Source organism: Oreochromis niloticus, linkage group LG5 (genome assembly GCF_001858045.2).
Source record: "Oreochromis niloticus isolate F11D_XX linkage group LG5, O_niloticus_UMD_NMBU, whole genome shotgun sequence".
Taxonomy (NCBI): Eukaryota; Metazoa; Chordata; class Actinopteri; order Cichliformes; family Cichlidae; genus Oreochromis; species Oreochromis niloticus.
In genome coordinates, this window is record NC_031970.2 from 20,657,234 (window position 1) to 20,729,322 (window position 72,089).

The window sequence follows — 72,089 nt, forward strand, 5'->3', positions numbered from 1 at the left end:
CACCATTTCCACAAGAGAGGAGCTTATTCACAACTCCCCAAATTATTCCCGGAATTGACGTTTTTAAAATAAAGTTTCCACTGAGTGACCGTGATTGATTCGTTCGGCAGGATTTCATCCAATCATACACGAGCTTCTTTTCCCCCCCTCCACGGTTACCTATTAGTGTTTCTTCTCTTTCATTCTGGTTGACTACCCACATCTTCGCTAAACCAAATAACTGAATGTTTTCTTCTTCCTTTGTTGTGCTGCTGCCAGTGCGGAAGCTTTCATCACATCTGCAGTCTCATTATTACCCGCAGAGCCACACTTTATGTGAACAATGCCCCCTTCAAACGCAAAGCAGAATTCATATTTAACCAGTTATATGTGTTTTAAAAAAGAAAGCACGTTTTGCACCACCTGATTACCTTTATACCGGCAAAAGATTGGACACTGGAGGCAGCACGGTCCAGCGGCCGTGTACAGTTATACTGCTGCGTCAGCGTTAATGCTACAACTTTAGGACAATTCAGTGCCAGTTTCCTTCGACCTGACAGAAGACAAGTACAGAAGTACAGCACTGTGCTGTTTTCCCCCTTCTGCAGCTCCGAGTCTCATACACCTGTGTGCTGCTCTGCTGAGGTGGAAATAAAAACGCATGAAGTCTTGCTAGATATAAGTGATCTCCTGCCTCTCCGAGCTTTTCAGGCTTTCTCACACACAGAAATCGCCATTCCTGCACCGGAGAGCCGAGTAAGGGCTTTCCCCCCATTTTCAGATAAGGCAATGGAGCAGAGAGGTTGGAGAGACAAGCTGGGGTGTAATACTCTCTCTCTCTCTCTCTCTCTCTCTCTCTCTCTCGTCCATACAACCGTGTACAGTAGGATACGTGCTGGCAGAAGCGCGGGCTTGAGAAGGTGCACCGGGGTCGAGCGGTCCAGCACGGTGCCGGGACTGGATTTTACTGTACCCACATTTTATAAAGAGAGTTGGAGATGGAGGGAAACTGGAGGATCCTGTTCTCCCACGTGTGCAGCACCAGCTTCCTTCTGCTCTGGATCTTCGTCGGCTTGAACGTGGTAGAGGTAGTAGGGTCCCAGCAAGGGATCCCTCTGTCAGTGTGAGTGAGAAACTGCTGTGCAACTTTGATTCGCAATGAACGTGTCGATTTCTGACTTACAGATAATTAAACCACCACAAAGTCCGCGTTTAAAATCATGCATTATGTCCTAGATTTAAATGAATGTATCTAGTAACAAACGTATTTTGCATTTCATAAAATGCCGCTTGTCTCATGGATGTGGTGTTTTTTGTTTTCCTATATATCAAAAAATGTTGTAAAAATTAAAATATGGTTGGGGAATTTACATATATCTAGAAGCTAAACTGCAAAAGTAGACCTAAACGTTCTTTGCAGTGAATGCTACCTGTTTATCCACACTTATACCTGCATTTGCTGTTATTACATTTATATACTATATAAATGTAAGCATGAAACTCCTATTCATTTTTCATAAATCGGGACATTTTAATATGATGGACTACAGAATCTTTATCTCACAGGGAAATTTTTATCATTTTATTTTTTAAGAGTTGCAATAAAGAAGACACAGTCTTCATTATAATAACACATCTAAGTGTGAAGTGTTATAGCTGCAATCACCACCCAGTCCTATACAAGTGTAATCTAGTAATTTAATGCCCACAGTAACTGTTTAGCTGCAAGTGATTTACATTTTCTTTGTTATATTTGTAGGCCTACTTGTAGAAGATTGTAGACACCTATTTCAATGCCATATAATTTAATTTAATAAGTTTTTACCAAGCCTCATTTGTTCTGAAAATGTCTAAATCAAAGACTGTAAAATCTAAAATAAAGTGTAAGATGTAAATAAATCTAGATTCCACTGCAGTTAACGCTCACTTATATGGAAGTTAGTACTGTGTATGTACCTGTAAAATATTAAAAAAATACTTTTTTTTCTCTTAGCAAGTTTATTTAAGGTGCAATTTAATGTGAATTGGACAGATTTTGAAAAAAAAAAAACTGTGCAAAGGAAAAAAAATCTCCCCCTTTGGATATTTGAGAAATCATTTGGGAAGAAAGAAGAATATCTTTTTACCAAAGTTTGTTTTGCATATGTAGACAGTTGACCCGCAACACATTATTTTTAAAACATGTATTCAGTGTTTCATGGGCTTTTAAAAATGAGCATATCATTAAATAAATCTACTTCCCATTAGTAATAAATAGGCAAGTTAGTCAGCTGAAATGATGTTAATTTAATATTCACAGTGCAAAATTTTGATGCCACATAGACGTTATTTACAGTTTAATAGAAGAAGGTTCAATGACTGTAGTTTAGATCATCAGATTATAAACTTTTATCAGGAAAGTGAAGGTTTATGATAATGTTCTTCAATAATCTTACTGATCATTTCATAAAGGAAGCTTAAAAATGATAGATCAAAAGGATTTCATATTTTAAATGCTCAAAGTATTCTCTACTCTGTTGTCTTTTCTTGTTAAATTTTACTTCTCTTTTATGTAGGGAACTGTTGGATAATTTGCCATGTCATTTTCTGTCTTTTTTCTTAGCGTAAAGCTTTGGGCCTCTGCATTTGGGGGAGAAATTAAATCAATATCTGCAAAATATTCTGGTTCCCAGCTACTGCAAAAGGTAGATTTCCTTTATGTTCTTTTTTAACATGGATGGATTTTTCCTTTGTCTGAATGCCATGCAGTTACACCCATTGTATGCTGTAGTGCTGTCTAATGACTGCAGAGACATTTCCGTGTCTCAGCTGAATGCTGATGCGTTATTCTGGAGGAGACTCAGGTGTGCTTGGTAGAGCACTCTGTGTATATGTGTGTGCATGCACGCAAAAACACATTTGTGTGTGTGTGTGTGTGTGTGTGTGTATTTGTTCATGATACGGCCCATTAACCATGGCTCTGATTCCTCTCTCATCTCATCTCTCCAGTTAACTCTCTGGAGTCAAGAGTTTCAACCTCTGGTTATGATTGTGACAAGGGGACAAATTAAATAAGTGTGGTGGAGTTTGATAGAGGGTGTAGGGGAGTGACAAGATGAACAAGTGAAACCTCGGGAGAATGAGCGACGATCCAATGCAGTAGATTTAACTTTCTGACCACTTGATGGCAGAGGTGTGCGCTGTAGTCACAGGCCTGAGGTGTAAAAAGGTGGTCAGTGTTCACTCCGGATGAATGGTAAACTGCAGGTTTCCCTTAAAAGTGACCAAACCAAGGACTGCAAAGCAAACAGCTGTAGGAGCTGTGCATGAATACAGACTAGCTGTACAGGCTTTTAGCACTGTGTGCAAAGACTTTGAATTATTATTTTTTTTACAGGGTTCAGGTAAAAAGATTTAAAAGAAAAAAACACCAAATTATTTGCAGTAACCCAGGTGAGGGTTTTTCAATTGTATTTATAAAGCACCAAATTACAACAACAGTCACACGGTGCTTTATTATGTCAGCTAAAGACCCTGCATGAATGTTAGGATGACGGTTATGAATCCCAACGTTTGGGAAAATAAAATGCAGTCACTTTGTCAGCTTTAATATGTGTTTCATCAGGTTAAATGTTTTATTGCTGCTTACAAGTCAAAGTGGACATTCTGTGTTTTAATGGCTGTGTCTCTTGTACATTCTCCTACGTATTTAGTTTAACTTCAAACTGCTGAATCATCTCATTTTGAAGTGAAAAAAGTTTTTAAAAAACTTTGTATGTTGAAAGGTTGTACAAGCAATTTCAGCTTAGCTTGAATAGATGAATGCTGTAAGCATGTCCCGTGTCTCTAAACTGAAAAGCAACTTTTATTGAGTAAGTTTTTGAGTGTGCATACTCCTTCTCCCGACCTTCTCACTTAAGTGTGATGTAATGCGGAGCTCGCCAGTGCTGTATAGCTACAGTTAAATATTCAGGTTCTTTTTTCACTGTATTGTGGAGCTGTTCTTTGTGGTGGTGTCATATTCAAGTTATCCTTTCATATGTATGGCAATAAAAATAGGGAAATCTTTAAATTTATATTAGGCTTTAATTACAAAACTGGCATAGAGGACCGTATTACAGTGTTTCTGTTTTTCTTGTCAGAACACTGTCATCTTCCCTGTCTGCTGTTTATAACCTTTACTTTCGTCTTGTTAAGTACCGGAATCTATGCGTGACTCTTGCTAATACTCTGCATTGATCCACATTGCTATTTTAGGAGCTGTGGGCGATCACAGCGCCACGTCCAGGTGTCAACTCCAGCTCTGAGGGCAGCACCTCAGTCAAGGGCAGCAGCAGGATTAAGAATCCCGCCTGTCTTGGAGGGTGGGAAGAAGGCGGACTTCCCAGAGGAAGCCCACGCAAGCATGGAGAGAGTGTTCAAACTGCAATTAGAAGACGACTTCAGGGTCCCAGCCTAGGATCTTCTTGTTCTGAGGTGACTTCTTTTTAATTTAAGCTCAGATGTGTGGTGTATATAATGTTCCCCTTCTATTTTTTATCAAATCTGAACTAAAAAGACTTTTTCAAGATGCCCCGCAGATATACTTTTTTTCTTTGTCTATATGTAAGCACTTTGCTTATGTTGCTGTTCATGGAGGCATGTCTGGAGAGAGCTGTACTGAGCCAGTCAGCACAAAGCAGTGAGCTGTGAGGGAACTGACGGGTCGTTAGGGGCTGGTCATTAAGGCTGATCATTAGATGCTTTTTATGGTGATTTACCCGATTTCACAAAGAAGGGGGAAAAGACTGGCTCTTCCGGCTCCCAGCACTCTAGCATTGGTCATTACTCTAATCAATAATAGTGATGAGTGTTTTTGATGGATGGGGCTTAACCTCCACTTGATGACTTGGAGGGGTGGGAGGTAGGAAGGTGGGGGACTGGGGTGGGATTGGGGACTCAGGGTGCTGGGGCGAGGAGGACAGGCGTGAAATGAACTGTTCTGCTCCACTGCAAGTCCACACTCTTCCTTTCAGTAGGTAATTTGTCGCCTCATGTACTGGTTTGTGTGTGTTTTTTGTATAACCTGTCCCCGTAACATGTAATGTTGGACGTGCTACGAGCCTTCAGTAGCTCGTGTTTATTTTTAGATAAGATTACTGAATGTGTGCATGAAGTGGCTGACTGGAGAGTGTGGGAGGATTTTTGTTTTTACTTGGCATGTGTGTGTTTATGTGTGTGTGTGCGTGGCAGGCAGGTGTGGGATTATGTAATGCTATATTCCTTCGAGCTGTGACGGGCTTTGTTCTGTATCACTGGAGGTCCTGTGCATCCAGCAGAATCAGCATTATGTGAGGTGTAGTTCATTACCCAGAGTCGCCCAAGCTTGACACGTTATTATCTTTCTTCTGTGCTTTGACTCCATTTCAATTACCCTCTTACCATGCATAGCCTTCAGATCCAGCTCCACCCTCTCCCCGGCCACCCAACATGGACTTCTCCAGCCAATCAGCGAGGAAGATGCGGCATGTGCAGCCAGTAACTGAGACCAGATAAAGACCATCAGTCATTCTGTGTCCCAGCATGGATTTTATGTTCACCTGAGACTAGCTGCACGCAGCCCGTCAGCCAACCCGTGAAAGCTTATAAACCTTGTTTAACAATTTACTCATTTCTATAGTGGATACAGTGAAACAATAAGGCTTAAATACGCATACAAATATACACACAGAAGATGTTAATTATCTGTTTCTTTCCCTGTCATGCTGAGTAAGATCTAAGGAATGGGTTAATCAGTCTTGAGATCTCATTACGTTTAAACTATGCTCTCCATGTTACAGGACACACAGCTGTTGCCCCTGTCAGCGCCACACTTTACGATTCTTCTGGTTATTTTCAGAAATATAAAGAATTTGAAAAGTCAGTCAGAGTGGAAGAGATTGATGGTATGAAAGTGGTCAAGAACTTGGCTGTGAAGATGGAGGAAATGTTCCGGAGAAAAGCTGAAGCAACAAGGGTAGGCCATGTTACTGAATTTTTATTTATCAGAAAAATATATTTATGGTGAGATATATTCATTTCAATTTGTTAGGGTAAGGGTGTGTATGGGTTAGGAGTGAAATCAGAAAAAGGGGAGTCTTTTTCTTTCTTTTTTTTCCTGAAATAACTTTTTTTTTTTTCTACTCTGCCTTGTCATTTACTTAACTTGAGCTTCAATATTTAATGTTTTCTGACGCACCTGACAGGTAAAAGCAGCTCTAACTGTGTCAATGAGAGTTTAGCTGTGAAAGGCAGTCTGGAGTCTGATCAAGTCAACAATTTATGCTTATTTTGTTTCTCATAAAGGGAGTAAGAAAATTTGCAGGAGTTATCCTCAGTAACGGTGACCACAAACACTTTTGCTGGCTTTGCTTTTTTTATGTGCATTTTTTTATTTAGTAACAATAATACGTAACTCGTGAATACCAGGAAGAAAATAAAAAGATTAGTCAACGATCTGAAAAACTTTGACAGATTACGTGGATCTGAAGTGTAGTCTTGAATCTAGTCTGTTACAGTCTGGGCCTGAGGTGAATTTAAGGCTCACAGCAGCAGCCTGTCTGCGACCTCAGCGCACAGGAGCTTGTAACCATTTTAATGCTACGCCTCGCACGGACTGCTGGGAAATGATAACGTTTATCTCCCTGCGCCTTGTCCCATGTGCGCGATAATTCATGGCAACTCGGGCCACAAATGACACCGGATACACAGATTTAATTTAATAAAAAACGGCTGGATTCAGTTTGAAGTGCGGCTGAATATTACACATTAAATATATAAATAAACGGACATGTGCAAAAACAAAATCAGTCCCAGGTTTATCTCAGTCTGAATGCGTCGTCGCTTTGCTCCAAATTGAAAATCGACGCTGTTCTCAAGTGGTAAGGGTGAAGCTGTGCGCTGAAAAACAGATATTCATACACAAGCCTACCACAAAAAATAAATAAATAAAAAATAATAAAATGAAAGAACATAGATTTAACCTATTTCCCGCTGCTTTTATTCGACAACTGCTGACACCACTAGAACTCGCTTTGGGGTCAATTGAATTTATCCTCAGGAGTCGGCGGAAAAAGCCCCAGTTGTGTTTATATAGCAGTTTGTTTTGACACGCGTGACAGATGTTAATTACCTGCTTACCTGCGGTTTCCCCGGAAACCCGGAGTCAAGCATATTTCTCTGAATCAATCTATTCCAGAAGTTAGCTCTGCTTTGGTGAACGGCATCAAAATCCTGTTCCAACCTGCCTCCATCAATCATTCCGCTCCTGCTCTCTGCAGCAGTTCCCTATATTTTATGTACATTTTCCCCTTTAAAATGCTGCGAGGACAGTCAAGAATTAATCGACTGAATTTTGAGAACATATCATTTTCGTAAGTTCTGGAGAGCGCGGACAGAAAGCTTCACATGCTGCCGATTTCATTCTAAGATTTAATTTAAAGCAGTGCTACGGTCCTCGATCACGTTCCTCTTTGGTGAAATGTCATTCGTTGCGCTTTGGAAATAACCGAGGAGCAGAGCAATGTCCAAACAGCAAGTCTGAGAAACAGAAAAAAAATAAAAAGCAGCATAGTGTTAACGCCTCGGGGGAAATTTGTGGAATTCTCAAAAATACGCCAAGTTTTACGCAGTGTCTTAACAGTTTCTGTACAGTCCCCATGTATGAACGGAAGAGTTTGCATATTTTAAACATGCATTTAAAGAAAAAAAGTTTTGCTCTTATTAACCAACCCCTTTCTCCTCTCAGCGACTCGTAGAGGCGGCAGAAGAAGCGCACCATCAGCATGAGGAAAATCCCGACCTGCAGGTGAGGCTGCAAAAGAAAAGGAAAGAAGTGGCGTGTCACTGTCATAGATCACGATGAATCATCTTTTAGCTGGTGAGGGGAGGAGCGGCTGCAAGGTGAGAGAAGGGTAATAGGCCCTAAAAGTCTTTAATTGCGTTGGCAGCGCCCTTCACTCTGACGTCCTGCCAGCGGTTTGATACATAATGTTTCTTTGATAAGTCAAGCCTCACACAGTGAAGGCTGCGGCGCCAATACTGCCATAACTCATAACCCTGTTTTTTTTTTTTTGTTTTTTTTTTAATGTAAGCTAATCGCGGTTTATCTGTGCTGCAGAGCCTTTAAACTTTTACATACTGTGATTAACACTAACTAGAACACAGTGGAGATTAAGATCTATCCCACCCTCTGCAAGCACAATTATGGCCTCGGGTTGTTGTGCATGGTATAATATTTTGTAGTACCAACATTTCCCCCCCCCTCAGGTAAGGTAGTCTATTAGAGGGCGGTCTGTAGGTTAACCAGAAAGAAAAAGGGAAGGAGACAAGTCATTCTAAATTTAATTATACTTCACAGGATCTGCTCATGCGCTCGGGCTTTGTTGGGGACATTATTTAGCGGCTCTCATTGCGGATTTCCAGGGCGCGCTGAGAGCTTCCCTGGTCTCTGCAGAGGGAATGCAGTATTTCTGGCGTTTGTTACCGCTCTCCCTCGCTCTCTCTCCGTCCACTGGACAGAGATAAATGAAACTCTTTTGCGTGGCGCATTGTTTCACTTCCATGGCTGTAGATTGGAAAACCACTCGAGCAACAAAACACTGAAATAACTGGAGCACTTTACAGTTAACAGAAGCATTTACATCATATGAATACATTCTGTCACCTTGTTCCCCTGTCCATTTCTTTGCTGTTCACACCACCAGAACAAAAGGGACAAGAGAGAGAGATGCTACCTTAAAGGAAATATATGAACAGTGAAATAAAGAAGAAGTATTTTTGTTTTTAACCTATTTGAAACTGTTTAGCTTAAATACTCCCAGGCTCCTCTATTTTATATTTAAGAAATAAGATCTGTGCAGAAATGTGAAGATTTATCAGACTCAAAGCAATAATCCATAAACCAAACTATATTTTTTATGCATTTATGTATTTATGAGTCCCTACAAAGAAACACAAATATTACATTCTTTATATTTTTGTCAAAAACATTATTTCCTGAAATATCTGCAGATTTTTTTACATTTGTTTTGAGTTTTTCGTGATCCTCCCGTGGCTGCACTGGTACACATAAATTGTTACACACTCTTAGATAACAACAGTTCTCATCCGAGCCCTTGACAGTTATCACACAGGCCTATCACACAGCCATTTCAGCTTAAAGGCCATAAAAAATAATAAGGAAAATTCAATATCCACCTGCGGTAATGATGTGATGTCATTATAGTACTCCTCTTGGCATCATTCAGCCAACCTCGCCTCCTCTGACACCACACATTTTTCACGCACCATTTCACTGACCACAGTGAGATAAGCTGGCTGCTCTTATCTCAGCTGCTTTGTCTCAGGACACTCGGATGTTTTGTGCTGACCCGAGCGTAGTCTGCACTTCAAGGGTGTGCAGATCGTGTGTGATGGTGTAAACGAAACATTTGTACAGTAGAGCTTTATTTAGTTTATTTTTTGGGGGGTTGTCAGTGTTCCTTTCAGTAGGCCTAAAAGAAAGTATTAAATATTAAAATATGAGCAATATTTAAAGTTGTTGTTCATAAAATCATTCTTTTAGATTCATTCTGTCTCCTAATATACAAGACACATCAGCAAAATTGTTGCATACAGGCTCTAAATTTCTCTAATCATTGAAACAACATAAAGTCTGACTTTGTGCATGTTTCTAAAATACTTTCAAGGCTTTGTGAGAATTCCTTTATTTCTACTTCAGATGTTTTAACACTAGTTTAAAAAACTATGTTTGAGTCTGAATCACTTCATTTAAACAACAAGAACAACAACAAAAGGTCTTTATAGACACCACAAAGATTTAAGTTAGTATAACCACACTCACATACAATTATGCTAATTCTCTAATAATACTTTTGTTTTTCTGTTCTGGCATTTCATTGTGAAGCATTTTGTGATGTTTATCTTGAAAGATGCTATGCTATAAATACTTACTATAAATGAATTTATCACAGTGACACTTTAACTTCATGTTGTAAGCAGCACTTCCCTCATGAACAATCTGACTCATCACACAAAGCAAAAGCTTTGAAACTAACAAGTTTAACTTAGATATGATAAGAGTAGTGTGAAGATTAAGGGCTGTTAAATCCAGCAAAGCTCAGTGAGACCTGATAGCTGCAGCTGTCGAGCCTGCTTATACAGTAAGGCCTAGCTGTTTGTAATGGAGGGCAGATCTCTGCAGTAAGGCCTAGAGCTAACTGCAGTGGTGTAAGAGTCAGCGGGCCGTCTCGGAGAGCTGCAGTGTCCCATGGCCTGCTCTACAGTAATAACCCTGGTGGTTAACGCGCCTCTCTACAGCACTCAATTCTGCTGAGGGTGCACGTTTCTCTCCTCCTCCACAGCCACCCCGCCACCCCCGCCCCACCACCACCACAGCTCGTCAGAGAGCTGCTCAGGCGTGGTATGAGCTGTCAGAGGCTGCTTGATGGCGATGCCCGCTTGCTCCCCCTCTTCCTAGGAGGGATGGTTGAGAGTCCATCACCCATCTCTCCTCCCTCCCTGCCTCCCCCGTCTCTCGCGCTCTCTTTCTTAGTGCAGACAATGAGGACTAGAGGCCACAGAGAGGCCGCTCACACGGGATGAGGTAGTCTTTCTACTGCAGCAGCAGGCAGTGAAGGACAGGACAGACAAATTGTTGGGTTTCACTTTCTACTCATAGTCCCTGTTTGCACATCCAATGCCAATTTTTTTGACAAACTGAGAAATATATATAAAGAAAAAAACAACAACTGTGCTAACTGTAATCTGCTTTAGAAAGATCTGTTTTTGATGCCATTTGTGTCCATTGTTTAATTTTTCTTCTGATTTCATGGTTTGGAACCTGCAGATGTAGACTGAGCACACATGAGTGTTAACATTTGAAAAGGTCATTTTGGTTGGGGTTTAGAGTCTAGGATGCCAAATTTTTCAAACAATGTGTTCTTTTCAAGTCTTTTTGGCCCACTTATATTAACAGAAACTCTCTAAATCCTTTATTGGCTGCTACTTGGTAACTTGAAGCTTCAGCTCCCTGCACAGATTTTCTACAGGATTGAGTCTGGAGACTGGCTATGCCTTAATAATGTTCGTTTTCAGCCACTCCTTTGTTGCCGTTGTGGTAATGCTGGAAGACCCATCCATGATTCAGTGTTTTGGCTAAAAGAAGGAGGTTCTCATCCAAGATATTATCCGTTGGCCTGTCAGTTTGGTACCCTTAGCAGAAAATAGATCCAAAGCATTTGTCTTTCCTCCAAACATGGCAGGTCGAGTTGATGCCAAAGAGCTAGATTTGGATTTCATCAGATTCTTACTCTGGATGGCATAACACTGGCCTCCAGTAACACTGTGAGGAATCTTGGAGTCATTCTTGACCAGGATATGTCCTTCAATGCACATATTAAACAAATATGTAAGACTGCTTTCTTCCATTTGCTCTAAAATCTCTAAAATTAGAAATATCCTGTCTCAGAGTGACGCTGAAAAACTAGTTCATGCATTTATTACTTCCAGGCTGAACTACTGTAATTCATTATTATCAGGAAGTCCTAAAAACTCCCTGAAAAGCCTTCAATTAATCTAAAATGCTGCAGCAAGACTACTGACAGGGACTAGAAAGAGAGAGCATATTTCTCCTATATTGGCTTCCCTTTACTGGCTCCCTGTTAAATCCAGAATTGAATTCAAAATCCTGCTCCTCACATACAAGGTCTTGAAAAATCAGGTCCCATCTTATGTTAATGACCTTATAGTACCATATCACCCCATTAGAGCACTTTGCTCTCGTACTGCAGGCGAGATTTGGGACACAGACGCCCTCTCTAATTTTAAGATTAGGCTTAAAACATTCCTTTTTGCTAAAGCATGTAGTTGGGCCTGGATCAGGTGACCCTGAATCCCGTGTTTATACACCTCTCTGCATTTAGTCAGTAGTTATTATTAAACTCTGGTTCTCTTCCACAGCATGTCTTTTGTCCTGTCTTCCTCCCCTCACCCCCAACTGGTCACAGCAGATATAATACAATACCTTATTTGTATAGCATATTTAAAACCAGCGGTACACCAAAGTGCTTTACAGTAATACAATAATTTAGAGAAAGAAACATTAACAGGGAATAAATACACCAACAGGTGGAGAGCACTAATTAGCTGGAGCGCAGTGAAAATATGTAAAAGAAAATACAAACACAACTTGACTAAGAGATGACACAGCGGATGGCCGCCCCTCCCTGAGCCTGGTTCTACTGGAGGTTTCTTTCTGTTAAAAGGGAGTTTTTCCTTCCTACTGTCACCGAAACACTTGCTCATAGGGTGTTATTTGATTGTTGGGATTTTCTGTTTCCTGTTGTAGCATTGTAACCTTCACAATATAAATTGTCTTGAGGCGACTGCTGTTGTATTTTGGCGCTGTATATAAAACTGAACTGAATTAAACTGAATCTGATCACAGCTCTTTCTCCCAAGTCTTCTCTGAACAAATTAAGTGTCCACTGGTAAACTTAATATGGGCCTGAAGATTATTATTTTTTTGAGCAGGAAAACCTTACAGGTGATGCAATATTTTGATCCATTACTTCCTAGTGTGCTAGCAGTTGTGTTCTTGGTAATTGCGGTCTCATTTACCTTCAGGTCATTAACGAGCTTCTTGTAGTTTGGGCTGATCCACCATCTTTCTCATGCTCATCCTCATCCCATGAGGTAAAATCTTACATGGAGCTCAAGACGGAAGGCGATTTATAGTCATTTTAGATCTTGTCCATTTCTAAATAATCACACCAGCCGCTGTCACCTTCTCACCAAGTTTTTTGCTGATGGTCTTGTAGCTAGTTTGTAGAGGTCTACAAGCTTGTCTCTGACATCCTTTGACAGCTCTTTGGTCTTGCCCATAGTGGTCGAGAGGTTGAAATTCTGTGGACAAGTTTGCTTTATATACATAATGAGTTGAGATCAGGAGTATCTGTAATTGCTTGATTGTAATCTGTGTGCCACATGGGCAAACAGCTAATCTGTGTCAGCCAAAGTTCTGATTGGCTTGAAGGGGATATAGTACATATTTAACTAAATGACATGCAAATCAAATTCTAACTTTTATACAATGTATTTTTTCTGGATTTGTCGTTGATTTTCTGTCTCTGTTGATTAAAATGAAACTACCATAAAACTTATAGACTCTTCATTACTTTGTGAGCAAACTTACAAATTCAGCAGTGGATAAAATAATTATTTCCCCCACTATATGTTTTAAATATGAACATAAATATTTTTATTATTGTCTTGTGTGTGCCGTAACTGTTCTGTCTTTGCTTTTGCAGGCTTTGGTTAACATATCTGTGTGTGTAATATCTGCTGTGCCTGCTCTTTTTTCAGTATGAATACTTCAATGCTGTGCTGATTAATGAAGTGGATGAGGAGGGCAATAATGTGGAGCTAGGAGGAGAGTTCATCCTGGAGCCCAGTGACCACTTCAATAACCTCTCAGTCAACCTCAGCCTCAGTGTTGTCCAGGTGCCCACCAACATGTACAACAAAGGTGTGTTTTCCTGTTGCCTGCAGCCGCCTTAAATTCAGGATTATGTGAGTGATATTCACCTACAGGAAGCTGATGAATGGGGAGGAGAGAGGGAGGGAGGAAAGTAAGTGGTGAAAGTGAGAAATGGTAGCTGAAGCTGTATCAGTGTGACAGGCTGGGCGAAGTGGAGATAGGGGATCGATATGAGCTCAGACATAACAAGAAAGCAGCAGCAGTCCGCTCTAGAAAGATGCTGCTCATATGGTAGCTGCTCTGTCGCTTCTTGTTCTCACCTCTTCCCGTGTGTTGCCTGAGTGGCTTTTGTTCAGCATTAATGGACTCCCCATAACTCTCTGTTTACAGCACAAAAGGAGGGTCACCCGGCAGGAGGAAGGGAAGGGATGATTTAGTCACAGGCATTGTATCTCTTTCAGGGGGGTCAATAAGGGACAAAGGTCAACCATGCACTCGGTAATGGTGACCAGAATGGTTACCATTATCACCATTTAATTTACTTTTCTCTCTTTTTCTCCTCTCTTTCACCATGCTTGTGTGTGTCCCTGTGCCCGCCATTTACAGATCCTGATATAGTGAACGGGGTTTACTGGTCTGAGGCCCTGAATAAAGTGTTTGTAGATAATTTTGAAAGAGATCCAACGCTTATCTGGCAGTACTTTGGGAGTGCCAAAGGTTTCTTCAGACAGTACCCTGGTGAGTGCTGCCAATCTGTCAGTCTGCATGTGTGTGTGTGTGTGTGTGTGTGTGTGTGTGTGTGTGTGTGTGTGTGTGTGAGAGAGAGCATCCCATGGGAGCTCTCAACTGTCAGTGGAAAAAAAACTGATCAGAACAAATGATTTTGAATTACTAAAGGGGTAATTTGGCTAATGTTGTAATTTTACAGACCATCAGAGAGGATGCATATATACAGACTGCAATTAATCTGAATTTGCCAGAGTTGGTCTGCAGCCACACTCAGTAACATCTCTTAGATCCAGACGATGTTATCCAGACGGTTACGCTGATGTAAAACAGGCAGCCTGTTCAGTGTAGAGCTGTAGAGAAGCTGCAGTGATGAGAAATGGCTTTTGAGACTGTTAACAGATGTAGGCTTTATGTGATTAATGTATAACAGGAAATCTATAAAGGCCAAATGTTTCTCATCAGTTTTTTGCTAATATATGCATTCATGTTTTTATTACTCACTCCACAATACTGCTCTTTGTTTTGGGAACCCGTTGCATTAAATGAGGAAAGAAATTTACATAAGCAGATATTAACTTTTAATATTTTCAGTCTGATTGTTCAATTTTTTCTGGATTTTCTTAAATATGAAAAGACAAGCAAATTGTAGTGTTTTTGGTTTCTGTTAAAGAAACTAACTGAGAAGACAGATATATTTGTGTGTGGCTGTTGTTCAAGGCCAAACATCTGTGTGTTTTTCATGTCTTTTCATATCTCCACAAATAAATATCAAATTAAAATTTAATTAATTCACACCCAGATATCCTTTTAGACCTTTCAGTTTTTGCAGAGATGCGCAGTCTTTTAGTGTCATTGGTTTTTCAAGCACTGCAGCTTTTAAACTTTAAATAAATAGGTCTCAACAGCTATTTTGTGGTGAGTGTTTTCATCCTTAGATTAAACCAGATTTGATGAGCCTCGTGAGTCTACTGCATCAGGATGGTTAATGTGGGACTGACTCGAGATAAGCCACACTGAGTGTGTTCATCATAACGAGGGAACATGTTGCCCACTGCAACAATGCGGCTTGTAATGTCTTTTTAATAGTTTTTTGGCAACAGTAGCACTCAGTGGCTCAGAGAAATTCACCCATAGGCTAAATTTGATAGTGGGAGAGCTTTGTTTTTTCCCCCTCGCAAATCTGGTGGCTTTAAAAATATAGTGCATTATCAGTCTTTTATGTAGATTCATGCAAGGTGAACACTGTATTTAACAAACCTCCCAATATGTAGCTTATTACACAATGCACTAAATGTCAGTCTTTATGATCTGTAACTGGAACAATGTAGTATGCTGTGTCTTACTGAAGAGCTTGACAGATAAAGAACCTATATTTTGATTACTGTTACATGTTAAATATAACTTGTCAGTGTGCTTGTGTTTGCTCTCTGAAAAGCAATGTTATTTTATTACTTAAAAATTCTGCCAATTCTGATTTGTCTAAATCTGCCCCACAGGAGTTAAGTGGCATCCAGATGAGCATGGTGTCATTGGCTTCGACTGCAGAAATCGGAAGTGGTAAGCCTGAATGTACCTGAGAATTTTTGTACATCACACAGCTTATATAACCAGATTCTAGACGTCGTTAGTCTAATTGTCCAAGGAAGTGTGTAAGTCAGCTTACATATTTTCCTCTCTATTGCTGATGTGAGGATGTCGAAATTACTTAAAACAAGGGGTGATGTTTAAAAAGTTATTTTTTAGATCTTGACATCATCTGAAATTTCTTTAGCTGCAATTACATGTGAAGGTTTTGTGCCTTTGTAGCTTAACTGCTATTATTTGTAATGCCCAATGAATGTAGTTACAGCAGATGGACTTGATGTGGGAAAACGAAGACACTAATTGCACTCATTTTTAAAGACACCCATACTCCCAACTGACAGTTTTCCAGAATGTATCTTTACTTTTTTTGCACTAAAAAGAAAAAAAAATCACTTTGTTTATAATAGATGGGTTTTTCCTCGTCACTTTGGATTAAATTGAACTAGACAAGGTCCATAAATTAAAATATTTGATGCCCCTGCTTTAAGTGAACTCTGTCTCACAGGTACATTCAGGCTGCTACGTCTCCCAAGGATGTTGTGATCTTAGTTGATGTTAGTGGAAGTATGAAGGGGCTGAGGCTTACCATCGCCAGACAGACTGTTTCCTCCATATTAGACACACTGGGAGATGATGACTTCTTCAACATAATTGCAGTAAGTTAAAGTTGAAACAAACTATTTACTCCTTTAAATTAATGATTCTCATATTTCTCTGTAATCTCAGGCCCTCTCTGTTACTTTAATGAACACATTTTTAGATGTTTCTACAAAGTTCTTGTATTCGGCATAACTGGAGCGCAGTCATCCATGAAAAACAAAGATTGGTTATTTAAATCTCTTCTGTTTAAATGGTCGTTATGCTCCCACAGTATAATCAGGAGATCCACTATGTGGAGCCTTGTTTGAATGGTACGCTGGTCCGGGCCGACAGAACCAATAAAGACGTGAGTCCCTATTAAAACTAATGAATATGTGTCTCGCAGCAGGTCGAATTCATGCAGCTAAAGTTGAAAACTTCTTCTTCCACTTTTGTGGTTATGTGTCAGCATTTCCGTGAACATCTGGACAAGCTGTTTGCCAAAGGGATCGGACTGCTTGGTGACGCTCTGACTGAAGCGTTCATGATCCTGAGTGATGTAAGTTCCAGTAAAAAAAAAAAACTGCGACTGACATTTAATGACAAATCTCTCAAATATTAAACCTCTCAGTCTATACTCAAATAAATTAACATATTACAAAGGAGGTGAAACAGCTTCTGATTTTCTGATTGCATTTTAATGTTGGATTATTAGCGTTTGTAATTTTATTTTAAAAAGTTTATTTCATTTATTGATTAATTTGACATAAAAGTAATGAATTTTTGCACGTGCTCACATAAGACAAATGCTTCTTTGTTCTCTTTTAATTCAAGTGCTCCATTTGACCTGAACACAAGGGAAACTTTCATTTTACAAGCCACATTTGTTTTCACTGTCAGAATGTGCTCCAAGTACAACACCGAGCTAATCATAAAAAGTAGCACACTCTAGTCAAATATATTCGAGCATTTGGGAGGTGTGTCGCCCGTCGAAATGCTCCGTTGCAATCCCCGTTCCACCCTCCAAACACAGACACATCTATTCTGAACTGTGATTAATGGCTCTAATTAACGTCAATGATTAATAACGTGTGATTGGAACACAAAGAAGATAAGGCCAGGAGCCACGCCGCACTGCTTTTATCTCCCTGTTTTCAGGCAAGCTTTGGCAGTGCTGCTGAAGCTGAGGGAGTGCAGCTTTTACCTCTGCATTTGTCAGATTAATTAAAGCTCTGCAATGAATATGGTAATCAGGTAGCCCATAGCTTACCATCGAAATTCACTGTTACACCGCTGCACAGTGAATTAAGTCAGAATGCATCCTATCATAGACTGAATCACAGAGAAACTCTTTGCACTTGACAAGCTCTGCAGCATTTATACTGAGGCCTGGTGAGATGGATGAGAGTAAAGCTGAGAAGCACACGCACAAAATTGAACTGCTTTACAAAGCTTGTGATATGAAAGTACCATAAAACAGCAAGGACAAAAAACATTCTGCCAATACTAATTTATAATATATTTTCTGAAAAAAAGAATATGGATTTAACTTTTTAACAGCAAGACTTTAGAATTTATAAGAAATGGATGCTTGGCAGAAAATAAGAGCAAGTCAACAGCCTGAAAAGAGGAACAACCACAGGTGGAAGGGCATCCCGCAACATCTCAACTGAGCTTTCTGCAGGCATTTCTCAGAAAAGGCACAGGTCTAACTAATCAAAGTAACAAATTGGTGTTCTGATAATGTTCATCCTGGTTCACTGTCGCCACTCTCGTGTTTTACTTTTGACAGTTTAAAAGATCTCCTGTCAGCAAAAACACCCGATAAACTAAAAACATTTTTTAACATTCAGATGTGGTGGATGATCACGTTAGTCACTGCTTTCATTCTTTCCATTTTCTAATATCAGACGAAACATTACCCAAAGTTACCCAATCAGAAGAGTTTGCTGTATGCTGTATGTTTCTAACTAATTTTTAATACCTGCACTTGCCAAGGGTTTCATCCTTTTTCTTGTTTTTCCTGACATAGAGTCATGCTGACCTCACACATACAGGCACAGTCTCTGTTTGTTGTCCTCCAATGACAACAGAATTGAAAAGATGCATATTATATGTTAAGAACAGGTGTGCCCAGCAGGGTTTGTCCTGTGATCTTGTCTCTTCGCACTCCTGTGGTTCTTCACATTTACACTGCTACAAGTCAATAAGCCACTTAATTACTGCACTGCATCTTCTTGCATCTGAGTCAAGTGTGCCACATTTTTCAGGTTTATTTACTTCAACATAATGCTAGTTCTATTTATTTCATGTGTAAATAACATCATAGATATTGTTTGATTTTTCTTTTATGCTATGTTACTCTCATGCATTCTCCCCCTTGTACTTTAGTTCAATCAGACTGGTCGTGGCAGCGTGTGCAGTCAGGCCATAATGCTCGTCACAGACGGGGCAACTGAGATGTATGACGATGTTTTTGAAAAATACAACTGGCCAGAAAGAAAAGTGAGTCTTAACCGCTGTCTCTCGCTCCTTCTATTCGTCTCCATCACACTGTCTTTTCTGTCTAATTTTAAACTGTAAACATCACAGTTTTTTGCTTGCACTGCAGTTTTCTTGCATCAGGAATAAATGTACATTTTACAATATGCCAGCCGGAGCTCCGGTCTGATGTTTTGAGGAATTGGTTTCTTAATTCATTATCACTCGTGTAAAAATCGTTGTCAATATGATGTTTTTCAGTGTGTTGATGAATTACAGCTCAAGGAATAAAGCATGGGAAATTAATTATTTTCAAGGGCACTGCATGTACAAGCAGCTCAGGCTCAAAGGACTCTTACCCCTCTGCTGTGCTCTCCCCACACTTCTTTGTGGATTCAATACTGGGTTTAAAATCTTTTGTTGGTCTTTCTCAATAAGACCTAAATGCAGTTAAAATGAAATGAACTGCTGTGCAGCTCACAGAGCCATAAAAACAACAGCTAAAGGGCTTTTGTTCAGTCCTGTGAAGCATATGTGTGGGGCTTTTGGCAGAGCACCGGGCAGTGTTTGGCAGGGCACCCCGCCTTCATCCTACCCACCCACCCCGCAAATACACCCTCAGGGCTGCTATATGGCAGCCTTTCAGTGTTTTCTATATGCTTTCTGCTTAGCAAAGCATCTGGAGCCAATGAGCCGTACAGGTCTGGCAAAGTGTCACGCAGCGTTCTTCAGAAGGACAGTTGTACATGCCCCCATGCCCAAACCATAACAAAGGAAAATTTATTTAATTTTAATACATAAACTCAAAAAAAGATGAAAAAATAAAAATAAACTAAAAAGGATTGGCTAAAAAAAGAAAGGTGCAAAGATACTCTTTCCTCCTGAGAATTTAAAAAAACATATGGCTTCCTTCTTCTCCAGAACCAGATAGAATCAGGACAGGAAGATGAAGCACTGAGGAGATACATCACTTTGCATGTTTTTTTTTTATCCTTCTATCTCAAAAACTCTTGACATCTATGTGTCCTTTAAACAGGTCCGGTTATTCCCTTACCTGATTGGACGAGAGTCTGCGTTTGCTGATAACCTTAAATGGATGGCTTGTGCCAACAAAGGTTGGAGACTTTTTGATAAACACTTTCCAAGACAGCTTCGTATCAGAGTGTCAAACAGGGTCTGATGCTGCGCTTGTGTGCAATAATATGATAGATTAAGGATTTGTGGGATCTGTGCGGTTTGGACATGTATATGTAGCTTTGTGTGTGTGTGTATTTGTGTGTGTGTGTGTGTGTGTGTGTGTGTGTGTGTGTGTGTGTGTGTGTGTGCGCACGCATATGCATGTGCTTGCTCAGACTCTTTTTGCCAAGAGGCAATGAAGTGGCACTTGGGAGGGTCAGAGGTCAATCTGCTCTAATCCCTCTTCCTGTCAGTGTCTTCCTCTTGGCTGCTCACTGCTGATGGCTCCCTCGCGTCAACGCTCCAGATGAGTGCCCTCTGGAAGGGAAAGTCACAGCCAGGAAAACAGATCACAGAGGGATTGTGGAATGACAAGCCACAAACCTCCTTCCCATACAGGCCACCGCTGCGTTATAACCCAACATGTCTGATATAAAACATTGTCAGCAACAGCAGGAGGTGACACTCAGTTTAAACAGAAACACTGGCTCTGTGCAATCCAGCAGAGACATCAGCAGGAGGGCCGTAGTGTACTTTAACACTGTTTTGAGGTACTTTCTTTTGGTTTGGAACCATATTTGAATTAAAAGCTATTTTAGAATTAATTTTAATATAACCAGTAGAAGTTTTAAAACACATCAATGCGTAATAATAGTCAAATAATATGGAATATATACACAAAATATTTGAGAGATACTGTTTTGTGCAATCTTATATTTTGCTTACATTTCTGTTGACATCAGTGAAGACAGTGAGTTCAAAGCTCTGCAGTTTTCCTGGAAATTTTGAAATGTGACAGCTGGAATAGGGTTCAGTCACCCCATGACCCTGAATTTTAGAAGTAGCTATTGAAATGGATGGATTGATGCTGGGTTGTTAAGTCACTGGTTAGAAAGTACACACGATGGGTATTTTAAGCTTATTTAAATGTGCAGTATGTTGAAATTTTATTACCTTTAGGATTCAGAATTCTGTTTTTAGTGCACCACATCACATTAACAAATCAAATAGAATTCATTGATTGTGTGAATAAAAACATATTTTTTGCATTCATAAATGGATTTGACTGAAGACTATCCCCAGTGGTGTCCTTACATTTGGTTTGTCTAAGGATGGTGATGAGTTTACACACTAGTGATCAGTAATATCTTTTAAACTTATCTCTCCTCTAACCTAGATAATGTTAGCACAAGTAGGATTTAACCTCACACCAAAAGAGTAGGGCTAAATTGTTAGAAATCAAACGAGTGGTGAAGGGTTGACAAACAAAACCAAACACGCTGTGTGGGAGGAATGCGTTGCTGCTGCAGTGAACGAAGTGGGGCAGAGGGCAAAACTGCAAAGTTTATCTCAGACTTGGATGCACATATAACTCAAACACTCCCACATAACCATCAGGTAACTCGGTAGCACTTTCTATCACAGCTCAGTAATAAAGGGGAAATAGTAGGGCAACAATGGGGAAACAAGAGGGTAAAATATGGGGTAATTTCTAAGTTATTACTATGCAATTACCAAAGTAATAACTACATAATATTCAAGTAATACCATGGTAGCAACAGTGGTTACAGTTGAGTAATAGTACTCTGAAATTTATGTAACAGGATAATAAGGGCCCCCAAACTGGGGTAACAATGTGGACATACAGCTCTGTGGACATACAGCTCTGTGGACATACAGCTCTGTGGACATAGAGCTCTGTGATAAAGTGGTAATAGTAGGGTAACAAGAAAGAAATAATGTGGCCATTTCTAAGTTATTACCACTCAATTACCCAGGGTAGTTTCTGTGTAATAAGCAGGAAACAGAGCTGCAAAATGCAAAACTGCCTGTTTCTCTTTAATAACATAAGAATATCCTATTAAAGCAAACTTAAAGAAGTGAGGCTATTACCTGGAAATATCTCAGGTAGTTTCTGTATAACAGACAGAAAACAGAGCTGTAAAATGCAAAACTGCTTGTTTCTACTTAATAGCATATTAATAGCCAGGTAATAACCTTTTAAAACACACTTAAAGAATAGTAATGACTACCAGGAAACACCTGTGGTGGTTTCTGTGTAATAAGCAGGAATTTAATACTATGATCATGATAGTGGATTAAAAAAAGCATCAGGAAGTCTGGAATGAACTGGAAACACTTATGCAAAATGTTAATAATTAAGTTTAAAAGAATAACACATATGAATACATTAGATTCATACAGGAATGTGGAGGACCCTCCCTAACGGCATAGTTTATACATGGATGCTCTGCTTAGTAAGCTGTGATTTTCTACATCATCTGTAGTTAAGATGAAAATTCCTGTAGATCCATTTTATGAATGATTGTTCATTGATGTGTTTGGCAAACCTGGAGTTTTCACTTTATTTTTAACTTTATCTCAGTAAAGGAACTGTTTTTCCAACCACTAGATGTAAATTTTACATTTGATTTGCAGCATTAAATAGTCTAACCACATGTTGGGCTGTTCTTTAATGAGTTTATGGATCACATCCTTCCTCTTGCAGAAGTGTGTTTGCTGTGATTGTGGGTTAATGTGTGTGTGTGTGTGTGTGTGTGTGTGTGTGTGTGTGTGTGTGTGTGTGTGTGTGTGTGTGTGTGTGTGTCATTGCAGGATATTTTAGTCAGATCTCAACCTTAGCTGATGTTCAGGAGAACGTCATGAGATATCTTCATGTCATGAGCCGCCCAAAGGTTATTGATCATGAGCACGACACAGTGTGGACTGAGGCTTACGTGGACAGTGCTGTAAGTATATCTTAAGTATTGTACATTAATTAATATTACTGGTTCATTATTCAAGTATACACTAGTTTTCTGGTGTGAAAGCGTTCTTCATAAAATACCTGAGCATCAGAAATAAAGCAACAGATTTGTCAAACTGTCTGCTTCAGAGACATTTAAATGCTGTATTCTGTTGCTGTTCTACATGATATGAGGTTTTTATGCCGTGTTGTCCATCTCTTGTACTGTACAATGAGTATTCACATGTGTGGATCTGCTCTCTCATCATTACTCCTCATGCTGCTGGAATGATTCCTCATTATGAGCTTCATTAATCTGCATGGATTTTTCCCCCAGTGTGCATCTGTGTCCACAAAGTCGATGCAGAATATGCAGATTTTATTTCACTGATGATTCAATCCTTGTTTATCTCTTCTTCCCCATCAGCTTTCCCTGGCCCACAAGGTATGTCAGCAAAGTTTTCATTTTCTTGTGCAAGAACTGGCCTTGTGCTGTGGACCTGATTCTGAAGTAGGACCAGAAAAGGCATCATGGGCAGGATATAAAAAAATCTTTTAGTCACTATCAGCCAATACAAGTCATATTGTATGAAGCAGAAGTGACTTAAATAGCTGGCCATTGCTTCTCGCCCTTCGACATCATGCTTCAGTGGGGGGGGGGGTTGCTCAGAGGGGCACAAACAGCAGAGGAGCATTTATTGTCTTTCTTTCCAATATGGAGGCAATAAGCATGCACACACTAAAACACACACACTCTCCCTTTCACACAGACATACACATTTACACACACATACAGAAAGGGTTTGGAGATTGTCCTCTGCAGTGTGTGCTCTTGTATCTCAGCCTCAGACACACCATTCATCATTCTGTGGATCATTGCACTTTATCTCCTAAAGCCCATAATAAAACTGACACTGGAGGAGAGACCAAGAAAGAAGGAAAGAAGGAAAGAAGGTAGAGAGCGAGAGCGATGGAGGTGTCCATTGCTGTACCTGTGTGCGTGTGTTTGTAAGGACTAAAGCAGGCCAGTTTTCTCTTCCATTGTGTGCTGTGATGAATTTAAGGAGCCTCCATTCTTCATTTTGTCAAGCCAGCTTGTACACACAGCAGTTCACAGCTCGTTGGCTTCATATATACATGCAAACACACACACACACACACACACACACACACACACACACACACACACACACACACACACACACACACACACACACACACAAACTGAACATCAACCACGCTCATGCACAAACACGGACACAGGCATGCTCAGCTGTACCATTTCACAAGGTGAGGGAATAGCAGACCTACTTTAACGGTGCTCATGCGCTGATGTCAGCCTTTATCCTCCTGATCACATGAGCCTCACATGGTTCAGGTCTGACAAGATAAAGGCTTTAACCAGCCTCAGTTCATTTTTACATGTAATTCTTCAGGACCGTTTGGATGCTGCAGTTATATATTATGTGGAGGAAATAAATTCTGCTCCTGCCTTTCACATCAGTCTAGTGTTACGCATTCAATAAATACATTAATAACACATTTATATGTAACTTAGGCTGTATCCTTATTACCAATTAACTACTTTATTGGGTGGTTCAGATTTATTATTTTTACATAATCTGTGTCATTAATATAATTTTGCAGGACTTTAGGTACTGCTGATAAACAAAATGTGTCAATGGTAAAGACAGGCAGCGTGCTTTGTATATAACTTGTCTTAAAATGAATCAAATGTGATGGTGAAGAAAGTTTAATTAAAGTTTTATGTTCTGTGGATGAATGCATTGTTGGTTCCTGTCAGTTTCAGAGCTTTTAATTAAATTACTTAAATTAAAAAATGAAAAGTTATTTTAATTATGTTTGATTATCAGAGCCTATGTAGGGGAGAGAGGTTTTTTTCAATACAGTTTTTCTTCCCTTGCTTTATTATTACAAATAATAATGTCCTGTTTTGCATTTTTCTGTCTTTTTTTTTTTTTTCAGTTGAACGACAAATCAGGCCCAACTTTGACAACTACAGTGGCCATGCCTGTCTTCAGCACAAAGAATGAAACTGTGAGTCAGTCATATCATTTATTAGCTAGTTACTAGGTGTTTTGATGATTAAATTTCACATAGCGGCTGTGTGTTATGTCTCTGTGGGTGAGATCAATCACTATATGTGGCTGTGGAACATCCCCTGATGTTCAAATCTTCTATTTTAAAGAGCAGCCAGTCAGAAGAAAGTTGTTTTAAAAAGGGGAAGGAAGGTGCTCAAACTGCTTGTTTTAGGGTCCTGGATAAACTTAGAGGCTTTGTAAAGCTCTGGTATTGATAAATAAAGATTATTTTTAATCTGGAAATTGTGAAAAAGCTATTCTAATTGGGTTCAGGCATATAAATGTAGGCTGATGAACATAATAGGTCCACCTTAAATCTATATGAATACAAGAAATTTATCAAACTATGGCTTCTCAGGTGTAAAAATTCTGACAAAAAGACATTTTTTTATCTAAACTTTTGAAAAAATTAACAATAAAGAGAAAGTGAAATAAGATTGTGAGCACCAGAACTTAGTATTTTTCTTTCTGACTTTATTTTCTGCCTATACCTTAAAAACATTCCTGGTGGACTAAATTACCAAACTGACAAGCAACAGTGAAAAGCCGCTTCTCTTTCATTTAAATTCTGCAAAGACTAAACTTACTTTTTCATACTATAAACACCTTTTACTAAAGCAATGATATCCTCCCACTGCTGGGTGACTGAATATTAAATGCAGTTTTTATCTAAAGTTGTGTATGTGTTTTGAATCTTTTCATGCAGAAGAACCAGGGTATTCTGTTGGGGGTCGTAGGAACAGACATCCCTCTGCAGGAGCTGATGAAACTCATCCCCAAACATATGGTACAATCAGCTGTCTTGGGCTAGATTAATGTATTCATATGCATATTTTCATTCTGCCTTAAGTATCTCATTTTCTGTCTCTAGTTAGGGATCCATGGATATGCATTTGCCATCACAAACAATGGCTACATCCTGATACATCCGGACCTCAGGCCTTTGGTAACTCACTTTCTTAGCATTACTTTTACACCTGAACATTCTCACAGCATTCCCTGACTTGACCCTATTTTTCCTTTTTTTCTTTTGTCCATGCTATTGTATGCATAACCAAAAATATGAACCTCCCACGAGGGTACGCAGAGACAAATGTGTTATCTGGCTAGGAGGCTACATGGGCTCGTATAGTCTGTAATCCCCACCTTTTCCTTTGATGTATGCATGCAGGGATAAAGGCCATTCATAGGGCTGGCTGGCCTGAGATTTCCCAGAGGTAACTTAACACTCGCTGGCAGAGATCACAGCCGCTCGCCCTGGCACCGTTGGTTCCTCGGGAGCTATGGCTGTGCTAGTGGATCTGTGTGTGCCAGTGTTAGTGCTATTCCTCTCTGTGCAACTGTGTATGCGTGTGTGTGCTGGTCTGTGTTGGTTCTTTGTGTCTCTTTGTGGCTAAAACTGTGCTGTGGTCGTAGTCATTGACTTGTTGTTTCATGTGGATCGAGACTACATTCAGTAGCAAAGTTTGACATGTAAAGTTTAACGCATTGATGTAGAGTTGTTTGAGCGTGGATTTTCTATCAATCATATTAATTATTTTTAATTTACCTGACAGTGTTCATTTCACAGTCGATTTGTTAAATAATTACTCAGCAAAACCTCAATAACTGCTCTTGATAAATAAGAGTAGGTCTTAATTTTGAAAGTTCAACATGAAAGACAGATTACAGTGAAAAATAATGATTTCTAAATTGATTTATTTCCTTAATATCTGGCTCATGCATTTAAAAATTATGTCTTATGTGTATGTTTAACAGATGAATAAGGATAGATAAGCTGACATGTTTAGCTATTAGTTCAAATAAAATATTATTACACTAAAGAGGTCACTAAGTTGTGCACGATGTGTTTCTCTATGCAGTATCAGGAGGGTCAGAAGAGAAGGAAGCCCAACTACAGCAGTGTGGATCTCTCGGAGGTGGAATGGGAAGACAAAGATGGCATAGTATGTGGCAAAATTCATAGTTTTAAGCCTTTATGTTTAGTAGAATATGAACCACTAAATGTGTTTGGATCTGCAATATTAAGCAAATCAGTGACTTCATTACACACTGTGTAATTACACATTTATTACTTTGTTCAGTAATGGCGAAGGTTTCTATTAGATCAAATTAGCATACGAATTGCCATGGCGCGATTGCTCAGTTTTCTGCAACACAGTCCAATTGCATTGAAATTCAGCACCGGCTGGTAGTATGATCAGTGACCCAGCCTTGCCCTCTCTGCTTTATCTTCTAGCTACGCAATGCTATGGTGAACAGGAGGACAGGGACCTTCTCTATGGAGGTGAAGAAGACTGTGGATAGAGGGGTGAGGCTGCAGATAAAGACGCTTAGTGTCTCCATAACAAATGAGAATGTTCTCTTTGTTGTCTCTGAACTGAGGGAATGAATCTGTTATTCTTTCAGAGGCGTGTGCTAAAGATGCACAATGACTATTACTACACTGACATCAAAGGAACTCCATTCAGGTGGAAGAAAAGTTTTATTACATTCATAAATGACTTTCTGTCAGTTTATGTGTCACTTCTACTCAAACGTTGACTGACTCAGGCTAATGTTCTTCTCGGTGCGTGCCTCTAGTGTCGGAGTAGCTCTCTCAAGAGGTCACGGAAAGTACTTCTTCAGAGGAAATGTGTCACTCGAAGCAGGTACTCCGCTCTTTGATTTACACTTTTAAGTCTGAATACTTCACATTGCATGAAAAAATGGCTTGTGATGAAGATCTTACTTGGTTAGTATCCTGTAGTGAGTATCCTGAGAATGTGGCATTTACAGGAAATATATAAAACCTGGTTATTTATATCCATTTATACATGGGTTTTTGTACCAACACAACAAAGTAAGATGTTTACATCAGCAACACATAACCACATTTCTCTAATAATACAAATACTTGCACATGTAAATTTACTCTGTGTTTCAGTCATTGCAGACCGGCATTGCTGAAGCGTTACTGACTTGTGTTTTTCAGGGCTCCGTGATCTGGAACAGCCAGATGTCGCCCTGGCAGACGAATGGTAACGCAGGGGTTATGGGAGTGGGCATTCATGCGTTATGTAGGTTAACCTTTTGTGATCACCAGGGATCCTGAGGCCTGTGGTGTGACAGTGTGGCTCTTTTTGGACGCAGGACCTACTGCAACATAGAGGAGGAGCATGAACATCGTCACCTGACCCAGATTCAAGCTATCAAACTCTTCATGACAGGCCGCAGACCGCACCTCAAATGTAAGACATAAAGTGACACATAGTTATTAGCCTGTTATTTCTGAAATGCAATTATCCTATCAAGTGTGAACAATTAAGATAAAAATATGTTGAATGAGATGGATATATAGTTAATCAGACCCATGTTATCCTCTGATGTTACAGGTGACAGAGAGCTGATCCAGGAGGTGTTATTTGATGCTGTGGTCACTGCTCCACTCGAGGCCTATTGGACTGGATTGGCTCTCAACAAGTCAGAGTAAGAATCTTTAGGTACATCTTCCTGAGATGAAGTTGTGAATAAAGCATTAATAATATGATTATCATTACATACCAAACTATCACAAGATTGCTTGTAATTCATCTGCACTCTCCAATGTCACTGTAAATGAAGGGTGAAGGGTTCCTACAGAAGCCCAGCATGTTTGCTGGGTAAATACTGACATCTTTTGTTTTGTTTATTTATTAGGAAGGCACAGATTTTCTTCCTGAGGTCTGCATTTAAAAGCATTGATAAAAAAACATTGCATTCCACATTTAAACACATAAAGATTATGCTCAACACACATGTTCAATAAAAGAACATTAAAAAAACACAAGATTATAGAAGTTAAAAAAAGGGGAAAAAAAACCAAACTCAAAATTATGAAATGCAATTTCTTTATTTTAATTATAAAACAATATGATTTATTTGATTTTAGTGTTCATTTAATCAGTCACAGGGGTATATATTACTGTGCATTTAAGAAAATTTGTGGTTGCCTCGGGGAGTTAAAAACAGCCATCTGGTGGCATGTGTACACGACGCTAAATTAAGTTTTAATTGACTATGCTGATATGATGGATTGCAAAACTTTCCATGTTGCAAGTAGGAGTGCAGCAATTATCCAGTCGCCATCTTTTACCAGCAAAGTCAGAAGTGCTGTTTGTGTTAGTACCATATGCACAATGATGATTCGATGTAGCTGAGGTTTGATCACTTTAATACTTTAGAAGCATTTACCCAAATATGAAGTTAATTATTAGTAGTGTTTATAAATCTCTGGCACATTATGAAATTATTTAATTCTAAATAACATATCTTTTGTTCAAATTATGCATACCTTAAAAAGATATGCCTTGTAAGACTCAATACATCTGTATCAATTCAGTTTTTGGCTAATATAGCTGAAGCTAATTTACCTTTTCATCAACTATTACACAGTTACAGGATATATAACACTTTGAATCCTAGTAATATGTGTAAGATGTCTATGCATGTTTGCAACTGATGATAATTTCTTTTTGATAAAGCTGCTGAATATTTTTTGTCACAAATTAATTTAATAATTTTGCCTATAAAATATCAAACTAAATGCACCAGAACTCATATGTGAATAATTACATGGATAAATAAAAAGCAATCAAGTATGAACTTAATAAGAACATCTGTGTTAAGTTAACTTTTATGTAAAAATACCCAGTTCATCAAATACTGTATTCAAAGAGAAATTTAAATTACATGCTGCATTGTATCAGTCACAAATGTTCAGGAAAAGTGTGTAAAATCAAAGCGCAGGTGTGTTTTTGTGGCATGCACTCACTGCTCTAAAATTGATCAACAGAAACTCAGACAAAGGAGTGGAGATTGCTTTTCTAGGAACACGTACGGGTCTTTCGAGAACCAACCTGTTTGTACCCGTTGATCAGCTCTCCAATAGGTGAGTGCCACCGCTCAACGTTTCTCTAACCATTCCTTACAGCGTGAGGTGAGGCTGTGATTGTGCTTGATGAATCTAATCCTTTGCTCTTCACCTCAGTTTCACTCTGTATGAATCCCCAGAGATTTCCTGACAGCAGAGGACAAGGAGGGTGTGTTTAATGCTGATCACTTCCCTCTGTGGTACAAGAGAGCAGCAGAGCAGGTTCCCGGCACGTTTGTCTACTCCATCCCCTTCAGCACAGGTATACAGAACATTATGAAGTGTGAAATATCAGCTCTATGAGCCTGTACAAAAATGTACAAAACATGTTTATCTCCACAGTGCTGGTAAATTTTCCTGTATCTTCTAATATACAAGTTCATCTCAATGCAGCATTGCACACTGTACATTTTGCAAATTCATTTGGTTGCTGTAGGCATTAACTTGTCTTTCTACGTCTCTCTCTCTGTTATGGACTGTGGTTTTTACTGGTGGGATGCTCATCTCCCTCACAGCTTTCCTGCCGTTAATGTGGCTCACGTGCTGTCTACTATCTGGAGGGTAGAGATCTCAGTTTCCTTCTCCGGGACATTTGCCCCCCTTTTCCCTGTTAATAATGACTGCATCCAGCCAGGCTTTACCATCATAACCTGAAATGTTCTGTCACAGAACCCATTTCCGAAATATTATAGTCATCTGGCTGCAAAAAAGACCAGACTGAACTCCATTACTAGGTTTATTGTGAGGTTGCTGGATAAAGGGTGCCATCTAGTGAGCAGAAACTATAACTTGAGCTGTATTTATCTCCTTTTCTCCTCCAGCTTTAGAAAATAAAAGTGTGGTTTTGGCCAGCACAGCAATTCAGCTCCTCGATGACAGGAAATCTCCAATTGTTGCTGGTAATGACTTCGAAAGTTCTGTCATATCATTATCATTAGTTTCTAGCTGCTCTTATGTCCAAGCTCACTTTTGCTTGGTCTTGCTCTCAGCTGTAGGGATCCAAATGAAGCTTGAATACTTTCAGAAGAAGTTCTGGACTGCCTGCAGACAGGTAACAACACACCAAGTGTCACAACAGTTTTTCATACAAAAGTGAGCCTCATGATTATGCATGAAACTAACCTGTCCTTTATATGCTCAGTGTACAGCCCTGGATGGAAAATGTAGCATTAGCTGCGATAATGAGGTAAGAAGAGCTTCTTTATTCTGAGTTGAGGAGTACTGATAGGTATTAGAAGAAAATATGACTATGATCTTTATATCCACATTTCAAACAGGACATCAACTGTTATCTCATTGACAACAATGGATTTATTCTTGTTACAGAAGAACAGTCTCAGGTACTGTGTGCAACTAAACTACATCAAAGGATCAGTTTTGCCTTGAAGAATGTGTTTCGTTTGAATCAATTGCTCAGCTATTTAGATTTTGACCTTCCTTTGTCCAGTGTTAATATTTCAGCACACATTTAGAAATAAATTTAAAATCTAGCAAATTTTTCTATTACATATTTAGGCATAGAAATTTTCTTTATGATATTTATTCATTCAGTTCTTCCTTTAAAGGCTTTCCATTGAGTCTTGAAATGCATTAGTGTCACTCTTACAAAAGGAAATATCAAAGTGGAAGAGTGAGTGCTCTACATTGTGTGCATCAGAGCATTCACATAACCTTTAGCTGCAGACCAAGAACAAATAGCTCCGGCTTCCTGTACTGCAATAACTACACAACATTTAGCAGCTGACCAGGTCTTCGTGGTTACCACCTCACTGCACCTCACTGTGGTAGACGCTATTTACATGCTGATGCCCTAAAAAGTCAGCTTGAATCTCATGTTTCTTTGTGAATGCTTAATGCTGCTTAAATAAAGCATGACATAAACACAATTAAACAAATTAAAATCCTTTTTTCATGCTTTCTGGTGTGCTTTGACATCTTTTCTCTCTCAGACAGGACTTTTCTTTGGAGAGGTGGAAGGTGCTGTTATGAACAAACTGCTACAAATGGGATCCTTCAAAAGGTTTGAGACACAGTTAAACAACTGGTTGAGCTTTAACCTAATAAATTAAACTCAAAGGCTAAAAAGCATGTTGTTATATATGACAATAAGGCATATCTTGACTTTAAGCAGCTATCCCCTTCAACACGCCACACCAGTTTTGAGCTCTGTTTGTGCGAACTGGGCCACTCTCCTTCACTGTTGTGTGTGATTGTTTATCGGCCCCCGAAATATAATAAGGAGTTTTTATCAGAGTTCTCAGAATTTCTTGCTAACTGTGCATCACGGTATGACCAGATCCTTCTGCTCGGTGATTTTAATCTGCACGTCTGCGGCCCGGGGAAGCCCCTGGTCAAGGACTTTCTGGACGTAGTGAACTCTTTTAATTTTGTTCAGTCTGTTAAAGGTGTCACTCAAGAACGTGGTCACACACTGGACTTAGTTTTGTCACATGGTTTATCTGTCTGTAACGTACTTGTTGAGGATGTGGTATTCTCTTACCATATGCCTATTTTATGTGACATTGCTCTTTTTAAGCCCTGCGACAGACTGGCGACCTGTCCAGGGTGTACCCCACCTCTCGCCCTATGACAGCTGGGATAGGCTCCAGCGCCCCCCCGCGACCCTGAAAAGGATAAGCGGAAGCGAATGGATGGATGGATGCTCTTTTTAATCCTATTGTTAAACGGGCTGTACCTGTTCGATGTTATCGTGCTTTTGGCTCAAATACTGCCGAGCGGTTTTCCATATTGTTTTGACCAACTTATGTCTTTTCCTCCTGAGTTGTCCATCTCAGATGGATTATTTCCTTATTTGGATTCTGCATGTAAATATGTCCTCAATGTTATTGCTCCTTTAAGATTCAGACAGTGCAAGCCCAAGGCTAGTCCTTGGCTAACTGATTTTACCAGCGCCGCTAGAAAAGAATGTAGGAGATGTGAAAGACGGTGGAAAAAAAGATAAGCTGTATGTCTCTCTGGAAGCTCTTGAGACTAGCTGGAACGTCTATCCACTCTTCTCAGGTTATGTGTAATAAGTTTCTTAATTATTTTGTGGACAAGGTTGCTAGGTTGAGACTTCTGACTCTGTCTACTGCTGATCTGGCATGCATGGTTCTTGCTTTTCTACCAATTGTTTTACCTGTTTTAGCGAAACTGTGTTGAATGCTAAACTGTGTGGCTCTCCAAATGATGTTGTTCCTCCCCACTTTCTCAAAAAGGTATTTCCTACCATCGGACCACACATTCTGAACATTATTAATACTAGTCTTTCGTCTGGTCAAGTACCTAACAAGTTTAAGCATGCAGTCATACATCCTTTACTTAAGAAACCAGGCTTAGACAGCTCAGTCATGTCAAATTTTAGACCCATCTCTAAGCTTCCCTTTCTGAGTAAGATCGTGGAAAGGATTGTTTATACTCAGTTGATGGACTATTTGAATGACTCTCAATTGTCTGAAATCTTTCAGTCCGGCTGTAAGCCCTTTTACAGTATGGAGACAGCCCTCGTAAAAGTTATGAATGACATTCTGATAGCGACAGACCATGGTAAATATGCAGTGCTTGTCTTGTTGGACGTGTCGAATGCAGCTTACAGCACTGTGCGGGAATTTCTGGTTCGGCACTTTTGTGGTTAAAATCTTATCTCTCAAACTGGACTTTTTGTGTTAAGTTGGGGTCAGCTTCATCCTCTGTGGCCCATCTGTTTTGGGGTGTGCCACAGGGATCTATTCTTGGGCCAGTATTCTTTTCGCTGTATCTTCTGCCTCTTGGTGCGATATTTGGAAAATGTAAAATTTCATTCCAGCATTCTATCACCTCAGACATTAAGCCCTTTCTTTCTAAGCGTGACTTGGAAACTGTTATTCATGCCTTTATTACTTCACTTTGTCATGCTTGCAACTAGTGTAAAATGCTGCAGCACGATTTTTAACTGGCAGAAGGAAATTCGACCACATCACTCCGGTTTTGGCTTCTCTACATTGGCTTCCTATTGAATTTAGGATCTGTTTTAAAGTCCTTTTATTGGTTTTTAAATCTCTAAATGGTCTGGCACCTGTTTATTTGTCTGTTTTGTTGAAGCCCCATGTCTCCATTCGTTCGCTTTGGTCAGCTGAGCAGCTGTTGCTTTCAGTCCCTAAGTCACGGCTGAAACTTAGAGGAGACCGAGCGTTCTCTATTTTGGCTCCGATGCTTTGAAATACTCTTCCTTTCCATATTAGACAAGCTACATCAGTGCCAGTCTTTAAGTCCAGATAAAAAAAAAAAACTATTTTTACTCCCTGGCTTTTAACTGTGTGGGTAACTGACATTTTTATAAATTTTATTGCTATGTTTGGTTTTTGCTATTTTATTACTATATTTATATTTGTATTGTACAGCACTTTGGTCTACCAGGTGTGTTTTCGAAGTGCTATATAAATAAACGATGATGATGATGATATCAGATGTTTATTAAGACCTTCACTGTCCTTCGTGTGTTTCAGGATCACTCTTTATGACTACCAGGCTCTTTGCAGAGAGTATGCTGGGAGCAGTGACAGTGCATGCAGTTTGTCAGATGTAAGTGTGCAACAGACAGCGTTTAGAGAAAGAGAAGTAAAAGGATATTTATAATCTGTGGTTCACAACATCTACATCTGCATATGTCCTCAAACTAAACCACTGGCCATAGAACATATTTCAGTTTGTGGTTATCGTTTGCATGCTGCTGATGCATGTTGAACAAGTGGAAAATGAACTACAGCATTTACAACAATCAATACAAAACAAAGCAAATAAAAAAGCTGACCTTATCTTTTCTTTGTCTTTTAGCCATTTTCTGTTGTTAAATGGCTTCTGACTGAACTTGTCATGTAAGAATTTTAATAAAATATTTGTTTAGTATGGTTTACTCTGTTCTCATAACTTTCATCACAAACACTGATTATGTTTTATGTTTCTGCTTTTCTCTTAGTTTCCTGCTAGAATTTAACCTGTACAGCTGGTGGAATATTGATCTCTCAGTTAAAGGTAACCGTAACTTTGTGATGATTTATAGGCATTTGAGATCTGAGAGAGGGAGAATATTTGAAAAGTATGAGTGGCAAAATGAAAACCTCTTCTGCTTAATGCTGGTTTTGTAAAGCCTCTGTGTTTCAGTTAAACCTGCTCTGTTTCACATTCAGCTCAGAGATCTCGGGGTAAAACCATGATGGTACCATGTGATACAGAATACCCTGCATTTGTGTCTGAACGCACCATCAAAGAAACAACTGGAAACATTGAGTGCGGCGGTTGCATCAGGTGCTGCAAAGTGAACTGTCTATTAATCATGAAATAATAATCTAATAATATCATTTGATTATATTTAACCAACATTAAACTTTTTTTTAAATTAGACTTTGTGTTTGTGCTGCAGATCTTTTGTCATACAGCAGATTCCCAGCAGCAACCTGTTCATGGTTGTTGTGGATAATAAGTGTGACTGCAGCAGTGCTCCTCCAGTGACAATGGATCCCATTGAGATCATATATATCCTTTCTGTATGAAGCAGAGACATTTCATGAACTGAAACAAAATAACTGAAGGTTTTTTTTTATTTGTTTCTTAAATATGTTTAGCTGACTGTGAGAAAAAGTGATCATTATGAATTTCATCTTGAGGGGTTTCACTATTGAGATGATTACACTTAGGGTAAAATTTGAAGTTGTGGTTTAAGGTAAGTGAGGTTTAATGCATGTTAGTCGGGTTTCAAACTTAGAATCATATCTTGTTGATTTATTCTTACACCCTTGACTCCTTTGAACACAACGAGTCACTAAAATGTGAGAGACTGAAGTATCAGAAGGACAGAAAAAAGCCTGAATCATGTCATCCTTTCCACCCTGAGGTATGTGAAAGTGTTGATCTGCACACACTATCTGTATGTATGCGGGTCAACATCTATACAGTGAAAGCTGACAGTAAAGAAAACACAAATAAGGTTATGTGCTACTCTATGAAAATGTGATAATAGTAATCCAATTCCATATAACACCACTGAAACTGTTTTCTTTCTGTAAGAATAACATAATAATGTTATAATAATTTAATAGTAAGTTTTCTATAGAGACAGTAGTTAAAGTGGTAGTAGTAATAGGGAGCTGGTACTTGATTTTTAACCCACTGGCTTGTTTTTAAGTTTTAAGATGTGGGCTACAGTAGTATATGAAAGGCCAGTCCAAACACAATGTGAAGTGATGATCGCATATCCTTTTCTAGCATTAAATGTCTAAAAAGTAATTCGGTAATAAAAATGTACATATTTTAAATCTTATATTTAAAATTTTCAGCTATGAATTGTTAACTCATCCCAGAATTTTAGAGGGTTGGTTTCTTTGGTTTGTTGAAATCCTGATTGTCCAGATCTGTATTTTTCACTTGTACATGCAATTCCAAGGGGGATCATTCTCATCCATGTCACTGAATAGTTATTTCACTTTGTTTTTACATATAAATAACATTATATGGGTCAAGTTAACATTATTAAAAAGGTAATCTAAAGATATGATATGATGTTTATATTCAGTACTGTCACAGCCAAATACAACGCATTCAAACTGGTAAGTTTACTAAAAAGCATGTGTACTGCAATATGACAATTGATTGTGTATCTTCCAGGAAAATGCCATGGAGTGCGGTTCAGCAACACGCTTCTCCAGTCCCCTAGCAGCAGCTCTGCTGCCTCTGATAACAGCGACCATCAGCAGGTGACCAATAGCAGCTGCAGTGGAAATCAGTAAGGACTAATTCAATGAGAGGAAGCTTATAGACACATAAAAACATGAATTTGCTCATACCTCTAATACAGGCAGCACTCTACAAAGACAAAATCTTTATCAGTAGCACTGAGACACATCCATTAATGCAGAGAACAAAAGAAAATGAGAATAACAGGAGTGCTTGGTGACTTTGATCAGTGCAATGCAGAGCACACCAAATAGAGTTTGCAAAATAGCTCTACATGTGTGCTGAATTTATTAGAAGAAAGAAACGCAGAACGGCTCACAACAAGTGAGACTGCTTTGCTCAAAGTCTAAGACAAGGGCCTTTGTGCACAGGAAGACATTAAATGTTTGATTATTTGTTGTGTCAAGAAAAATATGAAAGCTATTGTCTGCAGAATGTAGAATGAACCTTTGTGAAATGAGAAAAGAATGCAGAGTGGTCTTTGTTTTAGGCAGTAGATCATTACAAACAATTGATAGTGCTACCACAGTCTTCAGTTTGTTAAAACAATTTATTTGTTTTACTAAATTTGCTTTGATGTCTGTAACGGATCATGTAAAATAGTAGTGAGACACTGGAAAATATTAAATGGCTTTATTCTGTTTATTCTGTTTTTTTAAGCAAATGATATTTAACAAAAGTACAAGATGCATGAATAAGAGCAGTGTGTTTGAAGAATGTGACATTGATGTGTTCGGTCATTTGTCAAGGTGACCACATACTCGTAACTACATGTTTAGGAAAGCTGATGAATAAATGCAAATAAATATTTTCCATCATTTACACATTAAGCTACTTTTTGTGTGGGTGAGTTTGTGTAGCTGTACTGCAGACATTGAACATAAATGCGTTGCTATTTATATACAGTCCTGGAGGAAAAACAAAATATATCCTATTACAAAAAATGTGTTAAGCATAAAATAGACAACACATAAGAAAACAATGCTTTTTTAACTTTTTAATTTAGTTAGGAATTTAACATTTATGCTATGAAACTGTCTTAAGGCAGTCATCTTAAAACAATTTTCATCTGCAGTTTACACGGGGTTCACAGAGGAGTACACAGGGTTCACAGTGCTATACACCATACTCTTCAGGGCTGATGTAGCTGGCTCCTCTGGGATGGATGAGTACAAATAGTATATGTCACCCTGGTGGGGAAAAAAGAAAATAAACTGTATTATCTATTAACTTATATGACCAACAGATTTAATGTTACCCCTGTGACAAGAGATGGAAAGTAATGAAGTGCTTTCAAATGAAGTACTTGACAAATTTTCACTTTTACTCCTTACATTTTAACACAACTAACACTTTCTGCTCCTTAGATTTTCAAAACAGGCTGATTTGAGCCTAAACAATAAGAGATGAAAGGCAGGCCTAATGGTGTATCAATCACCAGGGTTATCCCATAGTAAGAGATGAAAGAGGGAAAACTGTATTTTTGCATAATTTATAGCACCATAGGGGTTAAAGTGGGACGGTGCTTTTTATGGCAAAACACCAGGACAAGTGCAGATGTCCATAAGTTGCGTGATCATGGTACTTCAGCATCTAGCTAGCTACAGAAGAGGAGAGAGGATAAGGTTATAATATTTTTTAAGAGGCAGGTAATTTCAAATGTACAGAGCCCTTCAAAGGACACTAGAGAAAAAAACAAAAAGATGTACTTTGGCAAGATCCTGCAAAAGTATTGCGAAAGCCTAAGAAATACTTTTTTCCCCTGCATTTATCGTACTTCCATCAGTACCTGCTGTCAAGAGTACTGCAGCTGGTTGTTAATGAATTCAACCAAGACTGCCAGGTCAGAGTGCGCCTTGTGATGACTGTGCCTGCTTACACTAAGAACTCTCTTTAGAAATCTTTAATTATAAAAAAACCTGTGTACTGTCAAGCACTGTTTTAATGTTTTCATATTTTAGGCTAAGTTCAAAGTAAAACTCAATGAATCTCTGCCGCGAGTGTTTGTCTTCCATCTCTATGGTTTTTTCCATGGTCTCAGTACTGACCTGGAAGTGTATGGAAATAAATTAAAAACTAGCGGGATCTCACAGAAGTAACTCGAGATCTCGCAAAACTTTTGCAAAAGTATATCTTCTTTTCTTTTTTTCTCTCCAATGTCTCCAATGTTAATTTCTTTAACACTTCTGGTTAAGTACAGAATGTCTATACTTTTGCCACCTCTGCTTCTGGCAGACGTGGTCATTGTGGCTCAAGAGTTGGCAGTTCGTCCGGTTCGAGCTCCGACAGTCTCGGTCGTTGTGTCCTTGGGCAAGACACTTCACCCGTTGTCTACTGGTGGTGGTCAGAGGGCCCGGTGGCGCCAGTGTCCGGCAGCCTTGCCTCTATCAGTGCGCCCCAGGGTGGCTGTGGCTACAATGTAGCTTGCCATCACCAGTGTGTGACTGACTGAATGTAGTGTAAAGCGCTTTGGGGTCCTTAGGGACTAAGTAAAGCACTATACAAATACAGGCCATTTACTTACTTCATTTTTTTGAAGTTGCTGTCCATCTTCTTGAGTAGAATCTGCAATTGAAAGGAAATTCTTTTATGCAAAGCATGTTATAGAAAAAGGCTTTTGAGGTTTCATAGAATTTTCCATGTACTTCTATCATTTACATTCTTACAAATAAAGATACAAAGCAGCTCACCTGGATCAACAGCAGGTACTGAGGTGATTACAGAGTATGCTTGCTCGTTACCTGGAGGTGACTAGTTTGAAAAAACAAAATAATAATTATTATTTATTTAATAATAATTTAAATTTACTTATTATTTATAAGTTATTATTATAATTATTATTCAAGAGATGATGAGAAATTGGAATAGTGGAAAAAATATTTTATATCAATACATTGATATTGATATAATATCAATAAGCCTGATAAGCCTTATAATACACATACTGGAAAGTGGTCTCGTAAACAATTTGGACACAGCAAACTTCTAATATTTCATATGGAATGAACTCATTAAAATTCTCCTGGCTGGAGATTTTAACTGGTTCTCTTCTGCCTCAGAGAGTTTAAATCTATGTGTGAATCTATGTGTGATTAATACAATCCCACACAACTAATTTTCAGCTAAAACTCATCCAAATCTTAAATGGCCAGAAAATGATTTATTTTTAACTAAGATCAGCTGTACATCACTGTTGTAGAGGTGGCATAGAAATACTTTTATGGTGTGTTTATCAAAATTATAAATAAACATGTGCCTATCAGGTCACCAGATTTTTTACCTGCTCACCTTTACTCGTCTTCCTTCTGTGATTCTTTAATGTTATTTTTCATCAAGAAAATTCACAAAATACACCAAGACCTGGTTTCCGATGTTCCATTTAGTAGCTCTTCCTGTGTAATTCCTCTCCCATCACACTGCTTTTCTGCTTTCCAGCTCCCCTCGGTTACTGATATTTCAGATTTCATCTGTAAGTCAAAACCTTCTACTTGTCAGCTAGACCCCATTCCTACAGTTTTGGTTAAGGCATGTCTACCTTCTTTGCTTCCCCTCATATCTGCTATCATCTGCTCTTCACTTACCACTGGAACTGTTCCTGCTTCCCTCAAAATTGCCGCCATCACCCCAATATAAAAAAAAAACTGGTCTAGATCCCAATAATTTTGAGAATTTTCAGCCTATTTCCAATCTACCATTCCTTTCTAAAATTCTTGAGAAAATAGTTGCCACACAACTCCACTCACATTTAACTAATAATAATCTGTATGAACAGTTCCAGTCTGGTTTTCGCCCCTCCCATAGCACTGAAACAGCACTTATAAAAATAACCAATGATCTTCTTATGGCAGCTGACTCCGGCTTACTTTCCATTCTTATTCTCCTCGATCTGAGTGCTGCCTTCGACACTATTTCTCACTCCATTCTTCTCAGTAGGCTAGCCTCCACCGGTCTCTCCCATACTCCACTGGCCTGGTTTAAATCATACCTGTCTGATCGCACTCAGTTCATTCAACTCAAATCCTTTACTTCTCAGCCCTTTCCTCTGACCACTGGCGTGCCCCAGGGATCTGTCCTGGGGCCCCTTCTTTTCATTATCTACCTTCTACCACTTGGACACATTCTCCTAAATTCAATATCCTTTTTCACTGTTATGCTGATGACACCCAGCTTTATCTGTCCACTAAACCTGATTCTGCTCTTCCCCCATCCTCCCTCACCCTCTGCTTAGCTGAACTAAATTCATGGTTCTCTTCTAATTTTCTCAAACTCAATAGTAATAAATCCGAGCTCCTCTTGGTAGGCACTAAATCAACATTATCCAGAACCAACAGTTTCTCTATTACTATCAATAACTTGCCGGTCTTCGTTTCTTCCTCTGTGAAAAGTTTGGGTGTCATCCTCGACAGTACTCTATCTTTCAATTCACACATTAATAATGTTACTCAGTCTGCATATTTTCAATTGCGCAACATTAATCGTCTCCGTCCTTTTCTCACCCCACATGCCACTGCCATTCTTGTCCATAGCCTTGTTACTTCCCGGATTGATTATTGTAATTCACTTCTTTTTGGTCTTACTCAAAAATCCATCCACAAGCTTCAACGCATCCAGAATTCTGCTGCCCGTATCATCACCAGGACCCCTTCTGTCCACCACATCACTCCTGTTCTGCAGCAGCTTCATTGGCTCCCGGTCAAATATCGTATCAATTTCAAAATACTCTTGTACACATTTAAAGCTATTCATCATCTCTCTCCTCCATATCTCTCTGATCTGGTTAACATCACCGCCTCATCTCGTTGTCTCAGATCTTCTTCTTCCCTTTCACTCTCCGTCCCCTCCCCCTGTCTTGTCACCATGGGGAGCAGGGCTTTCAGCTGCTCTGCTACACGACTTTGGAATTCCCTACCTCCTGATTTAAGAAATATCTCTACCTTCTCTCTCTTTAAGTCCCAACTCAAAACCCACTTGTTCAAAATAGCTTATCCCACATAACCTCTCCATTCGACTATTTTAAACTTGTTTATGTCTTATGCTTTTATGATTGCATAAACTCCTTGCTTTTATCTTGCTTTTTACTCTACTGTGTACAGTGACCTTGAGTGTTTTGAAAGGCGCTTTCAAATAAAATGTAGTATTAATATTATTATTATTATTATTATTATTATTATTATTATTATTATTATTATTATCTGACTGCCAAAACAGTCCTTGCTTTCTCCTCAGCTGTCCAGTCTCCTCAAGAAAAGGGATGTTTCCTGGGCTCAGGACAAAAAATAAATCTGAGGTAAACTGTCAGATTTTTAGACAGCTCAGAAATCATTCAACCTCCTTAATTAATTTTTTTTTTTACTTTATTGCAGCTGCGAATTTCTGTCCCAGGCTTTGAAAAAACAATTCTTTCACCTCTTAATGTTTATGTAATGTAATGTTTCTAGGTTTATTTCTGACTCATACATACAAACAAAGCTAACATATCATGATGTCAAGGTCAAAAAACTGTTTGCTGCTAGAGCACTCATTCTATCCCCCTACCAACAAGCACCATACTGTGTTCATCTTACCCGACACAAATTGACACACAGCATATATTTCCTTCATAACATCTTATACAAATCAAACATGTAACACAATAACCCAATATTCTTCTATGGATTGGCTCCAACAGTTACTGAGTATGGAAATTGTGTACATCACTGTTCTCTGTATGCTGCTGCTAAATCGCCATCTATGTAGTGCTGTAGATTTTCCCATTTAACTGGTTCCCTCTTATTTGTGTTTATTTGTGTTAAAGCCACAACCAATCTAGCATTTGCACACAGAACCTCATACAAATTAAAAGTTAAACTTTTAATTGAAATAACGGTTGTTTTCTCATTTAATAATATTATTTTATCATTACTTTAATATAGCACACAGTTCAGTTATCTTTGCCCAAAACCAGGGGGTAGAAACATCCTCCAAAAAGCTACTTGATAAGAATTTAGTGATTCTGATTTCATTATTGATATTACTTATCGATTAGATTCCTTAACCATTCTCATTGGGTTCTCATTGGGTCCACTTTGAGAGTCACCACCATCATTACGCAGCATATCAAAGACATTGCATTTGTACAAATGCATACAAATTAATTGTATGCTCTGTGGTCAAATGTTTGTGCATGTTGGAGGTATTTCCCCTCCTTGTTATGTTTAGTGTTGGTGTCATGACTCAAAAAAATGTCTTACACTAAGCAGTTTTCTTAAAAGTAATGCTGTACATTTTTTAACTACTCCAAGAAGAAAAAAATTAATTAAACTATTTGCTACATTACTTTTGCGTTTCACACTGGGTTCTTGGCAAGCTTATCATTAGCGGCAAGCTTATCATTAGCATTCTTGCAAAGAGCCAAAGCTGTGTTTGCAGTATAATGCAGTTGTTTCTATTCTTGATGCAGGTGGCATTTTACCATTGCACTCTCATCCTTTTGTTCAGTAAAAATAAAATGTTCATATCTGCGTTGTACACTGTGTCACTATTTTCCACCTCTGACACATCAGCTGAAATCAGCTGATTATAGTGCAAGTGGCACCTATAAGCAAACTTACCAGCAGGCAGACTAACAACTCCAAGGTACAACCGGTTCTCTGCAAGCGATTCACATCCCTACTCTACTATCTGAAAATACATGTGACTGCTCACAGTTTAAAATTTCTCTAGCCACAAAGCCTATTAATAGTGCAAACATCTCGTTCCATTGAGATTGTGAATTTTAGTATTTTGAAAGGGGTTAAAGGATGTTTTTTTTTTAATTACTTCAAAGAGTACCCATCTGCCACAGCTTGAAGTGTCCAGATACTTTCAGAACCACTAACTCACAAAGTTATACTGAGAGCTTTTGTTTTTAATTACCACTTCTTCAAGATGTGTTGTGTTCATTAAGCCATCTACAATTGAAAGTAAACAAAAATACTATAAACATAAACATAGTATATACTATAGTTAAGAATTGCAAAAAGCTTAAAGTCACTATTTGTTTACATTACCAGTGCAGTGCGCTTGTGAGCTACAAGGAGAAAAAAAAAGAAGGCAAAATCATTTTCATGGACATAATACAGAAACCATTGGAAACAGTTGCAGAAAAAGTTAAAGCATGTCTTACCTGCTGGTTACTGGAAGTATTTAAAAAAAAGAAAACATAAAAGTAATTGCTGATCAAACCGTTTTCATGATCCATAAGGAAATATTGGAGAAAAGAAATACTAAAGTAATACTAAACAAACCAGTTCTGATTAGTAGACACAGTAACTGAAGTAACTCATATGACATGAGATGTAAATTAGGCTTGAGATATTTACTTTGGAACTATAATGCTACAACACGGAAAACTATGAGCTTCCATGCCTAATCCAATTCTCCATATGACTCCACTGCACATGATGTCATAGGCTATACTAAATGGAGAGAGATTAAATGAAGCAGATAAAAAGCTCACATATATTTATGTATTTATTATTTCTAACTCATCTATGCAAAACCTGAAAACGAATTAGAATTTTTTTTTGTAACAATAAAAGTGGAAAAACCTTGGTACAATTTGCATTTAAAATGATTTTTTCTAATTCTCAATTTTGTGTAAGAAAAGCAGTATGAATATTTAAATAAACAATGTATTTGGAGTTCATTAAAAATAAATAAAAATAAACAGCATTTCTCACCAGTTCTTTTCAGATTCCTCACAAGTACACATCCCAGTAAGACAACACCAACAGCAACTCCACAACCAGTTGAAACCACCAGTGGTTTCCATATCGGTTTATCTGTTTTGCAACACAAGAGGTCATAAACAAGACAATCTCACTTTTTCAGTTGCAAAAACTAAGACTGAGACAAAGCTGAGATAGCGACCGAGACAGTGAAACCAATCAATAACAAACTTGTTCACCATAGATAATGGAGTAGCCATTTCTAAGATAATAATTTGAAATGTTGGTTACATTTTGAGATTTTTTTTTTTTCAAAATAACATACCATCACATACTGATTGATAAGATTTATAAATCGTTGCATTCTGGATTTATTTATTTATTTTTATTTGTAAATTTGGAGTTTAAAAACAAAGAAAGGTTTATACCTGTTATTTTTATGAGATTATATAACATGTATCCTATGTGGAACAGTAGTGGACAAACTAGACAATAATATTACAGGCACAGTGTCACAATGACATACGTTCATGACAGATACCTTTGCATCTTACCTTTGTGAACTTTGTGCCCAGATGATGTTTTACCAGGACTGACAGTGGTTAAATCTGTGGTTCTTCCATCCTTTGAAGTTGTCCCTAAACACAACTTAAGACTGGAATATTACAGCAGGAAACATCTGTGATTAGCAAACTGTATAAATGTATAATGAGGTGGAACAGAAAGTCCATTTCTACATCTTTGCATTTTGTTTTTATTTACATCTTTATATAGAATCCGAAATTTTGTAAATTTGGTTTTGAAAAACAAAGATTTATTTAGACCTATTACTGTTGTGTAATTAAATAACATTTACTGTATGTGGCACTAGTGTTTGTAAGTTAGAATAGTGGACAAACTTGATGATAATGATGTTTTATCAGGAATGATGGTTGTTAAATCTGTCGTGCTTGCATCCTTTGGATTTTCCACTAAAGTCACATTTAAAACTTAAATGTTACAATACACAACATCTGCTGTTTTGATACTTTATGAATATTGCCTCAAGGCACTTTATATTTTAAGGTAGACCCTAAAATTATACAATATATAAAGTGTTATATATTGTATTATATAATGTATTATTTTATATGTCCAATGTATAATGGGGTAGAATAGAAAATTACTTACATTTTTACTTTAATGGTGGACATGTTACTGTATGGAGATGTTAACTCTCCAGACTGTGCAGTGTAAGAACAGTTCAGTTTAATTTCAGTAGGTGATCTGAGATGTGCCAACTCCAGCAGTTTGGTTGCTGTCAGTGTCGTTAGACAGGAAAACTTGTTGACTATCCCTCCACTTGAAGTGTAGAAATAACATTCAGGCACAGAAACAGATGGGGGAGTCTCACAGTTGAGCGTGACTGAGTCTGTCTCTATGATCACCGGTGGATTAACGATGAGTATAGGTGGAAGAGGAGCTGAAGAATTGAAGCATTAATTAACATTACGATTATATCTGTGAACATTGCTTGTGTTGATTCTGCATTAAGATACCATCAATAATCAGTGCTAACGCCACTCACTTTGAATGATGATGCTGGAAAAGTCACTGTATGGAGAGTTTGGTGCTCCGGGCTGCGTTGTGTAGAAACAGTTCAGTTTAACAGTAGCAGGTGATTTGAGATTTGCCATCTTCAGCAGTTCGGTTGCTGTCAAGTTCGTTAAGCAGGGCAATTCTTTGACAGTTGCTCCAGTGGAAGAGTAGAAAGAACATTGAGACATAGGAACAGAGGATGGAGCCTCACATTTCAGTGTGACTGAATCTGTTTCTGTGATCTCTGATCTGCTCAGTGTCAGTTTAGGTTCAGGAAGAGCTGTAAAGTAAGAGAATAACATACAGTTAGGTCCATTTATATTTGGACTCAATTTTTGATTTTTACCAGTTTACTGAAACATATTCCAATTTAGTTATATAATGGGCATAGAGCTGAGTCTGCAGAAAATCTGTAGGTGTGTTGGGTATGCAGAGAGTATGCAGTATTCAAATAGGATGAAGGGTTTCAGAGTTTCAGCTCCTTAACATGTGCCACTGTCTTTTTAAAGAGACTAAAAGTAACCAGACAATTGACTCAAAGGCTATTTCATGGGCAGGTGTGGGTAATTCTCCTGTTATGTCCTTATCAACTAAGCAGATAAAAGGCCTGCAGTTGATTTGAGGTGTGGAGCTTGCATTTGGAAGATTTTGATGTGAACAGACAAAATGCGGGCAAAGCAGCTCACCATGCGGGTAAAACAAGCCATCCTTAAGCTGTGCAAACAGAAAAAAACCCATCCGAGAAATTGCTACATTATTGTGAGTGGTAAAATCTACAGTTTAGTACATCCTGAAAAAGACAGAAAGCAAAGGTAAACTCAGCAACACAAAAAGACCTGGATATTCATGGAGGACAACAGTGGTGGATGATCACAGAATAATTTCCAATAATGGGCTAATGGGCTTCGAGAATAGGAAGGCTAAGCTCATGATCCAAAGCATATCACATCATCTGTTAAAAAAAAACAGGCAGACTGAGACACTAGTGTTTATTGATGATGTGACACAGGACAGAAGCAGCAAATGATTTATGAGGTGTTTAGAGACATACTGTCTACTCAAATCCAGCTATATGCAGTCAAATTGATTGGGCAGCATTTCATAATACAGATGGACAATAACATACAGCCAAAGCAACCCAGGAGTTTATTAAAGCACAGAAGTGGAATATGCTTGAATGCCCAAGTCAGTAACCTAATCAATTGAGCATGCATTTCACTTGCTGAAGACTAAACTTTGGACAGAGAGACCCACAAACAAACAACAACTGAAGGCTGCTGCAATAAAGGCCTGGCAGAGCATTAAAAAGGAGGAAACCCAGCATCTGCTGATGTCCATGAGTTGTCTGTGAAGGTTCCATGAGTTTGACTTCGGGCCGTTATGAACAGCAAAGAGTACCAAGTGTTAGAAATTAACATTTTATTTTGAGTTATTAATTTTAGTTGATGTCCAATTGCTTTTGAGCCCCTGTTGTCTCTGCGCACCTATTTTTGGACCTAACTGCATGTGTATGAAGTATGTTAAATATCGATAAAAGTGACTATTAAAAGAAATATCAAATTCATAAACTGACCTTTGATCTCACAAAAAGAATCTGTTGGAGAAACAATTAGTTAACAAATTAAATAGTTCCAATATTAATATAAAATTAGAAAGATTAAAAAATCAACTTGACATTTCTATTGAGTGTAAGTAGCAGTATTCACATTTAAACAATATATATGAGAGAAAGTTTAACTTACAGAGAAGGATGAGAAACAGTAGATGTCCAGTCATGATGAAGCCGAGTCACAACTGAGAACAGACAGAAATGCCTCCAAAGACTATGTTTACCTGACTTTAACAAACACTCGTCTTTGAGACTTCACACACATGTCAGGAAACCAAAGCAGCATCAGTATACAATAACAGTTTCTGACTGGCCACAGAAACACATTCACATAGTCCTCTGTAAACCCACAGCATGTTGTATATTTAGATTTCATTTCATCAGTGCAGACTAACTGGTGCAAAATGTCAGAACCAGCGAAATAAACGAAAAAGATAAATGTCAGTATCAGTTCAACACGAGTGTTACGATACTGAAATATAATATTGTCTGTGTTTTTAGCCAGATTAGCAAAAATACTCACAGCAAATCTGTTAAAGGTGTTTTCCTGCTGGGTCAGTGCGGTTCAGGGTCCAAAGTTAGTACAGCAGTACAGGTCACATGACTCCTCCAACTTCATAAAGACATTTTCTCCTGCACCATAATTACAGAAGTAAGTAGTGTGGAGGCAAGGGCGTAGATTTGGTTTTGGCATTGGTGGGGACGGATGATTCAACCACCGAACCCTGCCGTGTTTCTTTTTTTTTTCTTTTTGTCTTTGCTTCTTGATAAAAAAAAGGAGAAATATACTTGCCTACAAATGCTATTCCACATCCTTTTAAACCATTTAAAATCACAATTCATAGTTTTATATGTGAATTATATAATGTTAAATTACTATTAAACAAATGACTGACTAAGAATTTTAGACTTTAGTTTACTCCAGCCATATTCCATATAAATCAGGTATCATACAAAAATAAAAATAGTTTCAAATACAGTCATGACAATAAAAGAATATGACTTTAAAGACTTAACAACATTACTTCAGTTATAGTCAGTGATGGGAATAACGGCGTTACAAGTAACGGCGTTACTAACGGCGTTACTTTTTTCAGTAACGAGTAATCTAACTAATTACTATTCCTATCGTTACAACGCCGTTACAGTTACTAACAAGGAAACGCGATCCGTTACTATTTTTCAACAAACAGACGGTTGAAACTGTGTTCAGCTTACCACATCTTATATCAGCTGCACAGAAGTAGCTGTAAGTAATCTGGGTGCTACAGCTTTAAGCAGCTGCGCGCTCCCGCAGACGGCAATCACGATCGCTGTCTAGCACAACACCTGGAGCTAAGGAGGCAAAACAATCGAGTGCTGCCGTTTGACTGAGGAAGAATAAAGTAGTCGTGGTAAGTCAATCACGTGACCACTTAAAGACAAAGCAACAAGGTGATATATACCAGTTTTTAAATTGTGTTGAGAAGCCACGTAAAACCAGAGTCATGATAAACAAGATATACGCGGCGTTTTTTCCTCAATAGTTTTGCCACGTTAGCGCTAGCAAGCACTCTCTGCTTATGAGCAAAAAACCAAAACAAAACAGGGGAAGTTTTAGGAGTGACGGCGAGAGAGAGAGAGGGAGAAAGAGAAAGAGAGAGGGGGAGAGAGAAAGAGAGAGAGAAAGAGAGAGGGGGAGAGAGAAAGAGAAAGAGAGAGAGAAAGAGAGGGGGAGAGAGAGAAGGAGAGAGAGCGAGTTTTGAGATGTGAGATTTGTGACGTTTAGCGTGTTTGGAGTGTGTAGTTAATGTGTTGTCTTGTGTAGTTAGTGTGTAGTGTTGTGGATAGTCTTGTGTTGTGTGTCAGAACCATGAGGCGACTGCTGTCTCCAGGTAGAAACAGGAGCGATACACCTGCTGCTGTCAGACCTGCAGGTATCAGGCTGTGATGTTCTCCTTTGTAGTGGAAACAAAATATTTTTTTGGAGTGGCACAAATAATTTGTGTGGCATCTTATTGAAGAACAGCTGATTGTTCTGTAAATAGTTTGAAATGGTTATTTAAAAAATCAAGGTAAATGGATGCAAATAACTTTGTTGTTTGCAAAACTTGTGCATAGGATTTTAAAATTGACAATTAATATTTGCATTTGAAGTTATGAAATATGATTCATTAAACATGTTTGTGGTTGTTACAGTAAAAATATAACTTTTTCTACTCTGATTTTATGGTTTTTGTCTGATTTTAGATCAATTCTGGTTATACAGTATGACAAAATGAGAACATGACTGTAAATTTAGGCACGCGAGGTTGTGATAAAAAGAATGATACCAAACAAGGCAAAGCAAATAGTTTTTAAAGGTAAAATGTGGAGAGAAAATCAAGAGTAGTAAAAAAATGGCCAATTATACCCTGGACCCCAGGGGGTTAAACGTTCTTTGTTTTTTTTAAAGTAACGCAATAGTTACTTTTCCAAGTAATTAATTACTTTTAGAATATTGTAACTCAGTTACTAACTCAGTTACTTTTTTGAAGAAGTAACTAGTAACTATAATTGAATTACTTTTTCAAAGTAACTTGCCCAACACTGGTTATAGTACACCAACATCTCTTATACATTAGCACTAAGGGAACACTGAATGACCTGGTGGTTTTTGTCCATAAAACTACTCATCTAAGATTACCACAAAGTAAAAGATCTCTCAGCAAAATTATGCAACATTTTAGGTACACTATTGCCCCGATCAAATCAGTGAGCTGGGATTTTTTATTCTAAACATGAACTACTGTTACAGCAACAGACATGGACTACTGGTGCCCCACACAACAACTCAATGTCCACTATGTGAAGCAGCCAAACACATGCCTTCTCCTCTGTTAACTGAGATAAACTGCTGGCATATTAGTTTTACATCTATACTGTCCAGTCTCTCCTGGTGGACATGGCTACACGTTATTCATAGTTACATACAATTTTAGACTGATGTGGGCCAAAGCCTAGCACATACTTGCCAACCTCGAGACTTCAGAATTAGGGAGACATTCAAAAGGGCTGTTGGGGGGGGTAAAATACAAAACATTTGAATTTTACAGTGTTTACTTATCGGATAAAATAAGTTAAATGTCACCGTTATTATTGTCCAGCCGGAGACAGGCCGGGGGTGTCCAAATTCAGAGGCTGCATCCACCTGAGGACCCGGCCTTCGTGGTCTAAGTGGGCCGGGTCCTCCGAAAGCCGGGTAGACCGGAAATGAGCGACTGTGAAATTAGACGGTCTAGCCTTCAGAATTACGTCACCTCTGCCATCTGCTCCTTGCTGTCTAAAATATAACCGGACGCTGGCGTAGATTCTCGACCACCTCACACTTCTGTTTAATCAGTTTTCTGTTTGACGTTTATTCAGCTGTGTGAAAACCCCGGAGGAACCCTCCCGAGGGATTAATAAAGTTTTATTTAATCTAATCTAATCTAATAATTTTAATCTCAGCCAAACCGATTTCCTCACGAACAAATAAAACACTGAAAAAGGCCAAACAATAACATGTTTAAGTTATGTGAAGTTTACACAGCTACATTCTCGCCTGAAAATATGTTAAAAGTTTATTTTGCGACCCAGAAAGAGTAATAAGAGTAATATTAAAACTAAGTAGCTGCAGTAGTAGTAGTAGCCATTTTTAGAAACTGGAATTGGCTGGGCCAATCTGGGATATGGTTTTTCAATTTTGTTGTCCGGGTGGAAAATCGGGAGAAATTGGGGAGAATGGTGGCTCCGGGAGATTTTCGGGAGGGGCACTGAAATGCATAGCCTGTAACGTTATTATGACGGACACATTTTATGAGTGAACTTGACTTTAAGTGACTTACAGGTTTCTTTGAAAAATATTTTTTATATCCAGGTTCTTCTTTTTTGCTGCCATCCTCCTCTCCTCCTTGCAGGTCCTGGCAGCGCAGGCTTGCCGCTGCTAAAACTAAACAAAGCTCTCTGAAAGGTACAGCCAATGGCCATATTTGTCACATGAGGTAGGACTCCAGTAGAGAACGTAATTTAACTCTTTCTGCATCGCTTGGTGAATGAGACGCTGACAGATCGTTTTTTTCTTTCTATCGGGTTTGTTTTTCTTTACTCGAAGAGATCAAATTATTGGTGGGGACAATTCAGTAATCGCTGGATATTGGTGGGGACATGTCCCTTCTGTCCATGCCAAATCTACGCCCTTGTCTGGAGGTATTTGTGAAGGGATCCCAACCACCACACGATTACGTCACTTCTTATAAAAACTAATCTAAAAAGAACCAGGGGTGATTTTAGTCCATTTTTGGGGGTGCTGAAGCACCCCCAAAATGAATCAAAGCACCCCCAAAGATTTCTTACTTTTTTTGACAACACTTGCTGTTTGTGGGACACACTACTAAAAATATAAAAAAGCATACAGTACTTAATTGAGATGGAACATTTTAACAACAAAAGTATAGATAACCCCTCCCCCCTCCCAAAATGGTTTGTTCCAGCTCTCCTCTACTCTGGCTCTAGCTCCATTGCTGCTTGCCAGAGCGAGAGTGGCTGAGAGGCAGCGGAGCGGAGGTGGAAGTGCCTGGCTTGAAACAGGACATATTAGCTGCATTTAACCTTCAGTTACTCTTTATATAGTTAGGTAGGAGTCAGGCCATGTTTCTTTTAGCTGAAAAACATTACACCCAGGTAACCTGCAGTGTTGGAAACGTGTTTTCCGACGATGTTTGCTACCCTACAATCCGTCCTGCTCTGTAGTAAAATCAGCGACATTTGACCGTCCTGTTGCTCAATTTGAAATTTATATAGCCTATTTAAAAGCTAAAACTTAACATTGTCCATAGCCTACTGTTGTTACCACTGTCCTGTTTGAAATGTAATGAGAGAAACTGGTTATTTTGTCATATGTGCATGTGCCGATATTGAACCCAAGGTACTAACTAGCTAACTGACTGGATGCCCATTAACCTTATAACCCTTGTGTGTGTGTGTGTGTGTCTGTGTGTACAGAGAGACAGCCAGGTTCATAATGGATATGTTTTTTCAAAAAAAGCAGCCACATTCAGGTAAAAGTGTAAGATCAAATGGTCTGTCAATAAAGGATAATGTTGGATCAGTGTTTCAATATTTATATCTTTTATTAGATGTATATGTGGTTTGGTTATTTGCCTTTTGGTTGAAAGTACACTGAGAGAGGATTTTTTTATTAGTGCTCTTAATATATATATATTTTTTTTTTATCTAATTGAATACAATCTATTTGTGTATGATTGTCAGTCCAGAGAGGGAGAAATGAAAGAGGGGAACCTGAGGAGAAAGTACAAGGTCAGGAAGAACCAGGTAAGAAAACAGACAGGGAACAGTGACAGGCAAAACAGAAACTGTTAAACTGGCAAAGAAAAAAAAAAAAATTTTACTCATACAATCTGGAAGTTGTGTTCTCCCTATATTAAAGCTGCTATACAGAATCTGCAAAACAAACTGGGTTGTCAGCCCTGGCACTGCATTACCATATTGAACTTCAGTCAGAGGAAGTCACAGTTGCCAAAAACTTTTTGAAGCTCAAGAGTGAGGCTGGTGCCATTCCAGATATGTTAACATTGTACAATCTTCTGGATAATCAGATCTTTCCCACACTGAAAACTGTTATTCAGGTTGCCCTAACAAACCCAGTTAGCATCTGTAGCTGTGAAAGGTCTTTTAGTGTCTTGCGTCAGCTCTATACCTGGCTGAGAAGGACCATGGGTCAAAGCAGACTCCAGCACCTGGCTGTGATGTCAGTTGAGAAAGAGATGCTTGAGAGACTTGACCACCAAAATGTGATAGACAGATTTGCCAACCTCAAGGTGAGGCGACATAGGATAAAAGAAAAGAAAAAATCTGCAGAGCCATAGTAGTATCTGCAGTAAAGATCTTTTCATACATTGTATACATTGTACCATAGGCCAAGGTGTCTCCATTTTTCTAATTTTTTAATAGTATTTTATACATTTGTACATTTCAAGGACTCTTCTATTTTTGGAGTGTATTTTTTATGTATCTGTATTATATTATACATACACATTAAAAGTGAATCTCTGTCCAAAAAATGCACTCAGTTTACTTTTTACTCACTATGAGCATCATTCATTATTCTCCCGCAGCAATTAAGGTTAGGGTATGTATTTATAAAAAAAAAATTCCAATCCATTCTTCTTTTGCAGCATTTAAATAACCTATATCAGATTTGATGGTTTTGTTACAGACTTTTCAAAAAAGTGTTTTGCTTTTCTTTCACAAATGTGGGGATTAAATTGTGTTAAAATGTACAAAACAGTGATGTCATGTTTTGTGACGAGGACCCAGGCACAGAGAGACTTGATGAATTTAAAAATCTTATGATTTAATAAAGAAATGTGCAGACTTGCACAGAGATGGTAAACTTATGATGACTGATAACAGAGATGAAGACAACAGACGACGAGGACAGGGAGGAACAGGGGTTTAAGTGCACCAAGGAGACAGTCAGAGAGAACTCGGGACAACTGGAGACATTTAAGGATGCAGGGACTGACAGAGACGGGGAAGAAGTCTCATCGTGACGAGTAAAGTTTATCTTGCCTGGCTGGGCAGCTCTCTGGGTGCTCAGCACCCCCAAAGCTCTGATCCTAGAATCGCCCCTGAAAAGAACTATAAAAAAATATGACATACTTGGCACAACTGATAAAAAAATGAAATACTTTATATGCTACAATGGTGATGATCACATTAACTGACATTTACAATGCACCTACATGACCCAGTTATTTATCATTTAGGTAGCAATTTCTATTACACCTCAGTAAAAATTAGGTAATAGTCAAGTATGATCAAGTCTACATCATCAATTGTATGATCAATTTTGATGATTACCAGTCATTTTCAGGTAATCATCTCAATGTTTGAAGTTTCTTTAAGTGGTTATTATGTTTTTATTAGATGATTTCTGCTTATTACACAGTAACAACAACAGCTATTCCAGGCAATCATCACAAATCCTGAGGTTTGATTTTATCATTTCTTAAAATGGTATTTAAATATATCCAGTCCTGAGTTTTTCTGCAGTCCTGATTCCTGCTTATTATACAGAAATTACTAAACATATTTCCATTTAATATGCCAGAAATTTAAGCACAATGTTTACATTATTGCTTTTAAGCAAAGCAGAATGCTGAGAACTTACTTCATTATCGTGAGGTTATTAGCTGATTTTCGGTCAGTATTATCCAGTCAAATCAGTATAATATTACTCACCTGTAACCACTAATATTAGATTACTTGAAAAATCCCTCGTAATTACTTTGATAATTGAGTGGTAATAACTTACAAATTTCTATATTATTGCCTTCTTGGTTCTACCTTCTTACCCCACTTTTACCTCATTGTTACTGAGTTGTAACAGAAAGTGCTACAATAGTTTGATAACACAAGTTCTTCCATTGTTACACTGTTTGTTTATTTCCCTGAAATCAAATGTATCTTACTGTTTATTAGTGCAAAATGAAAAAATTATGGTCCTTTCTACAAGCATTTGAGCAAGATATTTTTGAAACATCTGATAACTACAGACACATACAGGTCAATATATAATTTCCCAATCTGACTTTTTAACATTCTGTTACGTTCTTTGCCTAGGCGTGTATGAACGCAACAAGAAATTGGCCCACTCATGCTCCACCAAAGCAAGAACACAAACAACAATGTCTTCTAAAATGCTAAGCAGCCATTTATTTGCTTCAGCTGTGAGCAGTGCCAAAAATAACAAACAAAACTCCCTACTGGTCCCTATGCTTTCCTACACAAAATAAACACCAACCAAAAGACAATCCACTTACCTAACTTTCTAACAAAAAACAGGAGAAAACTTAATCAACAAAAAATGGCTTCTCACGTCTACTAGGCTGCTGCAGTGAAAAATATGTACAAGGTGAACAAAATACCCGATTGCTACTTGACGAGACTATTTACAACTATTTACAAAACTAAAATACTAACACCAGACACACGAGTGGAACATGGTGGATACACAGACGGACCAGCCACCACAAAGACAGAAGACGCGACTTAAATACACACAGAGAAACACAGGGAGATTACACACAGGTGGGGAACACAGCTGGGAATAATCAACCAGACGAGACAGAGGTAAAACTTAACACACTCACATGAGACGCAGACCTTCACAATAAAACAGGAAACGAGAACACTACACTAAAACGCAGACCTGACACTGAGAGACAGACAGAATGATACATGGAACCTGAACTAAACTAAACGTGCGATACAACCGAGAACAAATCCTTAAACATGACATAAAACAAAACACTGACAACATTAAATCATAACATTTCACAGTCATAAAGTCATACAACTTTATAAAATTATGGGCCCCATGCACTCTTGTTTAAAATGGCTTCAATCCCTTCTGTGCAGTAGCTGGAAAGTCAAACTGAAAGCAGCTGACTTGTTTACAGGCCTTTTTGTATTTCTTTAAACTGGTTTCTGTTTTCCACTTTTATCTGGTCATTCTATGTAATTTTTTTGCATTTCTTCACAGTTATTTTTGGTCCATGTTTCTCTGTTTTCTAAACTCTTACATTTGTATGAGAGGAATTAGTAATTTAATTTGTTGTAGAAAGAAATGGTACTTTAAAAGCTGACAGTAACAACATATTTGACTTAAGAATGAACTTCTTTGTTCAATATTGTTATCTGCTGTGAAGTGTGAGGTCAGGACCCAAATGAAGAGCTCAGAGACAGATAGTTGAGCAGGTGACCCATCTGATGAAAGCTATTACAGTGGCCTGGGTTCAAGTCTGCCTCACACTGTTTTCTGTGTGCCATCCCCCTCCCACTCTCTCCCTACTTTCTTTCTGTACAATATTTAACAAAGGCTAATGTAACCAGAGCTTCTACATACCCTCTGGTGGAGCAGTTCTAGATTTGTGAGGTAGTAATAAAGGGAGAATGATTTGCAGGAGACAGGTGTGTTGAGGGGAAAATTGTATTATCACACAGACAATAACATAGACACAACAGCTATAGCCAGCAAAACAAGTTACAACCTAAACAATCTCACACATATAATCTCAGTTCATTTCTCTGAGTCTCCACACGGGTATGGTGTCAGTGGTCTAAAATCTCAAGTCAAGAATCAGAAGAGTAAGTCCAGTCAAGCTCGCTTCTTCTTGGAGAAGAGGAAGAGAATAATATATTCTTTAAAAAAAATTAAAAAGAGGATTTATTGGGTGCATCCTCAGTTATTTACTACTGTCAGCGCTGTTATGGGAGTGGGGAGTCCTACAAAACTGTGAATCTTCAAAGGAGGACTGACGAACCTTGTAGCAGATGAATTCTAGGGTCTGGGACGGCTCGTCATCTCCTCACAGAGGAGAGTTCCAGCATCAAAAGTCCATGAATAACCACCAACAGGATGGAAGGAAAAAAACACAGCCTAGAAACAACCTCCGGTTTTCTTGGTGATTCCGTTCTGCTCCCCCTGAACCAAAGCCGGGTTACAGGCTGGTACTTTTTCCACTGCAGAAAACATTTTCCTCACTCATCAGGAATCGCTTGCTTTAGCATTTCACCCGATGCGCTGTAGCCTCATCTGCCTGACACGCGGAATCTCCCTCACACAGCATGAGGAGGAGGGAGCTACATTTCCTAACCAATCACATGCAAGCTTGTATGTTTTAGGCCAATAAGGTGAAAGGATGGCAAAATTAACTTGATAGACATACAATTAAGCCAATAGAGAATAGGTTTGGCAAAACCGGGCAGAAAAAGAAAAAGAAAAACTGTGGAAGCTCAGTTCCACTGGGCTATACTTAGATGTCAAAAATCACTATTTAAAACAACATTCATTACCCACGATGGAATACTCGAAATGTACTTAGAGACTAAAAGGACTCTAGAATATTTATACACATGGAGGGCAAATCCGCCAATTGTACACAGTTGAGTGACAAGAGACAGAAAATAAATAAAGTCAACTCAAAATCAGGCACAAAGGTTCTTGTTAACAATAGGAAACAAAGTTAAACAAAGAAACACGAAAATGAAATAAAAATCATGAATGAACTACAGAGGACAACACTATTCAGCACACAGGGGAAGGAAACAGGGAGGTGAAGGACCATTCATACACAAAACTGAAAATGACCATACATACAGTGCATAGTATGAGGATAGGTACTCAACTGTAAGTTAATGAAATGAAATGAAATGCAAATCAAAGGCCCAATACAATACAAAAAATGAATCATGTGGAAATCAAGATAGAAAAAAAAGAATACTAAATGAAGACTGGAACTCAAACACAGAGTGATACTCAAAATAATTAGAAAATCAAAATCAAACACTGGAATTACTATGAAAATCAAACTCAAATATTAACAAAAATACATATACTATAGGATAATAATAGTAGTCTTTGAAGTGATACTGACGACATCTCTGAGGTGCCTCTGTTGTTTTTTTTTCACTCTGTGGAAAACAAAAGGCATTCATTAATTACACATTTAAAAGATTAATCTTTGTCAGCAATTAATGTGATCAGTCTTCTTTAAATCTTGTTTGTGCAACATTAATATATTTTTTAAATAAAAAAATATAAATTTTTGTAAAAACTTCTTTCACGTGAGAAATTAAAAAGTTTTTTTTGCTGTACTTAAAATGCATATTAAAAATACACAAGTGATTAGGCCTGCATTTCCCAATGTAAATAATTCACCTTATTATGCATGTGTACTTTATACTGATCATTAATACCACATAAGAAAACTATGAAACATGTCCTCTTACCTTGTTTAAGAACCTCACTTAACATTCAAGATAGTGTAAAGATAAATGCAGCTCAACTTTTGACACAATGTGGCTTGATTCATAGACAACAGTACTGTTGGTTTGATCATAATCAACCTGTAAATTAATTAGGGAGATTATCTGAGGATGATTGAAAGTCTTCACTGTATCACAGAAAAATTACACATAGAATTAAAAAATATTTTTAAATTACCACTCTTTCTTTAATGGGCCATTCTGTAGTCACAAAGACATCTTAAAGAGAAAGCAAAATTATATAAATTCAAGTATCACTATTGATTTACAATAGAACTACCAACATTACGTATTTATTTACCTATGAAGGTGACTTGTGATCTAAAGGGAGAGAAAAAAGAAGGGAGTATATAAACAGAATGCACATTACAAATATGTGTATTTTCTAATCAGCATAATTGTTCATATAAAATACTTGCTGGGTTTACTTTATAAAATAAAACTTTGCATCCATCCATTTTCATGTAAAGTCTACGCAAAGACGTCCCAGGCAGGGCTGTGCGGCTACAGCAGTACAGCACTAACCTGCTGCCCTGTAAAACTTCACATGTGCTCAAATCAGAATAATGATTAGTTTTATGTAAATGTCCATGCAGACTGCACTGGGCCTCTGAGGCCTGTTGCAAAAAGCAGTTTCACCCCGGTTCGTATATTCATCAGGCCTCCAGAGAGAACACCGGGACTCAGTAGTCAATTAACAATACCTTTATTAATACACACTTATTGATTATACCTTCTAGAAGGGAGATGTACAGAACCCCGGACTTTCTCTGCAGATCTCAACTCCTTTGTCTGTTACATGCAGTTTTGTATAAGTGACCCCCCTTCTAATCCCTCTACGAGGTGCCATAAAACTAAGCACTATGTTTACATGTTTGTGTGTGTGCGAGCACGTGAATGCCTACATGTGTGCGTTCCCGCGTGTCTATGTGAGTGCTCGTGAGTGACTATGTGCGCATACCTGTGTGTATGTGTGTGCACGTGAGTGAGTGTGCATGTGGGTGTGGGTGCGTAAGAATTAAAGCACTGTAGGTGTGTGTGTCTCTATATAATGACTCCCTGGAGGTCATAAAACCCCATCTCCGTTCCAGACCACAGTTATCAAGTTACAAATGTTGAGACCCCCACACAGGTATTCTCTGGGGAATTTCCACTTAGCATTAACTCTTCTTTGTCTTACATTCACAGTTCAACTGGGGGAGGGTCTCCTAAAATCTACTCCTAAGTTTATGACACAGTCAGGCCTTTATTACATCCAGGGCAGTGTCAGTGTCTCTACAATAGTTCTATCCTATCTAACACATTCCTAAACTCCAAAATAAGCTAAACATTCCTACAAATCCCCTTTTTATCTGCCCTAAGGCAGATAAAACTAAACTAAATCTTTCACCATAATGTTTTCATACTGTGACTCCCCATTTCCCAAAAGTGGCATCATGGTGTCTGCTTTTGTATCAGATTCTCCCACAGCACGATTGATAAGTCTTACGAGCAAGGCTCTGATACAAGGCACACAACAACACCCACACGTCACTAATATTGCAGTAAAAACAGACAAAGAAACCATAATTGACATTATGAAACCTTTCCATTGCCCAAAGACAGAGGTCATCTACGCTTCCAGCGGGTTATCCACTCCTGAATACTCATGCATTGTGATGGACAACGTCCTCAGGCCTTCCAGCGCTCGGGTCACAGAGCCATCGGGAGCTGTGTTATTTGGAATGAAGGTGCAACACATATCCCCAAACATCGTGCAAACGCCCCCTTTTTCTCCCAACAACATGTCTATGTCCGATTTTGTACTGCCATTAAAGATGTTGGACCCAACTACTCAGCAAGTCCTTCAACTGCAGTAGTAATATACCTATAGCTTTTTTTGCCCCAGAGGCTAATAGTTTTTAAACAGAAAGTTTTTTCCACCTTCTAAAAACACATATTCACACACAGAGGCTAATAGTTTTTAAACAGAATACCACAAACAGCAGGCATTCCTTTAGAAATGGGATTCTTAATTCTGCAACAGCTAGACAGAGGGGGGTTACAGTTAGACCCCCTACAGTCAGCAGAAGAGGTCATCCTTATCAAGAGCATCTCAATTGTACTGCCATAGTTTTCAATACAAACAGTCTCCTTTATCTTATGGCAGAGGGCCGGCGGTGCCAGGTCCATCGGTGCCACCATTACACTTTCACCTTTTATCATGCCATTACACCTTTATCTCTGCATCTCAGAGGTCACCTGAAACCAAGCCCCACATCTATATAAAATGCCCTAATCAGCCACACTCACTGAGGGCCGGCGGTGCCAGGTCCATCGGTGCCACCATTACACTTTCACCTTTTATCATGCCATTACACCTTTATCTCTGCATCTCAGAGGTCACCTGAAACAAGCCCCACCTATATAAAAAGGCCATAATCAGCCACACTGTATTTTTCCTCACTACTTTACATCGGTCCTTGAGAGCATAACACTTTCGTTCATCAGCACGAGCATTTTACTTTTAATTTAACTAGTTTAGGGGTATTTTTCTTTAGGGCTCTGAAACACACAGAGGCTAATAGTTTTCAAACAGTGTCACAAATAACATGTATTCCTTTAGAAATAAACTGTGATACTTCTAAAAACAAACAAACACATATTCTTTCCTCATGACTAGCCAATTCGCCATTTTATTTAAATATCTGAATTTTCAGAATGATGATCCAAGCGGGACACAGAGGCTGCTAGTTTAATGCACCAGAATGCAAATATAAATAAAAGCATGACTATCCTGAGAGCCTAGCTGCAGCGACACCTTTCTTTCAGACGGATGCCTGGATGTGCGTTGGAGCCGACTGTGCTACCCGCACACAGCGTTTCTGACCTACGGGCGCTGCTTATACAACAGAGAAAAGCAACAATACAGCGTGTTTCTCTGCTCCAAGACATCGGTGGGCCTTTCACACGGTAAGCATGTCTGTTATACCCAGCACATAAATGTCTGTATGTCAGTGCTGATTATACAAACCCTGTTTAAAATGTGACACATATGTTGTCCGAAAACAATTCCTCTAAATTTGCAAAGTTACTGATTTAAAAATATATTTTCGAATTTTTAGTTGCATGTCAAACACACGATAGACTCTTGAGCGTATTTATTTATATAGCTACATTCACAACGGTACAACCATGCTAAATAAAAGATACCCAAGCACCAAAGCACTCTAATGCAAGCCTCTAAACTACATGTTGATAAGTGCATGAAGTTAACCTCTACAGCTGAAAACAGTATGTATCCGCACTCTGAGGGTCTGCTGAATTGTTTTTAATATTGCGCTTTTTCACGAACTGCAGATGATGAATTCCTCTTTATTGGACATAGTGTCCTTAAGCTATTGTTGCTCATACTTACAGAGTTCCCTAGCTACTTCTTTACTATGTCAGTAAACTTTTCGAAAAGGAAGGTGTTGTAGATTTAAAGAAACATCCTAATTGAAGCAAAGGCAAAAAATCAGAATGAATTTTATGTGACTGTTCATATTAAAGCCAACAACAAGTGAAAATCCAAAACCGACCCCAATCCTTTGTATTAATGATCTCCCTCTCTCTCTCTCTCTCTCTCTCTCTCTGTGTGTGTGTGTGTGCCCTCACAGAAGGAAGGACACAGCAGGAGCTTTTTCAAACGCGTTTCCAATCATTTTTTACAAGAAGTGTAGCTCATACGATGGTATAAATGTATTATTTGCGATACTTTATAAATATGAAACTCTAAAGATTTTGAGTTCATGCAAATTGTGAAACAAGAATCTAAATATTTTGTGTCACAATGATTTCTATAAAAGCATGTTGTTTATGGGGATAATGTAACAAATCTATTGTGGGCCCTATTAATGATCAATGGTGATTGAAGAGGAAGCTGAACCCCGGCTCTGGACATTTTCATGACAAGCGACAGCGCAGACATCTGCTAATGAGAGAACATGTTTTATCATCATAAACACTGTGATATGAAGTATCGTTAAAGTGTCACTGCAGTAATGTTGACTCATGTTTTTAATAGATGACTTTAAAACACTAAACTCTAATTTCTGTGGTTTATTTTAAGCTTACAGAATATAACATGTGGTAAGACGACGAGTTTTACTTCTCACAGGTCGTGTTATGTGTATCTATTTATCATGTATGCTACTTTGCTCTGTGGACTGTAAAATGTTTCATTGTGTTCATAAAATAAACCAGACTTTCACCGTCTGAATCTTTTACTGTTTTTTCTGCTTTTGTTCACTCCAAGTTAGACAAACCTACAGACATCCAGAGTTAACTCACTAACAATGTGGAGCAGTCTCAGTGTATTTAGCTGCTTTTTCCCTAAACACAACCAACTGAGAGAAACGCTTGTAGTCCTCACTTTGGTCATTTTGAACGTTGAAGGAGATTTGCTCCATAGACACCTTATACTAGTGTTCTATTTAAATTCAGATTACTTTTATAGTTTGCAGTTTCTTTACTAACACATTTGTAGATAAGTTTATTGCTGAACCACACAGCTAGCAGTCTCACTCACTCTCTAGGTTTTGAAGTTTTGTGTGTGTGTAATGGTTTAGTCTATCAAACCTTACCTTTTTCTCCCCAGTATCACAACAGTATGACTCCCAAAGTACGGATCAGTAAACAATCAATGATTCTAAAGCCAGAACAGAAAGATACAGTTGGAAGATGCATTTTTATGACGCATAGTAAAACTACACCCTCTTCTTCTCTGTGTTGTTGTTGTTCTCGTGTGTGTGTGTGTGTGTGTGTGTGTGTGTGTATGCCTTAGAAGTCAAATTATACATTAGCCACACTTAAAAAAACAAAAAACATCTGAATTTCATTTAGAACTGAGATTCTAAGTTGTAAGCAGAAATCTTATGCTCAGCCACAAACATGTTTCCCCACTTTCACAATGCTGAGGTGTCAAATCCACAACCCCCAACAGATGCTTTGTTACACGCGGGTGTGAAGGGCAAGCTTTACTTACACAGCCTCACACACAGTAGATTTTTAAAGTTTTTGGGGACAGTGGTTTAGCCACAGATGTAACTTCTACTTTTGATAAAGACCACTCCACCTGTTTATTTCTTAAGAAATTAAGCATCTTTATTAAGCTCTCATTTATACATGTCTACACAATAATAGACACCGTGTGCTCTGTGACATTATAGTCTTCTACTTCAGCGTTCATTGGTTTGCATTTTAAACTCCCAGCCTTTCAGGTTGTTATGAACGACTTATATTTCTAACATTTTGTGATATAAAAGTGAACCATGTGGGTTTTTTTTAATTTTCTGTGTGACGGAATGACTTAAGACACGAGTTATTTAAACAATTCTAAATGAAAGTGTGATGGTCATAGTACTTTATGCTGGGCCAAATATGTTAAGGATAATGTTTATCAATGTAAAATTGCAAAGAACCTTTGGATAGATTATAACATTTTGTAAACAGTTACCTCAGAACCTGTACTGTCAGATCTATGTATGTAAGGTGAAACTTTCCACAGTACTTACACTTAAGTAACTAAACACATAAAGTCACCCTTTACCAATAATCCACTGCTCCTTGAAAAAAGTAGCACAAACAGACAACTGACTCAGCAATGATGAGTAGAGCTACCCTGAGGCCGAGACTCAAGCAGAAGAAAATTAAAAGTTTTGGTTTTTGCGGCTCGAAAAATTAAAGAAAGTATGTTTAATAATTCAACAAGACCTACACCTTCAACACACGTACATTCAAATTTTGGATCAGACTAACATCGATGTTGTTCAATAGTTTTTATCCGTTCAAAAAAGCCATTTTACGGCTTTAATGTTTCCAGCTGATAAGGAGAATGAGTGCATTTCATCAAATGCGCGTCCAAAGGCTTTAAACATCCGCTTTGTCTGTAAAGACAGTATCAAACTACAGAGCATTGTTTTTACTAAAATTCAACATTTTCAGATGAAAATTTGGCAGCTTTTTTCACTGTAACACCCCCTCAATGCCATTTTTAGGATATTCTCGGTGATCCCATTTTTATCATATTTATGCTTTCGGGACTGAGGGTATCTAATACGTACGTCGTCACAGTGTATTGTACTACCAACTGTGAGGGCTCTGCTTTTGCTTTGAGCAGACTGTTTTTTATTTTGTCTCCTGAGTGTGTGTTTTTCAAACGAGATCCTCCTCCTCAGTTTGATTTTGTTACCACAAACTTTGTGTAAAGTTCACAACAGAGGTAAAGAGATTTAAACACCCCAGTTTAAGGAGGCAGGGGTTGGACCAGCGGCACAGGGCAGGTGAAACAGAGAGTGTCAGGGGAGATGTGCAACAGAAGCAGAGGGAACATTTTACAAGATGATAAATGGCACATTTAGGTGATTAAGGATTTGTTGACAAGATTAAAAGACACGGCCGTCAGAGTTCAACAACATTACAGTTTGATTAAATAAAAAGTTTTAAACTACACAAGGTTCATTTTCTCCTCTGATAGTAATCATATTAAACATGTCAAGAAAGAAAGAGTACAAAGAAAAATAGTAAATGTGTGTCTAATTCAACTCTTCCTGTGAACCTTATATGGTGAACCTTATATGGTGATGGCCAGAGGGGCCGATGGCGCGATATGGCAGCCTAGCCTCTGTCAGCCTGCCCCAGGGCAGCTGTGGTTACAACAGTAGCATGCCTCCACCTGTGTGTGAATGTGAGAGTGAATGAATAGTGGCATTGTAAAGCAATTTGGGTGCCTTGAAAAGCGCTATATGAAATCCAATCCATTATTATTATTATTATCATTATTATATCATCCCTTAATATGTTCGGTGTTACAAACTTGAAGAATCAGAGAAAAGATCATCAGACATTAATCTAATCAGTTTTCAGCCTTCATTCATTCATATTGAAAAGTTGGAACTCTTCCCTGCTAGACCAAAGTGTAGCGTTTAACACCGTTGGCCATAACATTTTATTACAGCTATTATTAAATGGAGAGGCCTCTTCACACACTGAGGTTAATTATGAAGCTCCACAGGCTTCTGTGCAAAGACCAGTTCTGTTTACATTATACGTGCTTTAGAAGACATAGCGTACATTTTCACTGCTATGCATATGATACCCACTTTTATTGGTTAAACTGCCGGGATGTCTTAGACACATAATGAGCTTTAATTTTCTGCTTCTAAGTTCAGATAAAACTGAGGTTATCGTAACGGGGAGTAAAAATCTTAGAAACACTGTGGCTAACAAAATCCTTACTCTGGAAGGCATTGCCTCGAGTAGTCTGTTGTAGTGATTTGGCGCATTATAAGTAAAATTGAAACATACAATCCCATAGCACAACATCAACATTTATTTATATACAAAAATAAAAAGGCTTTTTTACAGAAAAGCATTGTAACTTCATATTTTATCAACGATTACGCGGGTACATGTTTTAAAAATGCACTAAATGTAGGATACATTGTTTGGTAAAATGCAGGTTACACGTTTTAAGAAAGAAAAATCAGTCTTTCAGAGAAAGCATTAGCAGCATCCTTTGTAACACTCTGCGACCAACCGTAGCTGTCTGATTTTCACCATGTCCAACCCTACCAGATTGGTGTATGCCTCGGCTATGGCGTCAAAGACTTTCCTTTCCGATTTCAGTTCGTGCAAGAGAGTTTCCGCCACCATGCGGACTTTGACGTCGTCCATTTTGATGTTGCGAGCAATCAGAAGCCGTTGAATAGATGGAATGAAACGTGGGGTGAGGAGTCTTTTTCTGATGCTGTGATAATTTTCAGCGTAAAAGTCATCCTCCAAGACTTGCACACACTCGTGTTGTTTCTGGTGGGGGTGATCGGACTTACAGCCGTTGCATTCGTCAGTGAGGTACCTGTTGATTACTAGGTTGACTAGATGATACACCGCGGTTTTCACGGTATCGATGAAAAAAGAAGATGCCCAACCGTCAAGCTCATCGGCTTGCTGCTGCTGCTTCTCCAAGGGGCGATAGTAACCGGGCGTGTCGGGTACTATTGTGCCCTCGGCCGCAGAACTTTCGTCCTCCTCAGCGTGGCGCAGGGCTGTAGAGGCCATACTTCCGGTTTTTGAGCTAAAAAAAAGGTTTGAAGGAATGAGACGGCGGTGTTCTTTTTAAAATAACAGGAGGGGGCGTGATCTGGAAGGGGGTTGATCTTAAAGGGTGTGGGTAGGAGTGGCAACAATTTTCAAAAACCGTAGAGTTGGCCACGCCGTGTCTCTCTAGCAGTTGCAACATTGGAAAAGAACGGTAATTCTCATCTGTTGGGTTTGAAATTCTCCATGAAAATGGCATCTTCCAACCCTTCTGCTCAATCAACCATCAAAGTGTCTGAATCTGGTACATGCTTGGTACTTGGTACTATCAGGGATGCTGGGCAATCTTTACTCTCTGAAGAGCCATCCACCAACCCTGCATTTGAAGATTGGAGTGAAGACGCACCGTATTCACCAGTATCAGAGTGGAGCCCACCCCCTTCACCACCACAACTGTGGACTATGGACACTGCACTGAAAAAAATAATCAGTGGGATAAACATAAAAAAATTATTGTAAGCGGTTGCACGAAATTAAGTTATGTTTGGTTAACCTGAGTTTTTCATGTTATACCTGCACACATTTATCTGGTAACATGAACATGACTTTTTTATGTTGTTGTTACGTTTTTCATTCTGGTCAAATATTTATAGAAACCACTTGTTTATCAGACATGAACTTTTTGTGTTAATTGTATTGGACTACTATGTGTTATATTGACAAGATTATTTTATGGTAAGCTTATTTTATTTTATAACAAATTTCTAATATATAATATATAATCTAATATATAATTGAGTGTTCAATAAATAAAACTAAATTAAGGCTGATCTTACTGTATGTACTGTACACTTTCTCTTCAATCAAAGAAATAAGCAAAACATTTTTGAACAATGACTTGTATTTTTGAAAATACTAAACAGTTGTAACAATGGACTTTCAATTCAGGCTTCCAAAATATACATGAGTCATATTTGTACAATGCATCTCTTGAAAAACATTCCACAACATTCCACAAAGTTATCTGCTGTAACCTGGATTCAACATTGTGGGGCCTTATGACATCACGCTTATGTAAAAAATAGTTTTTTAAATGTAAGAGCCATAAGGTAATATGGCAAAAGGGGTGTAATTATTAAAATGACACAAAAAGGAGACTTAAAATAACATTATAATCCACAGGCACAAAACCAAGAGACCTAAACTGATTAGTATTGGCTTGCTTCTATCACTAAACATCACAATCACTAATACTAGACCATGCAATCTGTTTGTAGTGGTGCACCTTGGGAAAAAAAATTGCTAACTGGTGAAATTGGTGCAAGGCACCATTTCCATTGAGAAAAATGGACATTCAAAGTTTGAATTTTTTTTCAAAAGAGCCATGGCTTGAAAAGCGAACACTGAACACTGCAGTAATAAAGGCCCCAAGTTGAAAAGTGCCAGAAAAATAAGTTTCACTATGTACTGCAACTTTACCAGTGCTGGCTTAAAAGAAAGGATGGTACATATTCGAAGAGGTAAACATGTTGTTCCCACATCATAACTGAAAAACTGTTCAATCGTACAGTCTGGTCCTGAAAACCTGGGCCTTCTTTGAAAGGCTGTTCCTTTTGAGCTCCATAAACAGTTTCTATAATACCTCGAAGGTATACTTTTCCAGTGGGTAGGTGAGGTTCAAAGTGTACATTAGTCCAAACAGCATTGCAGCTGCTAGGGTATAGTTATCCAAATCCTGCCAGACTCTCTGGCCTTCAAGGACTATCCCGATGTCCTCAGGGCTGCCATTGGTATCTCTTGACTTTATGATGTAAATTCCCATGGTTGTTTCCTTATTAGATCGTTGGATAATGGCTTCATCTGCGGCCTAGAAAATGCAGAAATCCAAAATTTAATTAAACAGAACACAGGTCAAAGAACATTATACCAAATCTTATTTTAATCTGTGTCACTATTCCAAAAAATGTTAACATTAACACATTAGGTGAACAAAAACGGATTCATTACAGCGTGTGATTTGAGTCCTCAGAATGCTTAAAAAGGTAATACATTTCTGAAGTGAAATCTCCATGCAAAGAAGCAGAATACTGTCAGAGCATAGAGAGGTGTTCAACTATGAACTCCACACATAGTTCTAATGCAGGTAAAAGAAAAAAAACCCCGCACCCATGGTAAATTGTGAAAATCCCAGGTGATTTTCAACATACTCCTGGCATAGAGTGACAAGCAGCATTTGGTTAAAATTATTATTTTCCCTAAAGTGTATACACAATTTTTTTTTTTTCTTACCTGGGCCGTGGGCTCCAGAATGTTCTGAAGTCTTCTTCCTCTTTGTCCTCCTCGCCTTTTGAAGACCTTTATTAGTTTGTCAGATAGCACATCTATCTGCGAGAGTAATCTGGACTGCAGTGGCATGGTGGTAATGCGCTTAAACTCTGCATTTATCTAAAAAGAGAAGTTGTCACATAAAAATGCTGTCAAAATCTCAGATCTCACAAGGTTACATCCACACAAAGTTGTTATTTTTGTCATATTACTATTTATTAGCTATGGGTCCCATGTTGCTGAGCAGTTCCATAGTTGCCCTTACTTCAATACCACCCAAAGCCTGTTTGCAACCACAGCAGTTGCCTCCTTCTGGCCATTTTGCAGTTCTGCCAAATGACCCAGAAACTACATCTATTAGTGTCATATACACATCAAGGTCTTTCATTAATACTTAGTTAAATTAATTAATTTGACCTTTCCAGAAAATTTACCTTACAGAATGTGAGATAACATATGCAAAGCTTCACTAGTAAATAAAATAATGTTATTAAAACCTTAACTGTAACACCTCTACGTAACAGCGCTAGAGAATTGTTCTGAAGCAACACCAATCTGCCCTTCAGCAGGGATAAGCACCATATATCGATACAGAAAAAATAAATTTAACATATTTATATTGTCATTTTTTTCTTATCTCTTTAAGCCCTCCTCTCAGTCTCTCTATAAATCAGTTAAAATAATTTGTTGGGTTTTAGTTTGTCTTTAACATGTTATCAGTACATTACATTCACTGCCCCAGAACATGAAATAAAGCCCCAAGTCATGCACTTCCTCTCCTAATGAGTACTGCATAGGTGTCATGCCCTAAATAAACCGACTTTAGTGAAGACCCCCCCCCTCCGAACACACACACACACACACACACACACACACAGAGCCCACCCATGGCAAACTAGCTTGTTTAACTGTTTAACTAAAACATTTTAGGTACAACCAGCTAACTAAATGGACACAAGTTAGTTAGTCTGTATTCACTGGGAAAAAAACAAGCGAATGTGACTGGGCACACACTGAAAAAAAGCTAATGCACATAATATTGTCCCGCAGCTTAAGCTAGCATTATCGTTAGTTAACTTAAGGAATGACTTGTTTTTTCCATTATGTTGCTCAACGGCAATTCATGAGAAAAACTTCCCCATCTAATGGATGTTCTCTTCGTTTCCTCTCAAACATGTAGTTTTCAGTTTACCTCGACAAAGTAAAGCTCAGCACCAAAGGTAAACGAAGCGAAGACAAAAAATGGCGGACCGCCACAGTGAATTTTCCCTCACAGAACACACCCTGGGGGTGGAGTTTCAACAGAAAACATAATTATTTTCTGTTATTTTGATATGACTGGTTTTAAAAGACTGAACATCCTTCTAAAACAAGTGAAAGGCGTGAGACTTAATTATGTTTAGACCAAAAATATAAATTATTCATGTTGGATATATTTACTGTATTTTTACTAATTTAACAACCTCATCATTGCATTAGCTTTATGCTATAGCATTACGCTTACATTAGCTTGAAGCTCAAGGTCGTCATTTTATTTAATTTCTTTTTCTGGGCTTACAAACAGGACACACAACATTTAGATAACCGTTACACTGAATCTTGGGTCTGTGTTGAGTCTTCCAGCTGCTGACTACAGAAGCTAGATTGACCTTTTAGCATGTTTATAGCGGCTGTGGCTATGTGCTGGTAATGTTACCATGTGTGCGCAGTCACATTGGCAGCAGACATGTTTCAACAAACTAGTCATATCCCGGCCCTACATTAGCTTGTTTAATGGTTAAGACACTGCAGGTACCACCACTTACTACAGACACCGATGCAAGTTTGTAATAGTCTGTTAATTTAGACTGAAAGAATATATAAACAATATTAACTCACATTATATATGTTAATTACTAATTTGCTTATCGCATAATTTCGGTTACCATTAGCTAACTGGAGCCTAACATTGGCCTTTCCTGGTTTTCGATAAACAGCCCACATACCTGTAAAATAACCACACCCCAGTAAAAGTCCACATATATAAAGGGTCTACACTCTTTCTCACTGGTGTGTTAACTTTAAAATCTTATTTACCTTCAAGTGTAAAACTCCAGATGGTAGTAGATTTTCCAAAGCGAGAGACAAAAATGGCGGACAGTGCAGCCGATTTTTCCTTTCCAGGGGGCGGAGCTTGAGGATAAAACACGACTAACTTGTTTCTTTTCAACATGATTTATTCTAAAAGAATGAATATTCTTAAAGAATATGTGAAAATTAAAAGACAAAAATATGTTTAGATGTGAAATTTAAATTAGTCATGCTGGATATATGAAGTAATTCTATGCAAATTCAACAACCACCCTATTGCATTTTTTTCAGTGTGACAACGAGGAAGATTTTTTGTATTTCGGCGACTCTCCAGACATTGATGAGGTAGACTGGGCATGGCCACCCTTCCAAGGTCCTGAGAGATTACCGGAACCGCTATGGGATAATGATGAGGACTTACCCTATGTACCCGCGTAATCGTTGATAAAATATGAAGTTACAATTCTTTTCTGTAAAAAAGCATTTTTATTTTTGTATATAAATAAATGTTGATGTTGTGCTATGGGATTGTATGTTTCAATTTTACTTATAATGTGCCAAATGACTACAACAGACTACTCAGGCAATGCCGTCCAGAGTAAGGATTTTGTTAGCCAGTGTTTCTAAGATTTTTACGCCCCGTTACGATAACCTCAGTTTTATCTGAACTTAGAAGCAGAAAATTAAAGCTCATTATGTGTCTAAGACATCCCGGCAGTTTAACCAATAAAAGTGGGTATCATATGCATAGCAGTGAAAATGTACGCTATGTCTTCTAAAGCACGTATAATGTAAACAGAACTGGTCTTTGCACAGAAGCCTGTGGAGCTTCATAATTAACCTCAGTGTGTGAAGAGGCCTCTCCATTTAATAATAGCTGTAATAAAATGTTATGGTCAACGGTGTTAAACGCTACACTTTGGTCTAGCAGGGAAGATTTCCAACTTTTCAATATGAATGAATGAAGGCTGAAAACTGATTAGATTAATGTCTGATGATCTTTTCTCTGATTCTTCAAGTTTGTAACACCGAACATATTAAGGGATGATATAATAATGATAATAATAATAATAATGGATTGGATTTCATATAGCGCTTTTCAAGGCACCCAAATTGCTTTACAATGCCACTATTCATTCACTCTCACATTCACACACAGGTGGCGGCAAGCTACTGTTGTAACCAGTGATGGGAATAACGGCGTTACAAGTAACGGCGTTACTAACGGCGTTACTTTTTTCAGTAACGAGTAATCTAACTAATTACTATTCCTATCGTTACAACGCCGTTACAGTTACTAACAAGGAAACGCGATCCGTTACTATTTTTCAACAAACAGACGGTTGAAACTGTGTTCAGCTTACCACATCTTATATCAGCTGCACAGAAGTAGCTGTAAGTAATCTGGGTGCTACAGCTTTAAGCAGCTGCGCGCTCCCGCAGACGGCAATCACGATC

General features: G+C 38.4%; 2 protein-coding genes across 3 annotated transcripts; one reads left to right on the forward strand and one right to left on the reverse strand.

The window, feature by feature from the left end:
* Positions 1–601: 601 nt before the first annotated feature.
* Positions 602–37,286, forward strand: cacna2d3 (calcium channel, voltage dependent, alpha2/delta subunit 3). 2 transcript variants are annotated; one of them, XM_025907601.1, is made up of 40 exons: positions 602–735; positions 864–1,102; positions 2,582–2,663; positions 4,216–4,434; positions 5,837–5,953; positions 7,724–7,783; positions 13,342–13,504; positions 14,063–14,194; positions 15,682–15,742; positions 16,275–16,425; positions 16,641–16,715; positions 16,818–16,907; positions 18,740–18,853; positions 19,866–19,944; positions 22,622–22,755; positions 23,179–23,196; positions 24,738–24,809; positions 25,560–25,640; positions 25,725–25,799; positions 26,716–26,799; positions 27,093–27,164; positions 27,263–27,324; positions 27,437–27,504; positions 27,828–27,873; positions 27,986–28,083; positions 28,228–28,321; positions 29,667–29,762; positions 29,885–30,006; positions 30,566–30,643; positions 30,734–30,795; positions 30,886–30,930; positions 31,022–31,084; positions 31,694–31,764; positions 34,229–34,304; positions 34,557–34,597; positions 34,699–34,754; positions 34,910–35,027; positions 35,143–35,255; positions 35,531–35,613; positions 36,384–37,286. In XM_025907601.1, the coding sequence occupies exons 2-40, from the start codon at positions 978–980 to the stop codon at positions 36,474–36,476; spliced, it is 3,489 nt and encodes a 1,162-aa protein (XP_025763386.1). In that variant the 5' UTR covers positions 602–735; positions 864–977; the 3' UTR covers positions 36,477–37,286. The 2 variants fall into 2 exon arrangements, with proteins under 2 accessions (XP_025763386.1, XP_013122804.2); XM_013267350.3 differs by having other exon boundaries at positions 680–735; positions 867–1,102.
* A 120-nt stretch (positions 37,287–37,406) lies between these two features.
* On the reverse strand, positions 37,407–47,738 carry LOC102081140 (uncharacterized). Its single transcript, XM_013267353.3, has 12 exons — positions 47,461–47,738; positions 47,292–47,312; positions 45,708–45,998; positions 45,312–45,602; positions 44,695–44,778; positions 44,153–44,254; positions 43,597–43,606; positions 43,481–43,500; positions 43,347–43,381; positions 39,143–39,203; positions 38,977–39,017; positions 37,407–37,642 (listed from the first exon to the last, which is right to left on the reverse strand). Exons 1-12 carry the CDS (start codon positions 47,492–47,494, stop codon positions 37,529–37,531), a joined length of 1,104 nt encoding a protein of 367 aa, XP_013122807.1. The 5' UTR covers positions 47,495–47,738; the 3' UTR covers positions 37,407–37,528.
* Between the last annotated feature and the right edge of the window lie 24,351 nt (positions 47,739–72,089).

Excerpts from the sequence above, each read along its gene's own strand:
- cacna2d3 (XM_025907601.1), top strand. The coding sequence starts at position 978 with ATGGAGGGAAACTGGAGGATCCTGTTCTCCCACGTGTGCAGCACCAGC. Across the intron at positions 15,743-16,274 it reads GACTGCAGAAATCGGAAGTG|GTACATTCAGGCTGCTACGT; the intron begins GTAAGCCTGAAT and ends TCTGTCTCACAG. Across the intron at positions 26,800-27,092 it reads GGGAAGACAAAGATGGCATA|CTACGCAATGCTATGGTGAA; the intron begins GTATGTGGCAAA and ends TTTATCTTCTAG.
- LOC102081140 (XM_013267353.3), bottom strand. The coding sequence starts at position 47,494 with ATGACTGGACATCTACTGTTTCTCATCCTTCTCT. Across the intron at positions 44,779-45,311 it reads GTCCACCATTAAAGTAAAAA|GGACAACTTCAAAGGATGGA; the intron begins TGTAAGTAATTT and ends AGTTGTGTTTAG. Across the intron at positions 39,018-39,142 it reads AGTACCTGCTGTTGATCCAG|ATTCTACTCAAGAAGATGGA; the intron begins GTGAGCTGCTTT and ends TTTCAATTGCAG.